General features: G+C 44.5%; 1 protein-coding gene across 2 annotated transcripts; it reads left to right on the plus strand.

Moving 5' to 3' along the window:
* The first annotated feature begins 1,147 nt into the window (after positions 1-1,147).
* On the plus strand, positions 1,148-31,336 carry EMP1 (epithelial membrane protein 1). 2 transcript variants are annotated; one of them, XM_035127544.2, is made up of 5 exons: positions 1,148-1,313; positions 20,316-20,434; positions 27,908-28,016; positions 28,139-28,279; positions 29,346-31,336. In XM_035127544.2, the coding sequence occupies exons 2-5, from the start codon at positions 20,357-20,359 to the stop codon at positions 29,504-29,506; spliced, it is 489 nt and encodes a 162-aa protein (XP_034983435.2). In that variant the 5' UTR covers positions 1,148-1,313; positions 20,316-20,356; the 3' UTR covers positions 29,507-31,336. The 2 variants fall into 2 exon arrangements, with proteins under 2 accessions (XP_034983435.2, XP_034983434.2); XM_035127543.2 differs by having other exon boundaries at positions 1,149-1,313; positions 20,313-20,434.
* Positions 31,337-72,089: the final 40,753 nt, after the last annotated feature.

Genomic DNA, 72,089 nt, shown 5'->3' on the forward strand with positions numbered 1-72,089 from the left:
TTACATGAGTAGAATGTAAAATTTTATTTAAATTTTATTTAAAATGCATCCCTGGGATATTTGTGGGACATAGGAATTCGTTCATCCCCCCATAGATAGATAGATAGATAGATAGATAGATAGATAGATAGATAGTCCGGCCCCCTGCTGAAAAAGTTTGCTGACCCGTGCTCTGACCCCAGGGTCTGAGACGCCACACCCCTGGTGCAGTAGACTGGCAGCAGGGAAGGGACACCCTGGTGCACACCTCCAAGGTCCCAGCTGTTAACCCCTGAAGACTCCTGGCCCTCCTCCTCACTCTCACGGCTGGTTCGCTTGCCCCCTCTGAGCCTGCAAGCAGTCACAAGAGCAAAGAGGTAAAGCACCCCCCTCCTCTTGCCTTATGCTGTCCCTCTGGGCAGTTCTGCCTCCTGGGCGCAGTGGGAGAGGGCAGGGAAGCAGCAAGAAGGTGAGGTGAGCCCGCTCAGAGTGGGGAGGGGAATCGCTGGGGGTACCTTGCTCAAGCCCCCAAACACTGTGGTGCAGGTGGCATGGAGTAGGCATTCCACGGGGAGACATCCAGGCCACAGAAACCAGCCCTCTGCCTGTGGGAGTGCCTTCAGGGGAACGCCATGATGGACACACCCTGCAGCGCTGGACAGCTTGACATTCCAAAGAGTCAAAGTGCACTCTGTCCCCTTGTACTTCTTTCCTTGAACAGGCGACATTCCCTGCATTGTGGCCAAGGAGGGCGGCGTCAGCTTAGTGACTCACGAGGACATCGCTACCCCATGTACCCAGGCAGCTGTTGGCCTGTTTGTTTATACTCGATGTATCCCCTTTGCATTGTTACCACATCTGTAACTATGTTTTTTTTTATGGTTGGCAACCATTACTCAAGATTTACTCAACAGACCTGGCCAGAGTGTCTTCTCTCCTGTGACTCATCAGGCTTGAAGTCACTCCTTTCTGTAGCGTAGGCTGGGGTCCCCCTCCTCTTGTGGTTGCTTTTGTTGCATCAAGCCATAAAAAAAGAGAGAGGGAGGGAGGGAGAGAGGCTTTGCAATAGCTGGGTCCCCGCCCAGAAACTTCTGGCTCACTGCCAAGCAAGCAGGGCGTAGTATATTTCTTTAAAAAAAAATCCATGAAAGCCAGACTGATTCATAGAAACTCTTCTAAAGCACAGTTGAAAAGACACCACCCATCCCATCACACCAGCAGGGGAAACTTATAACCCTCGCCAGCCAGAGCACTCCCTTCACTGCAGCTCTGAGTTTCAAGGCAGCCGGAGTTCAAGAGCACAGCTCCTTCTGCAAAAGACCTCTTTCTCTAAGGTAAGGATGCTTCCCAACAGAACCTGACTGTGCCTTGTGGCTGTGCAATTTTGTCTTGCTCGGAGCTAGCACCTGCCTGTCTTTCCTCTCCTCCACATTCGGGCTCGCAAAGTTTCAGAGAGTTTGGAGAGGAGCACAGGCTGTCCTTGATTTTAATGCGCTCACCCTGTTGCTATTTAATTCATTTGGAAGATTCCTCTCCAGCCACATTTCTTGCTGGCGTCCCAGACACTGCATGCAGGCTGCATTCCTTGCAACAATTAGAAATATGGGGGTTCACTTAGAAGAGGGAAATGGAACAAAGTGCCTAATGGGTGACTTTTGCAGAGAGGGGAATTGCTACATTCCTGTATTGTGACACACCTGCATTTGCAAACCTTGCAGGCAGGTGAAAGCCAAAATCTAAAGAAAAGTCAACTGAAGGAAGGGCTGACACTTGCCACAAGGATGACCACAATTCAGTTGCTCTGGAAGAAATGGGTTGTGGGTTGCGGCACAACCCGTTTCTTCCAGAGTAACTGACTCTGCTCAATATATTGTCCCTTCACTGTGTACAGTGAGTCTTCTATTGCATTAGCAGGTCTGGTCTGTGACGCTTGAGTCCCCTCCCAAGCCCTCATAGTTAGAAGGATTTAGCTTGAGCTGGGAAGAGTCCCATCTAGCAAGAATGATGTTGACTACGCCCTTTCAGTTGGAAAAGTAACAATGATTTTTAAAGTGGGGGCGGTTATTTGGAGTGGGGTGAATCTACACAGATTGGAGTGTCTTAACAGGTTGTAAACTATTGGGGTGGGTGTGGAACTGGAACACATAGCTTAGCGTGCCTTCCTTTCCCCAGAAATTCCTCTGGGGAAGGAAATCCTTTAAGGGCGATCCCTTAATAAACTTATATTGCATTGGACTAAAAGAGTGAATTATCTAATGGGCACAACGAGTCATTGTTTGAATGCAGATTGTGCCATGCACATGCAGTGTTTTGCAATGCATCACGAGCAATTTCTACATGCCTCTTGGTGCTCCTGCCAAGTATCACCTGTGCAGAGTGATATTTAACTGGCAAATGTTATTAAATGCTTTGCACTCAAGGCAGTTAAGCACTTGTGGACCTTCAAATAGAGGGATCTTCCACTGAGCTCAGCGCTTTGCTGCATTCCAGTAGTGGATCTAACAAGAAAACATTTCAAGGAATATATTACAGTTCCCCACCTCCATCTGCTCAGAAGTAGATCTCACCATGGCCATTTGGTCTTACTTTGTCAATATGGCATAGCTGCCAAGTTCTCCCTTTTTTAAAGGGAAATTCCATTATGCTTAATAGGCTTCCTCGCGAGAAAAGGGAAAACTTGGCAGCTATGTAAATATGCATAGGACTGCAATTTTATACTCACCTGTTAAAAAGGCCTCTGGTTATATAGCAGCATTATAGATCTTTTTTTAAAAAAAATAATGAAACATTATATATATGTAACTGAAATGGTGGTGGAGGAAAGATTTTGTTTGAATCGACTTGCACACTGCCTGGAGGAATGCAGCTTTCCCTAGGCGTGGCCCATTTCAACATGTTTCCAGGGAGGGAAGGTGTTCTCTCTCCTTGCACAGACAATAAAGGGAACAAAACTCCATTCGGAGGAAGAGATGACTCAGTTTGCCCCTAGTACAAACCAAGCTGGCCCTGTTAAGTATTCCCTTCAGCAGTCCCATCCAAGTATCTGGAATTATCCAAACTTTGCCTCCAGGTTCATCCCATGCTGCTAGCAAAAAATATAAAAATATAAATGCCCAAGAGGTGAAATGGGCAAGGCCCATTAAGCTCATGCTTAAACGTAGATTGCTTCCAGATAACACGGCACTGCAGAACCACCTAATTAAACGGGCAATTATTTAGACTTTCATGATAATGGTCCACAATATCCTTGGCATATGCTTAGCCTATAGCCTGAATATTTCACTAATGCTTGGGATCAGCCATGTTGTGCTAGCTAAGGCATGCCCACCAAGTAAGAATTATGACTTCTGCTTTGAAGAAGACATAGAGGTACATCGCATCCTGTGGGTTGCATTCCAAATAGAATGCTCTTTTTTTTTTGCATATGATACATTTGATCTTCTCTTGCACAAGTTTGCGCTATGTGTGAATGATAGCTGGTGCTGGTTTTTTGTTTGTATTAGCAGGTGTAGATGATACAAAAGGCCCTTCTGGGCTCATGTGTGGCGGACCTTTGCTTTTTAACTCCATTGGAAGGGTAGGGAACTTCCACCATGGGCTAAAGAAGGCTGACGGGGTCAAAATTGGGAAGGCTCATTGACAGATAAGTGGGGCAAATGTTTCAGAGCTTTCTCCCCCCCCCCCCCGTCCCACCTCACCCAAATGTTTAAAGCAAGGCTTGTTGAGTGCCAGATGGACTTCATGAACAGGAGAGATTCTCTCACAAGCCGGGAAATTGTCCCCTAGTTGGATCATGTTGCAGACACATCATGCGCAGTTTGCCCATGGTTTTTGGGCGGTGTGCTGCACGTGCAATGCCATGTGACGGAGGGCTTTGTGTGGCCACGAAAGCTGTGGTTGGGCTGAGAACCATTCTGGAATGTTTCAGGTGACTCAGCCTGTGGTGTGTAGGAGGGGAAGAGAAAGTGGTGCTTGCTCAAGGAACCTCACATGGCAGGGAGGGGGACCCACCGATCTGCTGTTGGATCAGGTCAAAGGTCCATCTATTCCAGCATCTGGTTCCCACCAGTGGATAGTCTCAGATATCTCTGGGAAGCCCATAAGCAGCACAGGAAGGCAAGGGTTTTGTTGTCGTTGTCTCTTTCCAGCACCTGGTATTCATTTTGCAGAGATACTGCATCTGAACATGGAGGTTCCACTTATTGCTCGTGGCCAATAGCCATTGATATGAAATGATACATGAGAGAGACAACATCGATTTCAAAAAGGAGTGGGAACCATTTATAAACTAGATAAAATGACAGTATAAGGATTTGGACTCATTGGCAGGTTTTTACTATACTTTCACAACTATATAAGAGGTAAAACCAGCAGGGTATAGAATTTGTTTAATAAATCAATACAGAAGTACAGGGGGGGGCAAAGAGCGGGGAGGGGAGAAATATGGATATATAAATTGTTTAATTAAGATTTGTGGAAAATTTGTTGTTACAATTTGAAAATTTAATAAAACTTATTTTTTTAAAAAAAGATATGAAATGACAACTATATTAGTCAACCAGATCCCACAAGCAATCATCATAAGTCATCAGTCCTGTTAGTTGCCCTCAGCTAACAGGCAATCTAAAACTTCCTCATTAGCTGATGTGCTTGTTAAGGTCGTCATCAGAGGGGAACCTGCTGCCAGAGGCAAGTGGCGGCTCTGGAAAAGGCCTTCTCTGTGGTGGCCCCCCAATGCTGGAATGCACTTCCCAGGGCTGCTTGTCTGGCATCCAGGATGATAAGTTACAGGCACTACTAGATCAAGAAACTTAAAAGAAAAACTGCCCAGGCTTTTCCCCTGGCTGGTACCGTATAGTTTCTCTTTTTACTTTGTTTCAATATTAATGCTGCTTTATTTTAATATTGAAGGCTGGTATTTGTTTTAGTGACATTTTAATTGATTCTCTGAAACATTTAAATGTAAACATGGAATATAATTTTTAGACAAATAAACCTTTTTTATAGGTTCTCTGTACTCATTCCACGCAGTTTATTTCTAAAAAGAAATCCATAATTTATGTTTCTGTTCCTGGCATTTCAAAAGTAGGATGGGATAAAATCTTTTCACCAGCCTTGGTGTGCCGGGGTATGGCCTGAAGGCATGTGAGGCCACTACCTTGCTGAAGTTAAGCAGGTTTAGGTCTGGTCAGTGCCTGGATGGGTGACGACTTGGCAACCCCCATATATGTCACCTTGGGCTAGAGGGGTAGGATAAGAAGAAATATAAGAGCACAAGTGTAGATTTGGGTTCCTATTTGGCTCTTTAACTTGACTACATTTTATGAAGCGGGGCAGAGGCTATGCCAGGCATCCCCAAACTTCAGCCCTCCAGATGTTTTGGACTACAATTCCCATCATCCCTGACCACTGGTACTGTTAGCTAGGGATCATGGGAGTTGTAGGCCAAAACATCTGGAGGGCCGCAGTTTGGGGATGCTTGAACTATGCCTTTGAAAGAAACGAAAGGCTTCTTTCTTGGTGTCTTGAGAGTACAAAACTTGGTGCAATAGATTCAGAGCAAGGCACAGCAGAAATATGACTTCCTCAAACTGTACTATGGATAAGGAGAAGGTACTTGAGCTCCACTTCTGAGCACTCCACCCAAACCCAGCAAGCTCAAGCCGTTAGCATTGTACGCCCTTGGCTCTTCCTAGAAACAAGGGAATGCAGGATCGCAACCCTTCTGTAAGAGATGCAGCCTTCCAAAGCCTACTTGAAATGATCTGTATAATGTCTGTCTGGAATACGTCCTTGAACTCCGAAAATGCCTCGTTTCCCTGATGGAAGACAGAGCGTGTTCTCTGAGAATGTGTGGAACTAGCCTGCTAGGTGACATTTACATTTGTTGCCCCGCCCACTTTCATCTCTTTCCTCGCCCACCACTGCCATGCAGCTCTCAGGTGTTTCAGGTAGGACTGTTACAACTTTAGCACACGATTGCAGCCAATAAACTAAGCTACAGTGTGTGCTTGGTTCTGGGGGTAGGTGTGGTGCCTGTGACAGTTTTCCCAGATTGCAAATCTGCCCATGCCTTATGTCATATACCTCTGAATCCATTTGTGTGTGTGTGTGTGTGTGTGTGTGTGTGTGTGTGTGTGTGTGCAAATGTCTGTAGCCCAGGATATCCTATTACCTTTAAGAAAACGGCAAAAGCATATTTGAACTTTGGTTTAGTTTTCCTAGTTGGCACTGAGGGAAGGAGAGTGATTTCTAGCAAATCAAAATAGTTTCGGCCATGGCCACACCCTTTGCTGCGAGGGGGAAGAACCACCATCGGATAAGGGTTGTTTGGGAGGGGCATTTTTTTTAATTGACTAAAAGCATTTGCATCAGGATGGATCTCTATTTTTTTATGCAAACCGACCTTATGCACCTCCCAGCCGAACATGTGGACCCTCCAAATTGTGTAATTCAATCTGTGGCTCAAAAAACAAAAAAAAATGTACTAAGATATGTGAAAGGAAAATGTAATTTAGGATAAGAGGCTTAGGAACGTGTACATTGTAATAAAAATGTGTATTTAAATAAGGTTTACAATGTTCAAAAATAGGTGTTTAACTATTTCAAACATTTTAAGATATGCATTTAAATATGAAATGGAGACATTTTCGTATGGGATTTCAAAAGAAGAAATTCGTGGGTTAATGTGAAAACAGAGCAGAATGAACACATGTGATACAGCATCAATAGACTGATCTGTCTGCCCCTAAGCTTGCCATGGGCTTTTCTTTTAAATTAAAAGTGGAAGGATGTGGACTCATAGTTCCAGCCGGACACACCCTACCCCCCCCCTTTCAAGACCTCTTTATTACACTTGGGAGTCTTCTGTGGTGAACGCATGGGCTGGCTGGACTGACACACCCCATGATAAAAGAGAGCAGAGTGCAGGCACATTTTTTCCCCATCTTGCAGAGTCAGGTCAGAGTCTGAGAAGTGCTAAAAGGCAAAATGCTGGCATCAAATGTCCATGGGTGTGATGTGTCAGGGCTGTGGTCTTTGTAATGAGAAGGGGCAGGAACCTATAGTAGGAAGGGAGATGAAGTGGCAGCGAGGGAAAAGGAGACCAAAGAGCAAAGAACTGAAGGACCCTAGCCAGGAACACAGAGCATCCCCCCAGGAGTTGAAGAAGCTTAACTGGCTACTTCTGCAGTTACAGTACATCCACTCTGAAACCAGTTATATCTGTTGCAGCCACATATTGAGGGTTACTTTGTGTGCATTAGCTACCTCTCTGGGCATTCTCCGGCAACTTCTTGTACTCGTCAATCACCTCTTGCAATCACATTCCCACCCGTCCCATCTTTACAATATAACTTTTCAATCAAGTGGGGATTTCAAAACTTGAGTTGAAAATGGAACCAGAAGGTTGCAATCCTTCTGGATGCTTTAGGATAATAGGAAACCGACTTATACAGAGTCAGACAATTGGTCCTCCTACTAGCACAGTATTGTCTACACCAGTGTTTCCCAAACTTGGGTCTCCCCAAGTTTTTGGGACTACAACTCCCACCATCCCTGACCACTGGTCTTGCTAGCTAGGGATGATAGGAGTTGTAGTCCAAAAACAGCCGGTGACCCAAGTTTGGGAAACACTGGTTTACACGGACTTGCAGAAGCTTTTCCTGGATCTTGGTCAAGTAACATTTCATAAGCAAGGACTGCCTGAAACCCCGGAGAGCTGCTGCCAGTCTGTGTAGACAATTCAGAGCTAGAGGAACCAGTGGTCTGACTCAGTATAAGGCAGCTTTCTATGGTTTCCAGCCCTACCTGGAGATGCCAGGAACCTGAGACCTTTTGCCTTGAAATCACGTGCCCTGACCCTGGCTTTCAAAATTACATAGCTGTGATCTTCTGCCTGTGTTGCTGAACCAAACACCCCAGGGGAAAGTCAAGCTAGGGCATTTCTCCATGGACAAGTCAAGCTAGGGCATTTCTCACGCCACTGTTGAGATTTGCAAACAGCAGCCAGAGGATTTCCAACTTTGCAACTGGCATTTTCAGCTGTGCCTTTGACAGCTGCTGGATGTTCAGCAATTATCAGCATGAGAAAGGTTGTCACCTGCTAATTACTGCATATCAAGGCACTCTTAAAGCAGGCTTGGTTGCAGGCAGGCAGCAGCAACATTAATTTCAATGCAGGATATTATTATTATTATTATTATTATTATTATTATTAGACAGCTTTATTTTTATTTCAGGCTGTTGACTGTGTCAGACATAAATTGGTATACATTTTAAAAAATGACAGACTAGTAACTGTTTTTGAGGACTAGTAGCTTTGCAAGGCTATCTGAAAGGTAAAACTGCAGGAGTCTGGTTTAGAAATTGGCAACCCTAAGCAGAAGTCAGGTGGCAGTTTTGATGAATCAGAATAGTTTATTGCACTCTTTGGAAATCTGCTCATATGTTATGACTTTCCCCCCATGAATCTTTTCCTGATTTGCCTGAGAAAAATGAATCAAACCTGTTATGAAAACATACATGTTTTTGTTGCTCTGCTCTGCCCTGGTCAAGTCAGAGGTGGAGTGTTTGCCTGTATTTGCATGTGTCAATCAGGCCAGTAGCCAAAAGCCACATAATCTGTTTCCCATGAGCCTTCCTAGAACTACCAGAGATTGACTGCACTTCTCAATTATGACTTGAACCCACCATGTTTTTTCCTTCTTACAATTCTAATTCATGCCACCAAGGATAGCTCAGTCAGTAGAGCGTGAGACTCTTAATCTCAGGGTCGTGGGTTCGAGCCCCACATTGGACGAAAGATTCCTGCATTGTAGCGGGTTGGACTAGATGACCCTCGTGGTCCCTTCCAATGCTACCATTCAATGAATCGATCTCTGCCCCGTCTATGATTCTACAGTCCTATGATTCGCAGAACAGCTTTCATTTTAACGAAATTCCTGGGCAGTTTGCAGAACAATGAAAAACATCAATATATAATGCAATTACAATTTTTAAAAGCCGCTGCCAATTAAGCAGCATTGCTATCAATTATAGATGCCAGAAATTCCATGGACTGGTTTTTAACAGTGGGGGAAAGCTCAGGCAAAGAGATACGTTTTGACTTGTTGGCTGAAGCAACCCACAGTCAGTGCCCACCTGATCTAGAGACAGACATTCTGCAACTTTTTTCCTCATTTCCCTTTCTTTTTTTCTTGCCAGAACCCCAAGTCAATGAGATCCAACCAGATCAGTCAAACCTAGGAAGGGCTTCATTTTCCGGGATGCAGGTGCTTAAACCTGCCTTTTTCAGAGAGTCATGAAGGGATGTATGGATATGTCACAAAAGGCGCATAGGCCTCTCATGCTTCCTTGCAAAGTGTGGGCTCAAGCGCAGCATCTATGAGGTGCAGCCCTATCCTGAACATTTGGCCTAGTCCAGTCTGTAGGGGCCCATTGCCCTTCACATCATCCGGTCCCTGTGTCACAACACAAACACATGTCACAATTTCTCTGTCAATGCATTGTGAAGGTTTCAAGAGCTCTTGAAGCTTACTAAGCATACAATTGACTATTATAATAATAATTTTAAAAAACCAACCTACAACACAGAGCCTTTGTTAATGCCTTGTTAGTGGCACATAAACGCAACTGGCACATAAAGGTGTTGGTGTGGGGGAGACACTTCATGCTTTTAAAGTGTGTTGTCTAGTCTAGGCTGGGGAAAGACCTCTGGGTGGCATCCATTCATTGCTGCTCCCCTCCCCCCCCCGCCTGCTCCGTGCTTCTGTTGCCCTTCCCTCTTTCCCCGCACAACTGGAGCCATGGCAGGGCGGGTGCAAGGAGGGAGGGAGGGGGGGAGAGAGAGAGCGATACAGTATCTTCCTCCAGTGGTTGCTCTTGGCTGCTTTCCAGGCCTCAGGCAGCTGCCTCTGCCCCGCCCTGCTGCCAAGAAAGCTTTGGAGTTTCTGCCGAGAGCCTCTCACACACGGCTTAGTACTCTCCGGCTACCACCCCCAGCCAAAGCTACTTCCCAGCCCTTGCCTCCGCAGCGGAGATTCACCCACTCTCCAAATGAATCACAGCCCCCGAGGTGGGAAAGCAAGAGACGTAGCTCATGTTTTCCACTCTCCCCCTCCTGCCACATGCGAAAGCAAAGCTCTTCCTCCAGCCTGCTGCTCAGAGAGAGCATGGCCCAGTCCTGTTAGGCAGGGCTTGTCCAATGGGGATTTCCACTCCGCCCCTTGGGACGTTGTTGCATTGCTTTATGGGGTTTCCCTTGGAGGAAACCTCTCCCCAGAACCAGCTGACACATGTTCGGTTTGGCTAAGTTCGGTTTGGCTAAGTTCCTCCACCTGTTTGCCCTGTGTGTTTGCATACTCCAGGGCAGCTAGTACACCCCCACCCACCCCCAAAGCTATTGCATGTTGTGTACACAGAGTGCCTATTCAGAAATCAAAAAGCCCTTAAGGTGTACAAACAGACTCACTCCCAGGGGATCGTCTTGTTGAAAGACTCAACTGGCCAGGTCAGCTTGAAGGGTCAAGTGTAATGGGACTGGAACTATTTGATTTATGTAGCCAGCAGCAGCAGCAGCACAAACATGCTTTTTTAAAAAAAAATGCATTTTAAATGGGGTGCAGCCTCATGGCTCCAAGCAGCAGCTTTACGAAGATCTCGGCAACAGCCTAGTCAAACAGAGCTGCGAGGAGCTCTGTGATCATGCAATGTAGTTCCTTTCCCACTTTCTGCCAGCACTATTTTCAGATTAGCAGTGGGTTACATGGGCTGCTGAGATCCCAGCCCCAGAGGAGAGTGCAGCAGAGGGGCAAGGGATGTGTGAGGGAAAGAGGGGGGGAGAGGTGGCGGAAGAAATTGTGATGGGTGAGACCGCAAGACTCACTCTGTGGAGGGTGGGGGCTGGCGCAGGGAACCCTCAAACTCCACAGCATTCTGAATAGAGATGAGCAATGTTGGCTTCCCTTTGTTTCTCAGTTTTCCAACTTTAGATTCAATTCTTCACATTTCCACATCAGTTTGCAAATGACCATCACTGAGCCCCAACAAATGAGTCAGTGGGTGATGAGATCCTCATTCTGACTGAGGGTAACAATAACACTCATTTCCTTCCTGCTTGATAGCTGTGACTATCCAGGGTTTCCCAGACTTAGGTCTCTAGCTGTTTTGGACTACAACTCCCATCATCCCTGACCACTGGTCCTGGTAGCAAGGGATGATGGGAGTTGAAGCCCCAAAACAGCTGGAGACCCACATTTGGGAAGCCTTGGACTACCGGTATGCCTTCCTGCCACATGAAGTTGCATTCTAGCAGGAGGCAGACTCATCAGTCCAGCTAGCTCATTTGCCCACCATTCCCATGCTGACTGAGAGTCATGGGAGTTGTAGTTCAAAGTATCTAGAGCACACCAGGTTGGGGAAGGCTGGTCTTCTGTGAGCAGAAGTGGCTCTTGGGTACCTGAGGCAAATAGACATCTTTCCCATCATCTTTGACCTGGAGATGACAGAGCTTGAACTAGGGACCTTCTGCACTAGCTCAGTTGGTTAGATCATGGTGCTGATAATGCCAAGCTTGCCGGTTCGATCCCTGTTTGGGACATCTGCATATTCCTGCATTGCAGCAGGTTGGACTAGATGAGCCTCAGGGTCCCTTCCAACTCTACAATTCTATGATTCTATGCATGCAAAGCAGGTATTCTGCTTCTGGGCTACAACCCTCCCTCTTTATTTCTCACACCAGCAATGGTAACCTGCTTTCACCTGGAACAAAGCAGCAAAAGCAGGTCAGAATTTCTCTGCTTGTGTGCTGAGTTACTGAAGCCCCTGCTCACAATGCCCTTTCCCCAGGACATGACGAGAAAATGACAGAAGTGATACACACCTCTTTCCTTCCTCCTGTTAGTGGAGGGTTGGCAGTGTGAGCTTAAATGACCCAAGAACCCTCGACGCAATTGTGCTGATTGCGAGATGAATGAGATGCCTTATTGAGGGAGGCACCCAGTTCTTGGCATGCCACAAATCTCACCATGTATTGTCCTCTTGCTTTTGATTCATCACTTTAATTTCAAAATGTCCCAGTCCTTGATTTAAGCCACTATTACCTCTATTACTCACCCTGTGAATTGGAGCTAACTTTCAAACTAGTGCATCTCCCAAATTTTGGTGTGTGTGTGCAGCCCATTGCCAGAGGAGGAAGGCTACTCCCAAACGCTTCTTTTGGGATGTGGACCTCTCTTGCCCCTATTCTCCTTCTAGGTTGTGCATTACAGACGCCTAGAGGCCTTGACCTAAGCCACCCCCACCCCCACCAGACCTTCTCTCTCCCTCCTTCTTTTCTCTATTCTCTGTACCCCTCCACAAGCATCCACTCAATGGATGGTCTCCCCCTCCTAGTCTCGGGAAGCCTCCCAACTGTCCCTCTTTCATGGAAGGGATTTGATCACACTCTAGTAATGTCACAACAGACAGGAAAGTGATGATGGAAAAATGCACTGAAAAATGTGGGAAGGAGGAAATGAGTAACGGAGAAGCATGCATAAGCACTCTGCAAGCAAATCAGGATGAACGATCCTTGTCATAATGGTCACACAAACAAATCAGAACAAATGTTGCAATAAAGACTAGGTGTAACCACTGTGCAAGCAAATGAGGACGAAAGGTAATCTCTTCCCGCCAATCTTTTTCTCTTCTATCTCTTTCTGTCACTCCCCCTTTTCTTCCATTTTTCTTCTGCCCACCCCTTTTCACTCTCCTCGCTCCTGCTTCTTTCTCTCTTTCTGTGTGTATTATGGGAGAGGTGGGGATCCTGTTGCCAGAGATGGAGGAAGGAGACTGGATGGCTGGTTACTATACAGGTGAGCTGTGGAAAGTGGCGGCTGAGAAACCACATTGCAGCACAGGAGCTCTGCCAGGTTTGGGAGAACTGTGCCCTCACACCCACCCTCTGCCCCCACCCCCAGATCCCTGAGCATGCTCCACGCCCTCACAATGCAACAAATTCTTCCATACTCCACCACTTGCATTGATTGTAAAGGCAGCAGGCTAACAGAGGAAACCTTCTGTTTGGGCAACATCTTTGCTTCCCGACTAGGGACTCTGACGAAGGAATTTTAAAACTTGCTTTGCACCACCATGGCTTTGTCCTCTCCCACCCTTTGTATCATCACAAGCTGGGGGAAGGGGTCTGAACCACCTGGTGAGCTGATTGTCATTCACTTCAGTTGGGATGACCCAGTATAATCAATTTGAGAATCCTGGTCTAAGAGGAATTCAGTGCAACCCAAGCAACTTCCACCATGAAGGCTTCTTGGAATGTCCAAGAACATTCATAGCTCTGCGAGACTTCCCCTGGCTTTTCCCTACCCCACTCAAAGTTCCTTGCATACTTCATCACACACTGTCAAAAGCCTTTTCACCACTTTGAACCCTCGCGTCAGCTGCACTTGCACTCTCACCCTCCCTTGCACCTGTCCCTGGGTAGTTGATGATCCAACCAGTAAACAATTGAGGAAGGTCCCTCCACGCTCCCATGTCATCTCCCTTCACCACAGCGCTATTGATGTGGCAGCTGTGGCAGCAGCAACTACATCCTGTATGAGGGGAAGGAGCACATGCAGAAAATCCCAGGCTCAGTCCCTTGCATCTCTAGTTAAAAGGCAGAGATGGGGAGCCCATAGCCCTACAGATCTTGTTGGACTACAGTCTCCATCAGCCCCAGCCAGCATAGTCAATGGTCAGGAAAGATGGGAGTTGCAGGTGTTGGAAGTTGTGGGAATGCAACTCAGCTTGCATTAAGGGTGATCGGATTCGCATGGAGAGATGGTAGATAGAGGAACCTCCAAACTTCCTAGACTGTCTTTCTAACCCAACGTGTACTTACATCTCCTATATTTCTCTACTGCTATTCTTGAAGTTGCTGACTTGATGGTGGAAGTTGTAGTCACAGGCTCCACATTTCTGACTGAGGAGATTATAAGTACATCTAGCCCAGCATCCTGTTCTCACAGTGGCCAACCAAATGCTCATAGGAAGAGCCTGCAAACAGGACCTGAACCCAAGAGCAGTCTCTCCTCCGGCCATTTCCAGCAACTGGTATTCAAAGTCATTCTGCCTCTGACAATAGAGGTAGAAGATAGAAAAGAGTCCTGAATGAGACCTCAGAGAGCTGCTGCCTGTCAGAGTGGGCAGTACTGGGCCAGATGGACAAAAAAAAATCTGCCTTGGTATAAGGCAGCTTTGTACCTTTCCCATGAGTGAGGTTTAAGGGTGTGAGTTTGGTCAACCACCCTACAAATCTGCATTCCTCTTCGGCAGTCCTTCATCTGATAGAGGATCTAAATGCAATCGTTCTCCTCTGACCCTTGACTGCAATCTTCTAGACTGACATCCATAACATGAATGAGTTCATTGTCCCAAGTGATATTGTGACAGGAGGGCCTCACCTTTTCTGCATTCCAGGCTGGAGCTACAGACACTGATCTTCTCGCTTGACAGAACAGCTGGAGCCAGGGTGACTTTTTTGTTACTCTTTGCTCAGAGGCATGCAAAGTGTTTGTTTCTTGCAGCAGGGTGAGGCCACAATAAAACATCACAGGCATGTGTGGCGCTTTGTGTGCATATTTCCTCCCACCTCACTGCAGGTGCAGTTGATCTTTAGCAAGCATTTACTAGATTGAAATTTGGTCCTGACATTTCCAGGGCTTCTCTCTCCCCCCCCCCACCATCCCAACACAAGCAAGATGCCAAAAACCTGTCTTTCCGTTAGCATTGTCCTGCTTACGTGTGTGTCATACCACTTTAAAAAGTGATGGCTTCTCCCAAAGAATCCTGGGAACTGTAGTTTGTTAAAGGTGCTGAGAGTTGTTAGAAGGCAGCAGACAGATGAAGCCTTCAGCTCAGAGAAAACTCATTACACTTTCTCTGATTCATCCTCTATCAGGATTACCTGAGCACGGTAAAGCAGCAATCAGACAAGACATCAAAACCCTTGAATTTCCAGGCAAAAACAGAAAAGAAGCACTTGGGTGGGATGTGTGTGTGGTAAGCTGTTTATTAGGAAACAACCATCTATAAGCAAACAAACACAAATTGTGGGGTGTGTGTGTATAATTTAAATGTAGGTGTTAAAGAACAGCAGATCCATCCATTAAGCAAATCAGGAACTTTCTTGTCAAGAAGAAACCACCTTGGCATGTGCAATATCTCTATACTTTCTAGATAAGAAGTGGTGCTGGATGTCCAACAAACAGCAGCAAACTGTGATATTGCCTGAGACGAGGGCTGCCCATGGAGTCTTATGGGGGCTTATAATACTGTAAACGGGTCATTCAGATATTGCAAAAGAGTCGTTGGCAATAAATGGCTTTTAAAAAACTTTTCTGATTCCTCATGCGAAAGGTAAATCTGGGTTAAATGAGGCGGAAATGCTGGTGACAACAATGTTGCGTGGATGCTTCCAAAAGCACACATGCACGTGGCACATTGATCCCATAGGAAAACACCCTTCTGGAAGCACCCAAGGACTCTGTGTGTGGTCAGAGGGACTCTCTTAGCTATGGCTGACTGATTAATAATACAAGGATGCCCCTGTAGTGAGACTTTACGGGGAGAAAGATTCTCTCACCGTCACCACAAGTCCACCTCTTATTGCAAAGCCTTGCCATGGAATGCAGAGGTTTTTGTCTGGAAGGCTTCCTCGCAGAGAGAATAAAAGTGAAGCGGAAAACTAAAGGCAAAGTAGAAGCAAGGATGAGGCCCTAGAGGGGTAAGTGGCAGCAGGAAAGGGCAAGGCTTCTGCACACAGGAAATGCTACATCTTGGACAGCTTTAAGAGGGGGGTTGACAATTGCATGGAGGATCAGGCTACCAGTGGCTGCTAATCCTGGTGGCTGTGTGCTCCTGGGCATAGCTGCCAAGTTTTCCCTTTTCTCGTGAGGAAGCCTATTCAGCATAAGGGAAAATCCCTGTAAAAAAGGGATAACTTGGCAGCTATGCTCCTGGGTCAGAAGTTCTGACCCACAGAAGCAGTATCTTTGAATACCAATTGCTGAGAATCACAAGCAGGAGAGTGCTGCTGAGCTCCTGTCTTGCTGGAAGGCTTCCTGTAGGAATCTGGCTGTCCACTCTGAGGCACAGAATGCTGGATTCAGATTCAGCAGGACCTTCCTTGTGATCATGGAAGAAATGCTTTGAGACAGAATCGAAAGGTGAAGAAACGCCTCCCTGCCTAGACCTGCATGCAACTAATTTGGTTAATTCTGAGCATTTGTGCTGGCTATTTGTTGATCCTGGTGCGGGATAAGTGGTAAGGAGCTAGTAAAGTTTGACAGGCCCGGTAAAAATGGAGGGAAACAGTACCATTTTGTTCCAAGAACGACCCAATAATTTTAAAAAGCTGCTGTCTCTCTCGCACACAAGACTGCAATTAGATGGAGAGGAGGGAGAGGGGAAGGTAGAATAAATGAGTAACACATGTGACTCTGCAGAGCCCTGTGGTTAAGACGTCCGTGGAATGCATCATTACAGGGAAGCTGTGCTATTATATTGTCTCCACTCCCCCCTTTCTAATCTCCCACTGTATTTCTTCCTGATAACTGGCTGCTGGACCATGCCCCTGGATGAGTCCAATAAACACGGAGAATTCTGCACTGATGTAGGCTGCAGTCTTATACACACTTACCAAGGAGTAAGTCCCATAGGAATCATGGGCCTGCTTCCTTCAGAGTAGAAATGCATCAGATTGCACTGCTTGGATTTCACCAATGCGTTAGACCAGGACTGTCAGATCACCGAGTGATTTGCAGAAGGAAGCTGCCTTTATAGCAATTCTGTTTGCAGACTCACTAACAGGTTGTGAAGGGACCTGGTGTGGGAGCATCACCACCATTGTCCTAGTGGTGGCACTTGGACAATATACCCTGAGGTGCTGAGAGATCTTCACATCTGGAGTGGGCAAGCAAGTTCCAATGAAATAGAAGATATTGATAGCCTTTTCTTAGACTGAGCATGTCTGTCTGGGGCTTCTGTTAGGAATCCGGTTGGCCACTGTGTCAACAGAATGAATGGTTGGCTAAATAGACCTCTGGGCTGATTCAGCTGGGCTAGTCCTATGTTCTTAGGACACTAATGCAATGCATGCAGAAATTGCTCCTGATACTGTGTGGCCTGAGCTCCAGTGGCAGTGATCCCACAAAGGGTACCCAAGGGCCCTGTACATAATAGGAATTAATATGGCAACCCTCTGGCTGTTGATGGGATGTCCTACATCAGTGTTGCCCATTTGAGTGATGCGGGTGAACAGCTATTCAGAAACCAGTATGACCTACTTCTTTGGGGTGAGGTGGAGGCATAGCTGCCAAGTTTTCCCTTTTCTCGCGAGGAAGCCTATTCAGCATAAGGGAAAATCCCTTAAAATAAGGGATAACTTGGCAGCTATGGGTGGAGGGAATATTTAGGGCTAAAGAATTAGCTCAGGTATAAGTGGCACAAGGAGAGCCAAAGCAGGGATCCTATAGTAAAAAGGAATTTTGACAAGGGCTATCAATGATTTCTCATGAAAAGCTCAGCAGCTGCTTCTATTTCTCAGCAATGATGAGTGACTAAGAAGACATTAAAGGTTTTTTCCCCAAACAAAAATAGCCGGCCCCACTGAGAAATCCCTTGGTTAATCAGAGCTTGTTGCACAGACAGGAAAGAATGGGAAAATGAATCAACTTAATTGCAAATAAATGGTGGCTTTCTTCAGAAATGTACTGATGCAAGGTCACTGTATTAGAAAGGATTGGGTGGGCCCCATGTTTCAAAGCATGACTTGTTCTTCTGCAGGAACCACTACAGTAATCTCATTGATCCCTCCCTCCCAACAACAAGCTTTCCTAAATGCCATTGCGTGTGGCCTGAAAACCTCCTAGCACACAGCTGATGGGGATGCCAGCCACAACCCTGGCAACTTAGGGCCAGCTTGTGCAAGCAACAGATTCAAGTGGCTATGCTTCTCCTGGACTGTACCAACTGCAAGAGGGAGAATTGGACTTGGTGTCTAAAAACACAGTTACTGTATAAACAGGCACTTGGTTATACAGTTCAAGAAAAGCTAGCAGTCAAAAATGGATGTTGTTACCAGGTGAAGGCACGAGACTTGTCAATGAATCGGCTGGTTCATTAGGAAGAAAACCCCCAACCCAACACGCCCACGCATCTCTCGATGTCAGATCATGACAATGTCTGTGTTTCCTATGACTCACTGCTGCTGCCATTATCAGAGTCCATTTTACTGAAATCCTCCAGGAAAGTGGCACAGCATGACTGTGCTCTTGCAAGGTTCCTGCTATACTCAATGATGCACAGGAGAAATCCCATGCCCTTGCTGCATGTCACTGCAGCCTCTGACTGACAGATATCCTTTTACACACAGCATAGCAAGAGAATAGCAAACTCTAATTATTTCCATTTTACAGACAGAGGACTGAGATACCAGAAGATTGTATGGTCTTAGGTTTTTCAAGAAACTGTTTAGCAGGCCCACTATCAGACATATCCAGTCCCTTGTTATACCACAATCTACTGAATCCCACATCACCTGTTGGAACTGGTACAGTATTTAGAGACATTCAGCAGCCCAGCTCAACCTCCCCCTGAAGTCTCAGCTTTGCCATTTGGGTGCTTGGCTAGATTTGGTCCTAGATGTCCAGATTCAGCAGTGGCGAGGAGACTTTTGCAGAGATATGGCCAGACTATTGACCAGAGTTGGCATGTGATGACTCGCATGTGATTCCCATAAGGATTCTGAGTGTGAGCTATGACCAATAAAGCTATCCATAGGACTTAGGATCGAGTTACTTGGAATGCAATTTTCTCCCATATAAGCCTGATCAGGTTTTAAGATTTACAGAAGAGGTCTTTCTCTCTGTCCCACCAACATCTGAAATATGTTCAGGAGCAGTTCAAGAGAGGACCTTATTGGTTACTGCTCCCAGGTTCTGTGATGTCATGCCAAGCGAGGCCCATATCATTCCTTCTCCGATGACCTTCCATCAGCAGGCAAAAAATGTTTTTATTCATTCGGGCCTTTGAACTCATAGGTATTTATGGCCATTGTAAATATGTTGCAATAGAACTTGTTTTTATATCAGTTTTGCTTTAATTGATGTGCTTTACCTACCTTTTATGAATGTTTTTCATTTGTTATCATGTATTTTGAAGTGCATCTTGTTTCTGTGAGCTGTCTGGAGCACCATTTGGTGGGAAAGGCAAGACACAAATCTGAAACTGACAAATAAACAACACATAGCCAAATCAGAGCCGTCTCAAGCAGGTTGGGCACCCTGGCGCTGAGGCACAGAGATCGCTCCGGCGCCCCCACCCTCGCAGCATGCAGCACGGCTTCCTCGCAGCTTCGTCGCGAGTGCCCCCCCCCCTGCCGGCCCGGCACCCTGGTGCCCCGTGCCACTGGGACCTTACCTAGAGCCAGGCCTGAGCCAAATTGTAGAGCAAACTGCATGAAACATGGGAGGCCCATAACTGGATATCCTGATGTAATACAGGGAAAGGTCGCTCCCTTGGATTAATTGGTTGTAGAAGGGAAAACAAGCAGGCACAATATGGGTGCCTGTATATTTTCCTCTCCATGGCTGATCGCAAGTAGCGATGCTGGGTGATGATGAGATTGTGTTAGGGCCAGGATAACCCCTGATCCAAACTGCCCCTTCTCTTGTGTGCTTTGAGAATAAGAAAATTATGTTGGGAGATCCAATCTTGGCATCTCCATGTAACAGCTAGACACGTGATGTGCTTAAGGATGTTTTGAGGGATGTGGCAAGCAAAATTCCCTTCTTGACTCTGACATTTACCCTTTTGCTTGGAGCACAAAGCTGAGATATGAAGTATCGGGAGATCATGGTGGAGCAGGATCTTGTGGTGAGAATAAAATGGGGGGAGAACACCACGTAGCTACCCTGAGCTCCTTAGAAGGAGGGTGGGGTAACATGTAATTTCAAAAGTGTACCTTTTCTTTTAAAAACCATACCTATAAACTTTCTTTGAAGTTGTAAACGTATTCAATTTAATTTTCTACACATCCCTCGTTTCTCCACAAACCAGCTTTTAATTTCCTGAAAAACAAGTTGCAGTACTTACAGTGCCTCAATAGCATTTCAGGGTAATTAAACAGAGGATTTTCTCGCATTTGCAGAACCAAGGTGATGATTTTGTCACTGCCATGGGTTTAAGACAAGTGCCTTTCATTTCTTGAAGATACACAGTGATTTGTTTAAAACAATGTTCTTTTGATTCAGCACCAGGTTTCATATGCTGCCGTCTGTCTGTTTTCTCCCTAGTAGACTTCTCTGCGTCGGAGAGACCCTTGCCGTGAGGAGCCAAGATGTTGGTACTACTGGCTGGTATTTTTGTGGTCCACATTGCCACAGTCATCATGCTCTTTGTCTCCACCATTGCCAATGTAAGTAGCAAGCAAGACTTCCCCAATGGCCGTTCCTTGGGTAACATGGACAGGGCCTTTTGATCTCCTCCAGTTTGACACAGAATAAGGGGATAAAAGCACCAAAGACTCTCATGCTGAAGGTGCTGGCCATTCTTTGCAGGCACACTCCAGAGGATAGGCCTGGAATCTATGGGGCAGAAGCAGATTTCAGCTAAACGTTAGGAGAATCTTCCTAACAGCGGGTGCTGTTTGACAACAGAACCACAGCAGGTGGGGTAGGCAAGGCCCTTCTTTCACTAAAGGGTTGCAGGTTCGATCCCCGTTAGGAACAGCTGCATATTCCTGCATTGCAGGGGGTTGGACTAGATTATTCTTAGAGGCCGCTCCGACTCCAAGATTCTATGCTTTTATCGCCTTAAAAAGAGTAAAGGTAAAGGACCCCTGGCTGTTAAGTCCATTTGCGAGTGACTTTGGGGTTGTGGCGCTCATCTCGCTTTACTGGCCGAGGGAGCCGACGTTTGTCCGCAGACAGTTTTTCCGGGTCATGTGGCCAGCATGACTAAGCCGCTTCTGGCAAAACCAGAGCAGTGCACGGAAACGCCGTTTACCTTCCCACTGGAGTGGTACCTATTTATCTACTTGTACTTTGACATGCTTTCGAACTGCTAGGTTGGCAGGAGCTGGGGCCGAACAATGGGAGCTGACCCCATCGCAGGGATTCGAACCGCCGACCTTCTGATCGGCAAGCCCAAGGGTCAGTGGTGTACACCACAGGGCCACGCGCGTCCTTCTATCTCCTTGGTTCCATCCAAGTCAACAAACTATGATAAGGGCTAATTCAGTGAGGCTAACAATAGGCTTTTGCTGATATAGCTCCAGAAGGCAAATCACCTCCAGAAAAAAATGTCAGAAAATTTCCTTGAATTTTATATGGCTTAAGGTGCCTCCATTTGCATAACTGGCCCTTGAAACCTATTGCAACAAGTCACACCCTGAGAAATGGAAGGACATTATCTATTTGTCAACTGAAACAAACCAGCAATTCAAGGCTGCCTAAAGGCATGAAATGGTGGTGTTTGCACTCTCCTGTCCTGAAGTGAGAAACACCCGGGCGCACCCCACTCAAAAACCAGTTGAGTGAGTGGAATTAGCACATAATCGCTTTGAGGTGTTTTACCATCCCACCTGCCAGACAGTCTGCTATATAATTATACAGTATTTCCATACTCGTCTGTTTCTGGAATTAGAAAATATTCTCATGAAGTGTTTGGGCAAAGCCACGTACAAGAGGAAGTTAGAGGGTATTATTCAACGCTGTGACTGATTTGTAATAGAAATCTAGGCTGATCCCCACCTGCCCAGACCAGAATGCTATAACCCATTCTCAACAAAATTACAGGGACTCTCTGATTTCTCAACTGCATATCGAGAGAGGCAGCATAAAAGGAAACAGTTTGCGTTTTTTTATTTAAAATAATAAGAATTAAAAATCAATAAAACAAATTAATAAAATATAAAACAAGTAGAAAAAACAAAAACAAACAAAATCTATCTATTAAAATTCAATCCACCTTAGATAGATAGATATATGCTGAAATGTGTGTCAACATTTGTGATTTCTATCATATGAATGTGGGTGCAGACAAACCCAGATGCATTTTGTGGGTGTCCAAAAATTCTCAGGCCCTGAATGTTGATTTGGTTTGACACTGAGCAGATTTTGGACATTCCCCTATAGCATTTACTCGGTGGCTTTCCTCATATGCAGTGCTAGATCATACTGACTTACCATGGAAGCGGGCTGTTGCACAGTAAATGAAGCAAGGCTCAGCTCTTCCCTTGCTCCTGGAGCTGCCACACTACTAAGAGTTAAAGTTTGAACCTGAGCTCGTGGTTAGTTAGTTTCACTCCCAAGCAAGCCGCCAGCTGTAACCAATATTTGTTCTCTGCTTCGAATGACTGTTTCATTATGGTACTGCCCCCTAGTGGACACAAGTAGATATGGGGAACATGGATACCTCTTGGCAGGGCAGGGGGGCAGCATATCTATGCATGCTCTCTTCAGGCATTAAGCTTACGGTTATGGAGAACACATGCCCCCCTTCCCCCTGGCATTGACCTTTACAGAGGAAGCAAGAGAGGGAACCTTTGCAGATCTAGACTTCCATGAGATTCGTAAGCCCAATTGCTCAAGGATCTAGAATGTGAGGAGCCTGCGGACGTGAAAGCTGCCTCTTTCCTTCCAAACATTTGAGTTGCATGGGCTGATGCTAAGGGGAGAACCTGCATCATAAGGCTGTGCTCACATACAGTGCAGATTCCAGAATAAGGAGTATAGCAGCTGAAGAGGGCTACTCTTGTCTTCACCAAACTCTCAAAGTAGAACAGCTAAATCCACGTCAAATGTTAATACAGAACAAACCCTTTAAAAACAAACAAACAAAAGGCATGCTATTTAACTGATTGGGCTGAAGCATTTTAGATGGTTCAGTTCATTATTTATCAGTCCTGCCTACATCCAAGACATACACAAAGTAATAGATGATTAATAGAATATCAATAATATATGTTTGGCTTGTTGCACTAAATCCTGTTGATCTGTGTGATGATTAAAACGAATGGGTAGGGAATGGTTTATGGCAACGTGTGTGCTCCTGCTAGCTGTATCCAGCAACTGATGCTTTCAGATCAAAGATGATGTTGTGCCATGAATGAGAATCATCCGCAAATCCAGTAGAAGAGATTGTCAAAGATATTTGCAAGTCTATTACCTGCATATATGCAGGTATCCGGTACTTTAAAGATGCTAACAGTCAAAGGTTTGGTTGACTCAGATTTCCTTAGACACTTCGAAGTGTGAGCTATAATAAGCAAATGCAACATGAAAGGCCGAGCATTTCAGGAAAGCAAGCAATCACGCCTTTTTGCAAAAACCCACAATGACACATGGAGAATGGAGAGTTTCAAGTGCGGCATCGTAGACAAAGCATCTTGTTCAAAGCTGTGCCCTAACTCCTGCCCCAAAGGGAGGTCTTTCAGTCTACCCATCCTCCCCAGATCAATCTAAATTTGCCACAGGCTGAAGTGACATTAAATGCAGATAATTTGTCTCTTTTTAAAATTTGGCATTAAGTGGGCCATTTTCCTTTTCCCAGGAATGGAGGCTGATTTTAGCAGAACTCTTGGGCGGGTGCCATCCAGACCCAGTGATTTGTTCATCTGTCCATGAGGTCTAGACCAGCCTTTCCCAACCTGGTGCCCTCCAGATGTTTGGGGCTACAACTTCAATCAGCCCTGGCCAGCAAAGCATTTGGGGGGGCACCAGGTGACATAAATAGGGAAAGGGAGAGGGGGAGCCAAGGCTGCCCTTGGCTTCAACCTGCTGGGAACAAGCTGATTTATTGTGTTTCTAGTCGAGAAATTATTACTTGCATAGCTAAAGTTGGAACTGCTTAGATATTCCCAAACACTCTCTGATGTTCTTTCTAACTTATCAGCATCATTACTCTACCAACTAATGTTTAAGCTGTTCGTCTGGAGAAACTGGTTCAAGTGCCTGGGCTTTAATAAAACAACTGCATCCTCTTCCCTTCAATTGCTGAACTAAAACACTCTCACCTTCCTTGCCTTTTCAGCTGCCACATAAGCACTTTGACTTTTAGGATGCACACCCCAAAGGCACATTTGTGGTTAGGCAAATGGACTCTTAAGGAATTTTATTTTTGCAAATTCCAATACAATCAGTATCTTCTGAACCGAATGTATGGACAGAAACATAGATATTCATTGGCTTTCATGCTACCCAAGTTGTTTATCTTGGCTCAAACCTGTTCCCCAATCAAAATATGTTTTAAAATGCATGTTTGAAGGGGAAATACATTTAAATGGAATTTGTTTGTGCAGATTTCCTTTAAAAAAACCACACACCCCAAAAAGATTAATGCACAAACTAGACAGAACAGACTTATGGGGGGTGCATAAGAAAGTGAAACAGAACAAGAACAAACTGCTTGGCAGGGGGTTGGACTGGATGGCCCTTGTGCTCTTTTCCAACTCTATGATTCTATGATTCTCTCATGTCTATCTGAGTGGCAGCATCTTCAACATGTGTGTGGTGGTAGATGCTTAGACAAACCAGCATGGGCTGGAAGTCAAAGTTTTGCTTTCTATTCCATACCCTCCAACATTTCTCTGATGAAAATAGGGACAACCCATCCCATAAAGATAATTTTACTATTTATACTCCACCCATCTTCCTGGGTTGCCCCAGCCACTCTGGCCAGCTTCCAACATATATAAAAACATAATAAAACATTAAATGTTAAAAAAGCCCTCAACAACACTTCCTTATACAGGATTGCCCTCAGACGGCTCAGTGTTCGGATAACTCCATACCCTCCAACATTTCTCCAATGAAAATAGGGACACCCTAAGGAAAAGCGGGACATTCTGGGATGAAATCAGAAACCAGGACGGCTTCTCTAAATCAGGGACCTCCCTGGAAAATAGGGAAACTTGGAGGGTCCACTGCTGCCACCATCCCTGCTGGGTATGTGAACAGGCCCTTACAGTCGAAGACCAAGACCTGCGTTTTTGGACCAGTTTTAGTACCAAAACACTTCATCTTCATCAACTTGCTGCACAGATCAAAAGAAGTGATAAAATGAATGGACAAACTAAGACCTATATGCAGTGTGATGTCCACCCTGCACCATTGGTCAAGATGTGCATCATCAAATAGGTTTTCCTTGGGGGGCGAAATTCCCAGTATCATTTCTATTGCCATTGCAGACAATTGTGATTACTTCAGTCAAGTTACGATACTGTTGATAGTGTATTGTTGGAAAATTAGCTCCAAAGTATAGTAATCTCCACTGTGGTCGGTCTATGTCAGACACTTTAGATACCTATTTGAACATGACCCAAAGTAGCTTGTGGACTAAGAGACAACTCATGATCTGAATTAGACAAATGTCAGTAACAAATAGAATGATAAGCACAGTCTTCACAAAATAAGCAATCATGGGGTATAAATCCTGCCCTCTAATTTCCTTTGCAATGATTTATCAGCATGGCTAAGCAATCCTTGGGAATGCAGAAAGCATGTGTCATTTTAGGAATTTTGGTGAAGGATTTGAAAAGCTGATCTGAGATAAAAAAACAAACAGAAATGCATAAGAAACCCTTCCATGTCTCCAGGGTGACTCAGTTGAACACAGTCTAGAGAAGACTGGTGGTTTAAATGACTTACACCCAGCCCCAAATTATTAAGCCTGCTAACTACAAAGTAAACCCCACTGGATTTGCTGGGGCTGATTTCAGAATAAACTTGGAGTAGCTGGTACCACTGACTTGTCATGAGAATGCAAAGGCCCTTCTACATTCTGCTAACCTAGAGCTGTTCCTTTGCTTTAGTTTATGATGACCCCTGCTGGATAGTCCTGTCTGAGAATGGGCTGCCATTTATTTACAGTATTTTGGAAAAAAAACACCAAGCCATCGGGAAACATTGAACAACAACAGGAAAGGCCTCCTGAAGCCAAAGAGATCAGGAAACCGCAGCAAGTTTTCTCAGCACTCTCTTGTTCCAGAGTTTGGCACAATTCCTGTCTCAGCGGAGATCTGAGGGAACAGACGTCTGTGCTCTGTGTACTGCCCAGAGAGAGGCTTGGGAAGATTATAGTCACTCCCAGAAAATGATTACCTTTTCAGAAGCAGCTTCTTGCCTTTTCAGCAGGGCATTGAACATAGGAAGTATGCCGGGATACCCTTATATACATCATGGGTAACCAGCTACAAGGACTGTTTAAGGGCCTTGTCAGAAGTGTGATCCAATGGGGGGCCCACATCCATTGAACCATGCAGCACATCTAGAGTGATTCCAAGAGTTATATGCCCATCTCTAGAAATGATCTGAGACATTGGTGAATCACAGCACTGCCATTATCACCACCATATAAATATATGGTAAAATAAATAAATGAAGAACTAGGTCTCCAAATGCAGAGGCGGAGCTAGCGTGCACCTTGGGGTGGGGCTAGCGGCCTGTGGGGGCAGGGCGAGCATCCAGGGGCGTGGTGATGTCACTCCCCTTCAGGGATGACACCCAAGGTGGGCTGCACCCACCGCAAACCCCTTCATCCGCCAGTGCCTAAATGTATGTTTGGCTTCCAAGTAGATCTGTTTCAGACCCAAGTGGGTCTGAAAAAGCTGAAGACTGCCATTCAAAGATAAACAGGATCGATTTTCAGCTTGCTAGTTGCAAGAGCTCCCCAACAGCCACCATGGACAAGAGCAAGTCGCAAGGAGCACTTAAGCAACAGCCTCTGAAAAAGGTCACCCACCCATCACCTTTTCAAAATCACACACATCCGCCAACAGATTACGGAATGGCGCGTCTCATGGATTCAGATCATAACCCTCATGCTGCGGCATAATTCCCAGATACTTCTTTATTATTTATGCATTTATTTAAAATATTTATATACTGCTTTTCTATTAAATTATCCCAAGGGGCTTTCAATAAAAAATTCATTGCAGAACAATAATAATCCATCACAAATAATAAAAACTTCTGTCCAAACCAGCATCATACAGATGATTCATTTGGAGGACTGTTCATGAGATGTGCCAAATGATCTCAGAACTTCTAAGTAATCATTCCTGGGGTGGGGGGTGGGGGGGTGGGGCGCTAATCTGTGGCTCATCTACAGATGTTGCTGTGTTTCATCTCCCATCTTTCATGATCATTGGCTCTTTTGGTTTCGACTGATGATGGGAGTTGGAGTCCAACAATATTTCCCAAGCCTTTTTGAATTTCACACCAATCAGCTGAAAGCCATATCTTACTTTTCCTCCTAGCGAAGTTTTTGGCTACATCTCCATCATTTCTGAGCCATGGAACTCTGCTTTTTATTATTATTTTCTGGTGTGTTTGCTACTATATTCAAAAAATTCTATTCTGCTCATATTATTGACTCTACCTTTGTGATATTTTTGTGTGTGGTTAACTTCACATCAGTATTTGAGCAGGATGTACCTAGCAGTTGGCTAGTTTGGCGCTCACCAAGGGCACAGGTGCAAGGGGGAGTGCAAAAATTGCACCTCTCCACTGGCTCAGTATGCTAAGCATGCAAGGGAGCCTGGGTACAGCTCTGAATTTGAGTGAACGATTCCCCCGCCCCCGTCACAAACACCTCCAAGTTTGCAATTTGAATGAACAAAAATTCATACATGTATGCACATTTTCCATGTTGTGCACTGTTGGCAGTATAACTCAGAAATCTTTTTAGTGCCAAAAAAGAAAAAAAAGAGGCAACCATTTTTGGATATAATAATAATATAAATCACAATACCTTGTGAATGGTGACACTTCTAGAAAGGCATTGCTGAACTCCCCGATGTTTTCCTTTCTAGATTTCGCCTGGCAAGCTGCTTTTCTTGAAGGGAGGCAATAAAAAAACATTCACATATTTTCTGTTTTGCTTTTAGGTCTGGATGGCAGGTCAGATAAATAATGGCAAAACAAACTCATCAGGCCTGTGGCTGCAGTGTATTGACGGGCGTTGCCAGGATCTTCGTTTTGAAGAAGACGACCTCAGTAAGGATTCATTTACTTTCATCTGAGTAATGTGTACTGTCTGAAACAACTGTCATGTATTTTGACAAGGATTGTGACTTCAGGCTCACACCTTTTTCTCTCTCTCTTCCGTGTGTCACTAGATGCACTCAAGGCAGTGCAAGCCTTCATGATCCTCGCCATCATCTTCTCCTTTGTCTCCCTGGTCATGTTTGTGGTGCAGCTCTTCACGATGGAAAAGGGAAAGCGCTTCTACATGACGGGAGCCATTATGCTGGTTTGCTGTAAGTGAGGCACATGCAGAATGTGCTGCTTTGTTTTGCTATGCTCTCACAGGAATTGTGAATTATTCCCCATGGGCTCAGGTTGGTTACAATTAGGGAAGCTTGAGGAATTTGTTCTTTGGAAATTCTGACCTGATCTGTGTCCTCTTTTGCCTGGGGGTACAGGGTCCAAACATGGGACCTGGGTGGCGCTGTGGTCTGAACCACAGAGCCTAGGGCTTGCCATTCAGAAGGTCGGCAGCTCGAATCCCTGCGACGGGGTGCGCACCCATTGCTAGGTCCCTGCTCCTGCCTGTTAGGGTGCCAGCAAGTCGGCACACTGAAGAGCAGCAGACAGGGTCAGATAAAGCCAAGGTCAACAGTCTGGTCAGGGTCCAGCCAAAGTCAGGCAGTTACGTGGGGATCAAGAGTAGGCAAGGTCAGTTCATGTCCAAGCCTCTTTGCAAAGTTTTCACCTTTTGCAATGCCATGCCACAGGGAACAACTTAATATCCACCCACACTTACTGTGTGCTGGTATTTCCAGGAAAGAACTAGGGAGTACAGTACCTGATCTTAGATTAACCCGCAACAGTGCATCCTGTTTTGCTGGGGGGAAAGGAAGTGCAAACTACAAAGATTTTAAGGACTGGAAAATTATTCAGAAGTAGGAAAAGTGAAATAAAAGGGGAAAGGAAAACCTCAGGTATTCCTATCTCCTGCTGACTAAAGAACTCACACATCAATCACAGCACCTACTTTACTACTTAGCTAAAAGTATTGCAAGGCAGGAGCAGTCATTCTGGCTCATTTCACAGAAATCAGTTAGAAGGGTACATGCACATTTTGCCTCGTAACTTTCTTTCTAGGAAGGCTAGAGACTTATTTTTGTATTAAATGAAAACTCAGAACCTGAGCTCCCTTACTGGCTGTGTGCCTGGTACATAGGTGCCTCCTGTACGTGCTTCTCCAAGTAAATTTCTGAGATAATCCTGGGGCAGGGGGCACTATTCAGGATTCATGTTGAAATGGAGTCCCTTGAGATCATTTGGAAGGACCAGAGGTTTATTCTTTCTTTCCCTCCACAGGGCTGTTCATTTTGATCTCCGTCTCCATCTACACGGCCCGATTTCCACAATACTTCGTAAGCAGTCTAGACCACCACGGCTACTCCTTCATACTTGCCTGGATCTGCTTCTGCTTCAGTTTCATCATTGGGATTCTGTATCTTGTGCTCAGAAAGAAATGAGGGGAGCAGGGGAGAAACTGGGAGGGCGGATTGGAAATATGGGGGGCTTGTGGGAGGGATGCGAAGTTGCTTTGCTATGAGAACTGTTTGCCCAAAGACATGAATCCATACACTGCTCACCTAACGTGCCCAATCACAGAAATAAATCAGGGAGAGAGGGAGAGAGAGAGAGATATTGAGCAATAGACTTTCCACTGTCACGGATCCTGACACCAGGAATGGGCTTGAAGAACCAAATAGCCAGATCCTATCTCTTTTCTCAGAAACTTACATGTGCATCCCATCTTAAAGGACCTTGACGTTCTGCCTCACTTCAGAAAATCTGGAAAAGGTACAAGGTGCAGCTTTCTTCCTTAAATTTTAGCAGCTATGATATGCTTCCCAGTGATTTCCATTGGGGAGAACATTCCCACTCAGTCTGGAAGGTGTAGTGCTGGGACGAGGGCTGAGAATGTCAGGGACGCTGGTGCAGAACCCTGCCTGCCTTTTCTTGACAAGCAAATGACACACAGCGTAGGCATGCCTTGACTGACATAAAGCCAAATTCCAGCATTAAAACCACTGCAAGCCACTTTTTAAAAAAGACACTTCCATCACTGTCTCATTCCCCCTGGAATAGACTTGCTGCTGCTGAGGAGATCAGAAGGGAAACAACTAGCAGGGAATGAAAAGAAGGGTGAATGTGGGTGACAGAAGGTGGGACAGGGGAGAGGAAGGCAGGCAGGGACCTTAATTATGTGGAATAGAGTTATTAGGGCTCTGATGAATGACATTAGAGTGTGGCTTTCCATTAGAGCCCACTGTGTACCTATTTAACGCAGCTGCATTAGGAAGATCAGATGGAGCCCCCGTGTTGCCACCAAATGGTTAGGTCTGTGATATGTGTATTCGACAAGCAGTAAGTTTGAAAGGTCTGCTTGCAGTCAGATCTTTTGAGGCATTCAACTTAGGCTCATGGGACCAAGCACCAAATTGGATTTTTATTTCTATTTTATTTTTTGCATCTATAGGCAATAGGCAACTTTCTCTTGGTTGTCACATAGGATAGGGTTGGGGGTTGTTTTTTAGAATAGGGTTTTATAATATCAGACTTGCCTTGGCAGTATAATGTATACCTTAGAAAGGCCTTAAACTAACTATCACCCATTTATTTGTTTGCTGCTTTTCTGCGGTAAACCATGCCCACGGCAGCAGACCTTATATCCCACAAGAAATGTTGCATATGACTTAGAGCAGGGCTCCAGACACAGGATTCTGTGTAGCTGAATGGAATCAGAGAAGGGCCTTCACTCTGTTGTGTTGGTTTTAATTCCTCGCTCCCCGCCCCCGCCCCCATGCCATCATCTCATATAACATCTCCCAGGGCATGAGAAGCAGTTCAGCTAATTAAATGTTGCAAACAGAAGGCCAAGCAGGAAATGGAAAGAATTATTATGTCATCGTGACTGTCTGCATCAGGGTTTTCAACCCTTTTGGTCCTGCCATTTAGATCACTTAGGATAATGTGTGGAAACTATGAATGTTAAGAGGCTGTCGCTCTCACTGCCTTGCTCCACTCCAGTCCCGTGAAACGGGGAGAGACAAATTCAAGGCTGCAAGTTTAGTATCAACAGTATTTTTCTTCTTCTTTCTTTTGTTACATTCTTTCCCCCCCCCCCCCCATGTACAACTTTTGTAATTTGGTGGCTACATCCTTCTATTGTACTTGCTGTTTCTTGAAGTTTGTTTCATGTGTGGTCTTTGTAAATATTTTGATACAACCATTCCTAACTGTAGGGATATATTAAAGACAAAAATGACAATAATCCAGTTCCCGTTATCAGAAACAAAGAGTCTTGCTGGAATTGATTTCTTTCTCCCATGTATGAATGTTGTTCTTTCCCCCTGGCTGCATCAAGTTTGATTTCAAATATGGGCTGGCTGGCTATCTGCGATGGCACGACCACATGGCTGGGTAATTCAGAGGACTGATGTCAGGAGCTAGCAGAATATAAGGGCTAAACCACATGTAGAGTACAGTGGTACCTTGGTTTACAAACTTAATCCGTTCCGGAAGTCCGTTCTTAAACCGAAACCGTTCTTAAACCGAGGCGCGCTTTCCCTAATGAGGCCTCCCATCACCAGTGCCCTTCCACTGTTCAGATTCCGTTCTTAGACCGAGGTAAAGTTCTCAAACTGAGGCACTACTTCTGGTTTTGTGAAGTTCATAAACCAAATCGTTCTTAAACAGGACTGTTCTTAAACCAAGGTACCACTGTAATAGAATCATAGAACTGTAGAGCTGGAAGGGACCCTGAGGGTCATCTAGTCCAACCCCCTGAAATGCAGGAATATGTAGCTGTCCCATATGGGGATCGAACCATGGTGTTATCAGCACCATGCTCTAAACAACTGAGCTATCCTTGCTTCATATGGCATAAGAGCTGGGATTGGCCTCCAATTTTCGGTGGCACATGAACACCAGCAGGGCTGGTTAACCCTTCCCACAGTGTCTGTCCCCAGACCCAGCCTGCCTGCTCCCAGTCAAGTTCCTGAAACTGTTATAGCAAGCATGCCTAAGTCATGCCAGTGTATTGTTTTGTTTTCTACTGCTCCCTGCTAAAGATCCCTCACCCTTTATAGCTCTTGCAGTTACCGGTATACCACTTTCCTGGAGAGCAGCCAAGAGCCCGGCTAAAAGGGAGGGGTCACACAGATTCATAGGGGACAGTCAAGCAACAGTTACATGATAATGGAACCTCCATGCCCAGAGCTAATATACCTTACACTGCTAAATGCTAGGGGCAAACAGCAGGGGATGGCTTTCTCAGTTATGCCCCTTCATGAGTTTCCCGGGGAACAGACACTGTTGGAGACAGCAAGGTGGATCCCAAGCGCCTCTTACAGATGCAGAAGGCACTTTTCTGCTTCCACAAAGGTTGCCAGTTTTGGCTGCTTTCCTATCCCACACAACCAACAGCTGCTGGTGCCGCATCACAAAGAATACAGTGGTACCTCGGGTTACAAACACCTCAGGTTACAAACACTTTGGGTTACAGACTCTGCTGACCTGGAAGTAGTACCTCAGGTTAAGAACTTTACCTCAGAATGAGAACAGAAATCGCACGGCAGTGGTGACAGCAGGAGGCCCCATTAGCTAAAGTGGTACCTCAGGTTAAGAACGGTTTCAGGTTAAGAACGGACCTCCGGAACTAATTAAGTTTGTAACCAGAGGTACCACTGTACTGGAAGATCCTTAGTGTTAAGACAGTGTTAGACAGTTGTGTCTTTGTTCTCATCCTGCAAGGTTAAATTGTACCAGTCGCACCATTTCAGCTGCCTGTCGATTGTAATAATTTGAGACTGAGCAGGCAACTACACTGTAAACCACAGGTCAATGGTGCTGGTATTGGGGAGAAACCACAGATCTTTCGTGCAGCATGGAGAATTTCAGGCTTCTAGTCCTTGTGGCTGTGAGGGGAAGTTTAAAATACATTGTGAGAATATGCCAAAAGCTACAAACCAAAGCAAAAGCAAAGCCAATGTACTGTGTTGTTCAAAACTAATCAAAGCCCATCTCGTGATACTGGTGGATCAAAATTTGGGGTCTGTAATGCTACACTTTTAGTCTCCCCACACAGGTTTTTTGAGGGTCCAGATTTCATGAGTCCCAAGCTTAATGGCTTCAAAGTATTGTGTTGTTAAATAAGAGGTTTCACTCTTATTTACACAATACCTACAATTATGTTGATGTAGCAGTTAAGATAAGGAGGTGTTAAACATTCCTTGGTTTTCTATTCAAAACTCTGGGAGGTTTGTCGCTGCCTGTAAGGTCAAAAAGGTAAAGGCCCCCTGGACGGTTAAGTCCAGTCAAAGGCGACTATGGGTTGTAGTGCTCATCTCGCTTTCAGGCCGAGAGAGCTGGCATTTGTCCACAGACAGCTTTCCGGGTCATGTGGCCAGCATAACTAAACCACTTCTGGCACAACGGAATACTGTGATGGAAGCCAGAGTGCACGGAAACGCTGTTTACCTTCCTGCCACAGCCATACCTTTTTATCTATTTGCACCGACGTGCTTTTGAACTGCTAGGTTGGCAGGAGCTGGGGCAGAGTAACTGGAGCTCACCCCATCGCGGGATTCAAACCGCCAACCTTCTGATTGACAAAGCCCAAGAAGCTCAGTGGTTTAGACCACAGCGCCACCCGCATCCCACGCTACCTGTAAGGCCCAAAGGAACCAGTGTGCCCTTAAATAATTCAAATGAATTTAATTTTGGACTATTAAGAGGAGAACAAAAGTCAAATATGGAAAACTGCTGCTTGTGGACCACACCCAAGTTATGGGATTTATTGTTTTGGGCAACAGGGAGAAATCACATTGGCTATAATTATGAAGGTAACACTTAGTGTTATAAGCCAAAATAGCCTCCAGCATTGTTTTGTAAAGGCTTGTGCAAGAATTAGCCGATGAATTCATACAGTTCTATAATCAGCAGGTTCTCATGTTTCCAAGGCACAGGAGTTTGCACAAATGGAAGAATGGCTTTGAATCTGCTTCCAAGCATTCTGAAGGGAACTCGGGCAGCATGCCAGGTTAGGTGTGAAACAGCAGGAGACATCTTCTGCTTTCATATGGGCACCTTTGGATACAACCCACTCAATACCACTGCATGGATCTTCCCTGCCCCACCCACATGCAAAAAAAGTTAAAAGTTAAATTGCAAAATCTCATATTCATAATTATAAGGGGCGGTTAATTTTTGGCCGCAAAAGCTCATAACTCCAACCCTCCAGCTCTTCCCATTGTCCTCAACCCCATCTCCATCTCTTTGCCAACTACCTTGGCAAAAACACTACCTTCTGCATCCTCTGAGCGCTGCGTGTTGAAGCATGTGGTGAAATTTCTTGGTTTCTTGGAGAATGAAAACGACAACACATTCTGAACTGGTTTAAATGCATACCATTGTATAGATCTCTCCTATGCAATCGGTGCAGACTATCAAATTTGGAAGATCCAGTTCTGGGCAAGGCAATCTGCTCTCATCCACAAAGGTATAATAATAATAATAATAATAATAATAATAATAATAATAATAATAATAATAATTAAAAAAAATTATACCCCGCCCATCTGGCTGGGTGTCCCCAGCCGCTCTGGGAGGCTTCCAACAAAAGATTAAAAATACATTAAAACATCAAACATTAAAAACGTCCCTAAACAGGGCTGCCTTCAAATGTCTTCTAAATGTCATATACCTGTAGTTGGTTATTTCCTTGACATCTGATGGGAAGGCATTCCACAGGGCGGGCACCACTACCAAGAAGGCCCTCTGCCTGGTTCCCTGTAACTAGACCTCTGTGGTTGAACGATGGGGGTGGAGATGCTCCTTCAGGTATATAGGAATGTATTTTAGTGGAGATTCATGATCTGTGGCTTCCTCAGCAGGAAAGAAGGAAACAGAGAAGGAGACAGGCATGCCTCATCAAAGATATATACACAATTAGCATTAGAAGGCTGGGACAGGTTTTGGAACAGAATGAGTTAAGAAGACAAGCCAAGGGTGGTAATAGGAAATACTGAAAACATGGGACAGGTCCAGCTAAAGAATAGTGCCCCCAAGTCTGTGTAAAGTCTTCACAGTATGTTTAGTAACAACCAGCCACTCTCAGTGGTCAGCTCATTGGTGGCTTGGGGTAGTGAGGAGTAGAGGGGCAGTTTTCTTTAAGGTCATGTGGGCAAAATCTGGCTAAAGCTGTCAGTAGTGAGGTTTCTGGATGTCTTTGGGAGCCACCTGTCACGGGTCCTGCCTGGACCTGTACAGCACCACTGGATGTTTTCAAGATCGATTGGTGCTGCACCAATGACACGTTGTATCCCAGGCTGCAGCTCCCCTTAGACTGCCAGCTGGATACTTGCTATTTCCCTTCTCAGATGACACAGACCAGGATACGATTTAAAACAAGTTTAGTTTATTGATTGGTACATATGCGTGCGGTTACTGGATTGATAATATTGTACATGAACTTAAAACGTTGCCTATACCGGCCTATACCTTCTAAGTTATGCAACACAGCTAGTTTTATATCACACTGCTATCCTGTCTGTATGTTCCTACCCCCCAATACTCCACCTAGCTCTCTGACTCTCACTACCCAACCAACTCTGACTTCACTAGCTCACTCAACTCCAACTCCAACTGCAACTGAACTCCAACTGCAACTGAACTCCAACTCCCCCAACTGCCACTCGGGAGGGGTTTTTATCCCTTGGCTGTATGGGAATGTTAGGGATGTGGATTAGGATATATTATTAGATAGATCCTATCCAAGCTTGTGTTAGCAAGCTTCTAATATCAGCAGAGTGACATTCCCCTTTTGTGCGCAGCAAAGCATGTGCGTTAGATTCGCTAGAATCTCTATAACAATATTACACTTTATAGTTCAATATTACACTTCCTGGCAAAGGTCCCCTTTGTCCCTCTTAAAAGAAATACACAACACAGTGTTTATAAAATAAGATAGAGTTTACTTACAGTTTCATCCTGAGTTACAGCATAATCTCAGAAAGGCAGGCTTGCTTAGAAAAGTTACAAGTATACATATATCTAGAGACTACTTAGTAAAGTAAGACTCCATTTGGTCTCACTCTTGGCTGCAGGCCTAGAGTGAGAACCATGCTAACTAGAGATTCTCTGGAGATGTGTCCTCATCGAAGGAGGAAGTAGCTAAGAGAGCGAGTGATTGCAGGCTAGGGCTTTTGTCCCACCTAATCTCTTCAGCATATCTGGAGGAACAGGAACTGACCTGTAGTCAGGTGTCCCTCTAGGTGAGTTCCTGTTAGTGGACACTCTAGGAACTGTTGTGACTTGTCTGCCCCAGTGTTCCATCCCACAGGCTGAGCCCGCCCCTGAGGGTTCTAACTGTTCCAAGCTTAACCCCTTACATGCTGGGTCCTGACTCAGAGCGATTCGCCACACCACCTTACTAGTGGTGGTCTCTGGGCAGGACTTTGGGGCACAGATTCAGGGCCCTACTCTGGGCCCTAATGAGCAGGAGGGCTCCAAATGCAGCAAGGCTGACTTACCACATGTTGAAGTACCAGTAAGTGCCATCTAAAGAGGGGTGGACTGAGGTGTAAGGCCATTAAGTCCTAAAATTACCCATGTGCACTACACTAAACGCTACCTTTCCCTCTGATCAGAGCACTGTCTGCTATCCTGCATTCATGATGCTTAAAGAGATCAGAAGAAACCTTATGGGAGATGCCCTCGGAATGAAAGTTTAAATCTGCATACACACCATACATTTAAATCACACTTAAATCACATGGCATTCCCCCAAAGAATCCTGAGGACCGTAAGGATGATCCATAGCTCTGTGAGTAGTAAACTATAGTTCCCAGGCAGGCATTCCAGCTTGGGGAAATGCACACAGAGTACTTGTGTTGGAGACACATTTCCTCTTGCCAGGCAATGATTCTAATCTTCTTAAAATTACCATGGGCTACAAGCTGTCAGAAAACTCACTAGTTGTTTTGTTTTGCTACGTAAAGGACTTCATTCTGTAAGAAGACATGGAGATAGCCTATGTATTAATAGCTGCACACAGGACAATTTGCTCCTCCTGGAAAACAATACCAAGCCCCTACATTGGACAAGTGTGTTTTGAGTATATGGGATTTAGTAAATATGGATAAACTAACTAATATAACCAGGGTGAGTGAGAGTTGACAAGCTAATATCTATCTACTAAAAATGGGGCATGTTTGTGATGTATTGGTGTAATAATACACAAGAAGATATCCAACCACATATACTGGTAGAAATCTCATAAATATCAGCATCGGAATATATAACAATTATTTATGAACGAGGAATGTATAAAGACTCCCTCTATTTTTTGTTCCTATTTATTTATTCAAGTTCCTTGTTTCTGTTGTTTTAGATACCTATGCATGTGCATATGTATGTAAATTCTCTTCTGCTTCATTTTAATCAGGGGTAGGCAACCTAAGGCCCAGGGGCCGGATGTGGCCCAACTGCCTTCTAAATCCAGCCCGCGGACAGTCCGGGAATCAGCATGTTTTTACATGAGTAGAATGTGTCCTTTTATTTAAAATGCATCTCTAGGTTCTTTGTGGGGCATAGGAATTCGTTCATTTTTTTTCCAAAACATAGTCTGGCCCACGATATGGTCTGAGGGACGGTGGACTGGCCCATGGCTGGAAAAGGTTGCTGACCCCTGATTTTACTGTTAGTATCTAATTTTGAAGCTTGCTGCATTAGTTGTGTAATCAGCATAATCATTTAAAAAAATAACCATAAGAAAATAACTCACCTTCCTAAGAGAAATAATCTTCCAGTGTACCCCATATTTATATGTACTAATCACATTTCTCAGTCTGTTTGTTGCCTAAGTTCTTGCCACGCAACATGGTCACCAGCTGCATGCTACATGTATGTAGTTCAGACTGAAGATGGGGATATCAAATGTCTGGATGCTTCCTCCAGGAAAGGCCTCCATGCAGCTTCAAAACTACTACATGAGATGGGATGCAATGCTACAGTCTTCTCCCTCACATGCTAGCTTTGTATCTTCAGAGTGGTTTTGTGTTTCTTAATGTGGGAAAGCATTCAGATAGCGAATTCGACACCTGCAGTCTCCATTAGTATCAATCCATCACATGAAGCTGCTGATAACCTAGACAGGCTCTTACAATCCAGTTCTAAGCATGTTTATTGCAGTGGGACTGATTTCAAAACAAGCATGCTTCATTTAAAAAATGCTGTAGCACCTTACTTTTAAACGCTGGTCTTCAACTGGTAGGTCTGGACCCACTAGAGCAGAGCTTTCCAAACTGTGTGTCATGACATGTTAGTGTGTCAGCTGCAGTGTGTAGGTGTGTCACATGAATGCTCCCCATGCTCCTCCCAGGGCTGGAAAGGTTTAGTTTAACCTCTGGTTTGCTAGTAAAACAGAATTACTGTGTTGTGAAATGATGCACATCTAAAAACTGTGTCACCAACATGCAAAGTTTGGAAAGCTCTGCACCAGAGGGTCCAAGCCCTGATCCAAGGTGGATTGTAAAGGTTGGATCCAAGGTGGATATGGTAAAAGATTAAGATCCAAGGTCCCCAAATGCATGTTTAGGTTAAAAGTGAGACATAGATCTGGAAAGGATATTTATACCTGCGTTGAATTATTTTTTTAATATTATGGTCCAGCCACTACAGGAATTGCATAGTGAGGCAGGGATCCTGAAGATTTAATAATTTCTGACCTACAATTTCCAAATCAGCACTCCTCCTTCATGTGTATCAGGGCAGGATCTGTGCTCTGTTGTTTTCACACAATGCCACTAGAGGTCAGGGGAAGACTAGCAATAGTTTTTTTTACCACTGATCTGTAACATTCTGGTTTGGATTTGGAAGGTAGAAGCCAAGGAGATCTGCCTTGACTGCCAATTACTGTAGAAACTGGCAACCTGTACTCCCTTCTGCAGTCATGCCCAAGGCTGCACATGCTTTGCTAGTGACCTTGAAAATGAAGGAACCTGTGTGGCTGATGCACAGGAGACTGCTTTGTGGGAGGCAGAATTGGAGGATGTCCTCCAAATTCCCTGCAAAAGCACTCAAAGCATACTAGAAGTCTTCAGAACATCCTCCCAGTTCTTTCAGGCAAATGCTGCAGCACCACATCTTCAGATGGAAGGCAAGCACACCAGAGTGAACAGAATAGGGTTGCCAGACTCAATAGAGGACAGGACTTCTGTGCCTTTAATTGCCCTTCTCTCTTTTGAGTCTGGAAACCTTAAAGAGAAACCAGCAGACCCTTTGCTTGGAAATTAAACAAAGGGTCTGCTGGTTTCTCTTTAAGGTTTCCAGACTCAAAAGAGAGAAGGGCAATTAAAGGCACAGAAGTCCTGTCCTCTATTGAGTCTGGCAACCCTAGAACAGAACCACTTGGGAAAGAAGGAAGAACATTCAACTGATACTACCCTCTTATATCTAACCAGCAGGAAGACAAGAGGCTGTGAAGTCAAGAGCTGCTTTTGTTTTAGTGTTGGTGCTCATGCTTTTCATGAGGTAACTGTGATTGATCAACCCAAATAACCCAGAGCTCTTCATACCTGCCTAGGAATAATGATTCCTTATATTTTGAACACTTTAAGGCTGGTTTTGTAACCCCATATGAAGAAGACAGTAAAGGTCGAGTGATTACACCAAAAATTTAGCAGTATTGGTAGTAGAAGTAGGCCCCAGTTCCAAAATGCAGAGAATGGCTGGACAAGCATAGCCTCAAACAGGTTGAGGCAAAAAACTGGGGTGCCATTTTCCAGGGTCCAAAATGGCTGCCGTGCTCTTGTGCAAAATAGTAATAATAATAATAATAATAATAATAATAATAATAATAATAATAAGGTGCCCCTGTTTTCCTGGGACAGTTGAGGGGTATGGCCAAGGCTTCTGCTGGCAAGACACCCAAGGTCACCTGTTGACCTGGCTTCAGGACAGAATATTTCAGGAAATGCCTAAGAATAGCTGAGAGAGCCATTCTAGTATTGTGTCCATCATGAAGGTCACTGGGTATTTTGGGGCCAGTCACTTTCTTTCAGCCTAACATATCTCACAGGGGTTGCTATGACAATAAACGGCAGGGAGAGCAGCATGTGCACTATCTTGAGCTCCTTGGAGGCAAGGCGGGATAAACATTTAATGCAAACATACACATCCTCGATCTCCTTTATCATCCACGGAGAAAATGGCCCCTTCTCTTTCATTCTTACTTCCATCCTGCCTCTTCTCTAATACCAGGATGGAAAAAGGGGAGACGTAGAACAAGCAGCAGCAGCTGCCTGCCCTCCCCCCTGCCCCACGCTTAAGCCTAGGGAGAAAGAAGGTGAGTATTATGAAACATTGTTCAAATGCCACTTTGTCTTCTGGTGAAAGAAATATAATGGCACACCTAGCACCTAACCTGTTACATTGTTTTATACACACGCGCATCCCTACTGCCACCTCTTTCATCCCTTCATGTCCCTCTCCCCCTCCAGAAAAGATTCAAATATTCACTATACAAAAGCCAGCACCTATGATTAGACTATCTCAATAAGCCGCTCTGGCTGCGGTCCATTCAGCCCACAATTACATGTACTTAAATCCCACTCTTTCCAATGGGAGTTGGAATGTGAATAGCTGTGGGCTGGATTACATTCCTCCTGTTTTCATCAAAATGATGAGCAATCACTGAAGCCAATGGCAGTTATGGGGACACGGCGCAACCAAACACCAGACTGATGAGTCAGGTGCTGCAATTGAAGCATCCACATTTGGCAAATGAAAGAATCCCAGAAAGTGCCCTTTTAAAGGATGCAGCCACGATTCAAGAATATTTTATCCCACCCCCCAAAAAAAACCCCACCTCAACTTCACATGGCCCAGGAAAGATCTGCAATTATTCTGCAGTAGTCTATGTTGGATATACTGTGAGGTGGGAGCCCCGTGGCAAAAACGACATTGAAATCACAAAGGGAAACAGCATCATTTCGAAGTATTCATTACTTCTTCGTGACCCATTTGCCAGTGATCAAAACAAAGAAAAATTGTTATTTTTAGTGTTCCTTAAGGGTCTAAATGAGCATTTTACAGAGAGGCAAGTCATGTGAGCTGCTGAATTGGTAGCATGCTAGTCTGTTGCAGTTGCCAATGGAAACCTTTGATACGTTTAAAGAACACAGAAACCCTTTCCTCAGGTTAGGAAAGTGAAATTCTTTTTTTTTTTTTTAAATGAAACTGCAAATTGCACTTTCGCAATTCCATCTTGAAAGCTTGCAAATGACAGCCGGGATTAAAATTACAAGCAGAATTTCAAAAAGCCCGACAATGTGTCGATTCATGACCTTCTGGCAGCTACATCTCCTTCTGCAGCCCCTCAATGTCCCTGTGGCGACTGAGAGGAGTCACTGCCAGCCAAACGGGTGTGTGTGGCCTTCCCCCCTTCTCATTTCCCTCTGTGAAATTCTCTGCTCTGTTATCTACCGCCTCTAAAGTCATCTCAGTGGGCTGACTTTATCCTCACATCTTCACATCAATGGATTTATCTTCATCACTGGGGAAGCTGGGATATCGTTCTTGCAGTTTGACAGATTAAGAACTGAGGCTTGGAGAGATTAAAGATTTCCAAGCCTTTATACCCGATTCTCCCTCTATCAGCCATTGTGCAGAAATAAGAAGTGCAAGGTTAATGGGACTACCTCGGGGGGGGGGGTATATCGGGCAGCCTATTTGAAATGCCAATGTACTCCACTTCAGCCAAAGCAACAAACCTCTTTCCCCCCTCCCCAGTACTGAAAAATACCCAAAAGCTGCCTTGCATTTAGAAAAAGACAGGGCAGTTTTATGCCAGGGCAGTACACAGGTCACCTTTGTCACAGTCAGGATACCTATGTCCTGGCCAGGCCTGCACCCAATCTTGTTTTTGTACAATCTTGTTTGTCCTCACTAACCAAAATTATATTACCAACATATACAAGCAGAAAAGTTGTTTTCCTTCATTTGCAAGGAATTGTACAAAACAAAGTGGCACTAATAAAGAAAAATTCCAGGGTAGCAACAGAAAGTAAACTAAAAATGCTTTTTGCAGTTCATCAAAACTATCCAGCAGTATCAAGTTATAGGAAAACTGGTGCTATTAACAGTAATCCTTCTAGTTGGTTATTTGGTTCGGCAACTTCCATGCACATGGCGTGTGATGCTAATTATTTCCCCCCAGAGTTAAATGATAACTAATCAGAGGCAGCTGCAGTTGCAAATGGCAACAAAATATTTGTGAAAAGAAGAGAAGCAGGTTTGCTCAAGTGTGTTGCAGGTAGAAATACTGTTTGTAATGAAGTGAGAGCAGTAGTTTACCTGCTCAAATTAACAAATAAGAAAGTTTTTAGAATTTAAATTCTAGATTAAAATTGATTACTTAATTGAGAAGGGGATTGTAACAAAAACACTGGGGCCTAATTTGAATAGTAGAGTGCCTGGTACCTGGTGGGCAGACCAAAGCATTTGTCAGGAGAGCTATGAAATTCAGGTGAGGGTCAGATGCCTTGTCAATCCCAGCAGGTATATAACAGGAAGACCAGGCCTGTGGCCTGCCTACTTCAGGGTGCCTTTTTTCCCAACAGCAGGAGTGGGTGCAAGGGAGCCTGTGGGTGCCAGGAAAGACTTTTGTGTGCTCATGTGCACTCACAGGCAACATATGGTTACTTATCTCTTAGTGCAGGCATGTCAAACATGCGGCCCTCCAGATGTTTTGGCCTACAACTCCCATGATCCCTAGCTAGCAGGACCAGTGGTTGGGGAAGATGGGAATTGTAGTCCAAAACATCTGGAGGGTCGCAGGTTTGACATGCCTGTCTTAGTGGAAGAAAATGTATGGTTCAGATAATTGGCTTATATTGCAATGAATGTCCAGCTGTCACAAGGTTTAGAGAAGAGACTAGGAAGCTGGGGCCTCCCAGATATTGCAGGACTCCAGCTTCCAATGACCCCAGCCAGCATGTCTTAGGGATGATGGGTGTTGTAGTGCCTGCAGAATTGTTTGTTCCCACCAGGCAGCAAGTCTGTTTCCTCCATATGCTTAGGCTGGACCCTATTGCTTTTGAAGTGATACTTTAAAGCTTATTCAAATAGGTTAAAAATATATATAATAAGAGGATGCTTAGAAGAGATCAGCTGGATAAACTGTTTAGAGGTACAGCTGTGTTTATACGACATGAGCAACAGTTTTGCGTGTTAGTGGGAAGTCAAACTTGTAATTAACTAGCATTTTAAAGCTGGTGGACTTTTCTTATGTGTCAGGTAAAGGGAGACCATAAGGAAAGGAGGAAAAGTTAAATGGATGGCTGTGTGTCCTATATACCCGGCACTTTCAACACATACCAAAATGTGCCTTTCAAAAGCATAAATTAATTATTTCTAACCCCAAGTGTCTTAAATCATGATTTGTTCCACAAATGATAGGCTAATTCCTAATTAAGATATGCTAATGAGACTGACCATACGCCATCCAAAACCACAGAGTCTGATAAGGAGCTTACTTGCTGCTTCCTAGTAGTTATCTTGCTCTTCCACTCTTTAGGTTTGCATTGGAATCTCACCTCCCTCCCCCCCCCATTCAATAATGCTGCCGTGTGTTCCCTAATAATTAATTTATGCTGATGGTCTTGCATCTCTGCACATATCAGCATTAAACAGTTCGTTTGAGATACCCTTCTGTTATGTACTGAGCTGAATCCTAGAACAATAGGATTCAGAATCAGCGGGAGCTACCCAATCCAACTCCAGGTGGAAGTGAATCCGCAACCTGATTGGCCTGCTGGAGCAGCCAATCAGGCGGCTGGCAGAAGTGAATCTGCTACCTGATTGGCCTGTAGGAGCAGCCAATCAGGCTGCAGGCAGAAGTCAATCCACAATATAATTGGCCCACAGGTGTAGCCCTGAAGTAGCCAATCACGCAAGGCCCATTGTGTAAATAATGTATATAAGCAGATGGTTTTGGGAAAAGAGCCATTCGTCTTCTCTTCTCCTCCTTGATGACTATGAGCTGAATAAAGAGCATGAAATTCACTCTCGACTCCGAGTACATTTCACTGGCGACGAAGGTGGGATCCTGCTGAGCTGACCGCCACCACGCACTGCACCGCAGCACCGCCACCTGCTGCACCGCTGCATCGCACTGTGCATCCAGGCTTCAGCTCCAGGACCCAAGGAACCCAGAATGGCAACCAACAGCAGCTTCTCGCCATTCAAACCAGCATCAGGAGACTGGGAAGGGTACGCCGCCCGTTTCAACTTCCTCCTGCAAGCGAAAGAAGTCACCAACGATGCCATGAAGAGGGCGACATTCTTCAGCGTCTGTGGAGAGGAGACGTTTGAAATCGCCCGGGCTCTCCTTGCACCTAGAGATGTCGCTACCGTCTCTTACAAAACAATAATGGAACGGCTGAAGGAGCACTTCTCACCACAGCCCTCGGTGGTAGCTTGCCGAAATGCCTTCTACGCAAAGCGGCAAGCCCCGGGGGAAACCATAACTGGGTTTGTGACCTCCCTCCGCCAAGCCGCCCGGTTATGCAACTTCTCAGAATTGGAGAACATGCTTCGTGACCGCCTCGTCGGTCGCCTGAGGGACGAGATGTTGCAACGACGCCTCTACGCCAAAAAAGACCTCACGTTCCAGATTGCTCTGGAGGAAGCCCTGGCAACCGAAGCCGCCGAGAGGTCAACGCAAGAGGCACGACCGGCCCCGCCATCCCAACCGGGGGTCTACCACGAAGACCTCACCGACGAATCCGAATCTGACAGGGAGGAAGTACACAGAGTACAGCGGCGCACTCAAGCAGCACACACACCACAGCAGCCTCGACGAGAAGGAGGGAACTGTGCAAGCTGCGGGGAGAACCACGAGAGGAGGACCTGTCGTTTCCGCAACGCAGAGTGCAGGCAGTGCAGAAAATTAGGACACATCGCCCGGGTGTGTCGGGCTCGACTCACCCGTCGACAAGCATCAGATGACCGACCCAGGAGCCCCAGGTCACACGGCACCATGCACCAAGGCAACTCGACGGAGATCACGGACTATCAGGTATTCCAGTTGCCCCATCCCAGCACAGAGAAAATTTATATAGAGGTACAGATAGAGGGAGCCCCATGCCGCATGGAGCTGGACACGGGTTCAACTCTATCCATAATCTCAGCCCGAACATTAAGGGAACTGTGCCCTAATGGGGGTCCCAAACTAAGGCCGGCCCCATTCACCCTCCGGGACTTCCAGAAACGTAAGGTCCCTACTATGGGGGTGGGGACCTTCAGGGTGCAATATCGAGGGCGAAAGCAACAATTGGACTTGCTGGTAGTTAAGGGCCCCTACGTTAGCTTACTGGGACTGGCATGGTTTGGACCTCTGGGGCTAGCCGTTACCGGGGTGAACCGCACTAGCTTACAAGTGGACGTGGACGCCATATGCAAAGAGTTTCCAGGGGTTTTCGATGGGGCATTGGGACGATATACAGGACCCCCCATTGCCCTACAGCTAGACCCCGCTGTACGACCCATCAGGCACAAGGCCCGCCGGGTCCCGTTCGCCCTGAAACCCCGCATAGACGAGGAATTGGACCGGCTCGTGGAGCAAGGAGTGCTGGAGCCGGTGCCCAACGCCCCCTGGGAAACTCCAATTGTCACACCCGTCAAGCCTAACGGTTCGGTCCGCATCTGTGCAGACTACAAATGCACCATAAACAAGGCTCTCACGGCCCATGCATACCCAGTGCCAGTGGTCAGCCATGTCCTCGCCACCCTGGCTGGGTCAAAAATCTTTGGCAAACTGGACTTGGCCCAAGCGTATCAACAGTTGCCTGTGGACGAAGCCACAGCAGAGGCCCAGACGATTGTGACGCACAGAGGGGCATTCAGAGTAAAGCGGCTGCAATTTGGCGTTAGCGTGGCACCAGGCATATTCCAGAATCTAATGGACTCTCTCCTTAAAGGGATTCCTGGCGTCACCCCCTTCTTCGATGATGTACTGATCGCCGGGCCCACACCAGAGGACAAATGTTGTTCTGTATTACTTAAATTACAGTTCCCTGGGGGGGGAGGGGAGTTTCCTCCTAGTGGGGTGGGGGAGAGAGACACCTTTGTCATCTCCTTCCATTTATATGTTCAATTGTTACTTCTGCAGATCTTCCATCTCCTTTTGTTCCTCTATTTTCACTGGAAGCAAAATTTTCTGGACACTGTAGAAACTGGAGGTCAGAAAAAGAAGAATCATATATGTCTCCCCCCCTTTTTTTGAAATTTTAAAACAAGGAAGTTTAGGCTTGACCACTTGATAGGATTGTGGCAGAGATAAGGATTTTGTTGCTGCCACTGCCACAATGACCTGCAGCACTGGTGGAGCTTCATGCTCCGGCACCGGGGGTGGGGCGGGCGCCCGTTCTGGGGGGGTGGGGTGCGCCTCCCGGAGGGGTGTGGCGCCCGTTCCAGGGGCGGGGTGTGCCGCCTGGAGGGGTGGGGCGTGCATTCTGGGGCCGCCATGGTGCCCTTGGGATCGCGCTGCCCAGGGCGGAGCGCCCCTATTGCCCCTCCTTTCCTATGTCCCTGACCTGCAGTAGTGCTCTGTCACCTGCATCATTTTAAACCAAAGCAAACTTTGCTACTGAGAATTTGCAACAAGAGAGCAACTAGGAGCAACTATGCCAGTGGCCAAAGTCATCCTACCATACACGCTGAGAAGGTTTGCAGAAAACATCATATTGAGAGTTCTAAAATGTAATGCTCTGTTTGGCCCATTATCAAATGGGGTGTGTGTGTGAAAGGATGGCAGAAATGTGTCTACTCTGGTGATAATGACCCAGGCAGGACAACAACATCACTTTTAACATCAGTGTAATTTCTGCTTGCTGTGTAGCTCTTAAAGGCACAGAGCTGTCTTCCCTTTAAAAATGGGGAGGGGAAAAAAAAGATGGCAATCCTACAAGAAAGGAGGGAAATATTTCATTTCTGTGAGACCTGACTCCGCAACTGCATTCCAAAGCCTGAGGACAGAACAAAATGTTTCCTCTTTGAAGCGGGTGGGGGCAGGACTTCTTTCTCTAAAGGCTTGCTTTGGCCAACATTGGATTCATGTGATAAGAAAGTTTGGGTTGCATTTAGCCAAGCGCTGCTCGGAAATTGACGCATTGGAATTAATAAACCAGAGTTAATCCTATCCATTAATTTCAATGGACCTACCTTGAGTAGGACAAGCATGGAATATCACCCTCTGTCTGTAATGGCTGGCCTTTGACAGCCACATAATAGTTGCCAAAATCATGACCATGTGTAAGGTGATTTCCCTATAAGACCGGATGTTTACAGAAGGGTGACCATGTATCCTGCTCTATGTGCAGCTTTCTAGTGTAACTCTGGCTTAAAGACAAAGAGCTATAAAAGCAGAGAGGTGCTGGAACTGAATTCCTGTGAGTTCCTGCTGGAAATAAAGCCCTGCTCATAAGTTTGGAGCCCTTGCTGAGATGGTATAATGTTGGCCAGTCTTTCCACACCTGATGCCATCAAGCTGTTCAATAATACAACACCTGTCACCTCTGACCATTGGACATGGCAACTGGAGCTTATGAGACTTTTGGTCCACCTCCAATGCACCAGGCTGGGGGAAGCTGGCATTGGCTTTTTAGACAGTCACATTTAAACTTATAAATTGGACTCTGGGCTTTGGATGTGTCCTTTCCCACACCAAGAATTAGTCCCAAAATGACAGGCGCTCTTTAGTTTAAGGGGGAGGGAGCTAGGGAACAACAGATTAGTGTCTGCCACACAGCGACGGGGAGAATTTATTAAGTGCTTTCCTGCCTTGTAGATTTTAGGTTCCCCTTTCCGCAGTTTGAAGGCAGATTGAAGGGTGGTGGCAAGAAACTGTAAGCCAATTGGGGAGTAGTGTTGCAGCCTGCTGTGTGTTTTAAACAACAACCTTGTGCTATTTCATGCCCCTAGCTGTAGTAGATTGAAGCAGCAACTGCAAGCACATGGGACAAGCTAGTCCCAAATTATGGTAATCTCAAAAGGCTGAAAAAATGTTTATCCGCTTTCTTCTCTCTATTGTGCAAGATACTGAAATGACAGCTTCTTCCCACCCTAATGATTCATACTTGGATGGTTGCAGGTCTCCCAGCACAGAAATAGCCCATGCTTTTTTCAAGCATTTCCTTTTCTTGATTAAATGCCAAACTAGTTAGAAAGCAAGGATTCCCCCCCCCACCTCCCTGCCCCCACGTCAAGGCCAATCTAGATACGAGAGCAGCAGATCTAAGTGTTTAAAACCCAAATCTTTCCCAAGCATGCAGAAAGTAGAAAGATGCATGGGGTCTGTTTTTAGAATCATAGAAGAGTTGGAAGAGACCACAAGGGCCATCCAGTCCAACCCCCTGCCAAGCAGGAACACCATCAAAGCATTCTTGACATATGCCTGTCAAGCCTCTGCTTAAAGACCTCCAAAGAAGGAGACTCCACCACACTCCTTGGTAGCAAATCCCACTGCCGAACAGCTCTTACTGTCAGGAAGTTCTTCCTAATGTTTAGGTGGAATCTTCTTTCTTGAAGTTTGAATCCATTGCATTAGGAGTAGAATAGAGGCATATCTGAAAGGTGCCTGAAACATCTTCCTCTCCATATGTTACCTCCCTGCAAGATGATCCCCCAGTCTGGTGTGACCCTGTGCGAAGTGGGGACACCTCTCTGCATCTGAGAACATGGCATTTCAGCACACCAGGAAGGAGCTGAAGGGGGAGATACCCCCTTAACATAATCCCAACCCAGGAAGATAGAACAGGGATGTATTCTCTCTTTACTCTTGGTAGGCAGACCCTCAAGCAGAATTCCAGTTCATATATGATGCCTGAATTGCTTGGGTGCCATATAATCATAGCTGCCAAGGAAGCCTATTCAACATAAGGGAATTTCCCTTTTAAAAAGGGAGAACTTGGCAGCTATGCATATAACACAGAGTTTCGGTCAGGAGTGGGGAACTGTAACCCCTCCAGTTGTTATTGGACTCCAACTTCCATCATCCCCCGCCAGCATAACAATAGTAAGGGAGTTCTATTCCAACAACATCAAGTTCCCCATCCCATGTTTCGGTTATCGGGCCAGATCTAGTTGTTTTCTTTCGTTTTTTTAAGACAGACATCTGTCTGTGTGTCTGTTCCTCTCTTGGTATGAACTCAGGACTTTCATCTAGAGAGATTTTTTTTTTTGAGGAAGTTGAGCATTGCTTTGTCTTGAGCAGAAATCAGCACCGTGCTGATTATCATTCTGCTGATCATAGCTGGAATGTCATACTGACAGTAGGTTGGATCCGGAATCCAAATGAGTCACACTTTAGTTTCATCAAAATTCATAGGACTTGTGACTAGCTTCATCTGTACCCAACCCTATTGCTTTTCAGGGATGTAAAGGCTGCGTGATAGAGCTCTCTGGACTAACAACTCTGTTTATTTTTCCGTTTCCGGTTCATTGTTTAAAAGGAAAGACTGCGTGATAGCTGTACGGCATATGCCTTGTGAGCAGGAGGCTTCAGTTTCACATGCAGATGCCTCAGCAGGGATTTTAAAGTCCACAAAGTCTGAAGATTTGCTTCCAATCAAAGTGGACAATACTGAGAGAGATGGATCAATAGTCTGATTCAACATAAGGCGGGATCATGTGTTAGCATTAGGTTTACATGTTTCTGAAGCACTACAAAAGTTTGCCAAAAATGGCTTTAACACAGACTATGGTAAGGCGTTGGAGGGGGGGGGGAGGTGTCCCTGACTTGGGCAGTAATCGTGGTAGAAAACTGTCTTCAACTCTTGTAAAATTAACTAACTGAAGACAGAAATTGTTTGGTATGGGGATTTGGGTCCTTGGTTCAGCGTAGGGCCTGTGGCTGAGGTTTTTCAAAAGTCAAGCCTTATTCATTTTCTGTCATGGCTGTGATTGGATGCTAGAAATGACCCGTGATTAATTCAGTACATGTGTATAAAGATTTGGGGGGGGGGGGTAATTCCAGTTCACAAACCTACATAATTTGCACTTATTGAAACAGTATGCCAGCCAAATACAGCTGTCCTGTAAAATTTTCATTTCCCCAAATTTTGCAATGTATATATAAAAAAAGTTTACTGAAATAAAACACATATTGTGGGAAAATGAGCATAAAATGTATCTATGAAAATAATATACTAAAATACATTATACTGAGCAGAATCGATTGAAAACACTGTATATATTAGGCAAAAATGCATAGAAGAATATTGTTACAAAGGTTGGGTAACACATCCAATCTCTGCTGAGCAGTAGCAAGATTCCGGGGGGGGGGGGGTTCCAGGCACTTCCCCAGGGTTGTGTTTTTGTTGGGAATCAAGACACAGTGGATATGGTCATGTTTTTAAGAAATATGATTTATTAACACATATTTTTCCCCAATAGATTTATTAACACATATTGACACCAGGGTCTACTTGCGAGAGAGTTCAGAGCATTGCATATCAAGCAGGGCTTTCTCCCCCAGCAGTGCAGGTCTGGATTTCAAGGCATCCTGAATGCCATCTCTCTGCCTCTGTCCCAGCCTACCAAGATGGTTCTGGCCTTCAGCCCAGGGGTGCCAACTTGAATTTAAAAAATGGGGGGGGGGAGCAGGTAAGCCCCACCCCACATAATTGATCACACGATGTGGTGCCTGCATACCATTTGAATGACAATGCCCATAAACTTTGGGGAGGCCTAGCCCCCTCAAATACCAGGGACGTGGGTGGCGCTGTGGGTTAAACCACTGAGCCTAGGGTTTGCCGATCAGAAGGTCAGTGGTTCGAATCCCCGTGACGGGGTGAGTTCCCGTTGCTCGGTCCCAGCTCCTGCCAACCTAGCAGTTCGAAAGCACCTCAAAGTGCAAGTAGATAAATAGGTACCGCTACAGCGGGAAGGTAAACGGCGTTTCCGTGTGCTGCTCTGGTTCGCCAGAAGCGGCTTTGTCATGCTGGCCACATGACCTGGAAGCTGTACGCCAGCTCCCTCGGTCGATAACGTGAAATGAGTGCTGCAACCCCAGAGTCGGTCACGAGTCACGACTGGACCTAATGGTCAGGGGTCCCTTTATGTTTACCTTTTAGCCCCCTCAAATATTTTATTGGGGGGAGGAGAGAAGCCCCATTGGCCCATAGGAGCTCCTGTGCTTCAGCTCCTGTGCATGTAGTTCTACCTACCTCCTCTTCCTCCTTTTCAGCAGTCTTTGAAGAAAACAACTCCTCCCCTTCTGCTTCCAGCATCCTCCCTGTCACCCTGGCAACCTCATTTCAATAGCCTCCTGAAAATGACTCCGCTATCACTTACCTTTGTTCTTGGGTGGCATCTCTCTAAGACAATCTCCTGAGGAAGCTGGCTTGATTTCAAACCCCACATTTACTAATTCCAAAAATTATGGGGAGAATCCGGCACACAGGAATTTTAGGGGATTATTTCCCCCTGCAAATCCATAACACTATGTATACCAGTGGAAATCCATGCTAAAATGCTGATAAATTTTCATGGAGATGTTTTGTTTTGCATTTAAAAATTCAAACTGATATGCAAATGTGACAAAGTAAACTTAAGATGGGGCAGGAATAAGAAACTGAGCAAAAGCAAAACCATAACTGACAGGTTGATCTACCCCAACATGAAACGGAGTCGATAGCAACACATGATTAGTAAAAAGCAGGATAATATTAGTTGAATCAGCTATGAGGAACCATATCACCTTTAAACCAAATAAAAATTCTCAGATATATCTAAGGTTGTTTGGTCAGGAGTTAAACTATGACCTTGATAATATATATTGATCCATGTGAGATCAGAATGATGAGATGAGGACTTCAGCCCTTGGTGGTGTTATGACTGTGGAACCACTTCCTGTATGGAAATTTGCCAGGCTCTCTCTCATTCCATCTTTCAATGGATGGAAACCCTTTCTTAGTCTAGGTTTTCATCAGTAACCTGATGTTTTATGATGTCCTTGCTCAAGTTTCTGTACTGCTGCCTCTTGACATTTTATTAGTGATGTTTAACTACTAATGCCTCTCTATTGCTGTTCTCTTTTAAGGATGTATTGTTTTCAGGGCTGTGACAAATCTTTGAATGGTCTTTATTTCAACCATTTGAAGGAGATGAGAAGGAAAGAGATGTTCCTTCTTAAGATAAGATATCTTTATTGTCATTGTCCCCTTGCGGGAACAACGAAATTACTCAGTTGCTACATCCACTCAGATAAAGCATTCCGCATAATCCAAAATTACAAAACCTAATTAAAAACAGTAAATATAATACAAAATAACAAGTAAAATAAGATGACTTCAAAGTCCAGGCTTTCCATTTAAGGCCAAAATTGCTCTAGAGAAGAAACTGTTCCTGAGACGGCTCGTTCTTGCCTGCATTGTTCTGTATCTCCGTCCTGATGGCAGGAGCTCAAAGAAATGGTGACCAGGGTGCGTTGGATCTCTTAAAAAGGCAAGCAGGGAGAGGGAGCTTCATTTTGATGGAAAGAGGTAGAAGGAGTCATGCAGACCATAGGGAAAGCCCCACCACACACTCACAGGTCTTTCTTGTGACCACAAAGATATGCAAGAGAGCACAGCTTTGAGAGCATTTGAGAGAGAGAAAAGTATGTGAAAATCAGCAAGGGGTGAAAATCAGCAAGGGGTCAGAATAACATTAGTTGTTTCCTCTTATTGTAAGCCACTTTCCTTATTATTTTAATAGAAAAGCACAATATAAATAAGGAAATAAACATTGCTGTGTCAAAACCACTAATTGTTCCCTTTTATTGTAAGCCGCATTCCTTATTATTTTAATAGAAAAGTGAAATATAAATAAGGAAAAAAACTGAGGGAGATCGAGGAAAATCACACAGCCCGTTCCCAGAAATTCAAAATTCAAAGAGGAGCATATTGAGGGAAAGAAACAGTATATGGAACAAGGAAGAAAACAAATATGTGGAGGATTTGCTCACTCCTAGTCTACAACATTCTAGCCTGAAATACTATTTTTTTAAGGTCAGTTTGAAAGTTACCCTTTAGAAGGATGGTTAAGCACGTTAAAATGAAAAGCTCTCACTTGTCTGATTCATTTTGCTGACTCTCCTGGGAACGCTGGATCCTTTGTACTTAAGCAACATTGCATTTGCTGTCTTGGAAACATAAATGATTGCTGCCTTAACTGTGATGGATTACAGAGCTTCATATCTCTGTAGCAGCCTTCTCCATTTTAGAGCCCTCCAGGCATTTTGGACTACAACTCCCATCAGCCCCACACCCAGGCTGAGGGTGATGGGAACTGTAGTTCAAAATGCCTGGAGGGCATCTACGTATGGGGTATCAAAACATAACAATGGAAGGATTAAGAGAAACAGCTCTAGCAGAGGTAACGGAGCCTGTGAAATTGCTGCAAGTGAAATTGCAAGTGAAATTGCAAGTGAAATTGCAAGTGAAATTGCAAGTGAAATTGCTGCAAGTGAAAAGTGCAAGTGAAAGTGCATGGCTTTGAGTTTTTCCAGCTGTTGGGGAGATGGACAGTAGAGAGGAAAGGGAGGGCTTTTGCCTTCATGTCCTGCTTGTGACCTTCTGAGAAGGACCTGGTTGACCACAGCTGGGAGCAGGACCTTTGATCTGATCCAACAGACTTCTTGTGTTCTTATCTCTCCTTTTCCTGGAAAATGGATGGTAAGTTCTGGATGCAATATCCTTCAGCAGGGTGAGAAACCTTGGCATGATGTTACACAGTACTTGGATGAAGTATGTTCACCCACTGAATGGACTGACCATGTCCCAACAACACATAGTGTCCCTGTTCCTGAATACCATAGCTGCCAAGTTATCCCTTATTTTAAGGGATTTTCCCTTATGCTTAATAGGCTTCCTCACGAGAAAAGGGAAAACTTGGCAGCTATGCTGAATACTGATGCATTAGCATGAACATCAGAGGTGGGGGAAATTGCTCATATAGGCATGATTAGGGTTCCAGAAAACCCAGATGAGGTCCAATTGAGGACCAATTGCATAGCCTTCTACATTACAGACGTTTTACATTCAAAGTGTGGACATTAGGATGAGAACATGGAAACCATGTCATGTCATGGTAGGGATTTACACTTTCCTTTCCAATGTGTGGACTTACATGTCGAAGGGAACTAATAAAAGCCTTGTTTCCCATCATTCAGATTGACGAGACAGCTGAGTTCTCTGTGAGACTCATAGCTTGAGAAATGTCACATTATTCCAATGTGTGAGCACCACTCAAATAAAAGAGAACAAGCTTTTTAGTAATAAAAAACACAATGTGAGCATGCCTCTGTGTGTGTCCCCTATATGAAGTGAAGGCACGCCTCAGAGTTTTCTGCAAGAGTTCAGGGGCATTAGCATACATTACATGGAGAGGCTCCTTGTAATGTGATAGTATGCTCCATTCCCACTGACCCACAGTAAAAATAAGCAGGGGACCACAGATGATGGTAAGCAAGACCAGAACCAATGGAGGGTGCAGGCAAACCAATAGTGTGCAAAGCCAGACAAAAGTAGGTGAAGTATGCTATGCAGAATTGGATAACTTTGCGTGCTCTCTCTCTCTCCCTCCCTCCCCCACTTCCTCTTCCTCTTCCTCTGTCACACACTTCTCCCCTCCCTCCTTTTCTCTGTGCCACTTCATTTATGTGAGCAACATGGAATTAGACCAAGATCACATACACCCCATGAAATTAGACCAAGGTCACATATAGCCCACAGGTTCATAATCCTAGTTTTAAAGGATACACACTTCCATCAATGCAGTAGCTAGCAATTACTTACTGGACCTCAGACAGTTAGCAAGCATAACTCGGAATTCAAGATGCAGGGTAACAGGGAGCAAGAGAGAGCAAGGTCAGCAGCAGCAGGACCATGGATAGCTCCAAGGTAGACAATAAGTTGTTCCACCTTGCTTCCCAGAGAAGTTCAAGCTATCAAAGGGGTGGTGCTCTGGCTTGTAGCCATAAGCAAAACTTTGCTAATGGGTACTAAAATGTTGTTAACCATAAGTTACACAATGGTCAAAAAATCAAATCAGGTTGCCTAAAAGTTAATCCTTAACTCATATCCCCCTTCTTCTTCTTCTTCTTTTTAAAGAAAGCTTTATTAGCCCTCTGCATAGTAAAGTGACTTACCGACCAATATTCTTGCCATCACTTTGGTGCCAGGAGTACCAAAGGGCTTTGTAATGGCAGTAATTTCCTGCATTCTTAGAAACGTATTCTAAGCTACTAATATTAGCAGACTTATATCTCTTTAAATATATAAAAAATAACCCCCCTACCCCAAATGCAGTAATTCAATTTTAGTTTTATAAATTAAAAAATTGTTAGCATTATCCTGGGTTACCACTGGGCTACACCTGCATTGTTTGCAGTAATGCTCAAATGAAGTGTTTGCCTTAATTCACAGTTGAACCTCCAAGCATGTTAGTCATGATGTAAATCAGGTCTCCTTAACTGTGCTTTCCTTTCTACCACAAAGAACATTTTCTTCAGATGCCTGAAATAAATGGGACACCCGCTAATGTCGCTATTTTGTACACTGTTATTATTTCATTTAGATGGCAATATAGGAATGCCTAGCAGTTGGCATGAAATAATGTAATGAGAAATGACAAGCAAAGTGGCAAATGTGAAGGACACCAAAGGCCAGCAGAAACTAGAAAATAGAAAAAATATATATAGATAAGTCTACTTAGTGATGAAAGAGATCATATTGGACAGTCTTCCAATCTTTCCAACAACTCAACCCCCAGTGTCTCTCATAGTTTTACCAATTTGTGCCTGGTTCTGGAATGAAAGCTGCATGTTTCAGGCACATATCCAGCATAATACATTTTAACCTTCCAATTGCTTACTAGCACTTATTTGATCTCATGCATAAGATTACATTCACTTACTAGCACTGGCAGGAGAATGGTAGCAATGATAACATCAAGCCACAAATAGCTCCCATCAGTGCCTTTCTAACACATAAGGATGTGTATAGATTTCAAGCAGGCCAAAAGCTTGAAACTAGCTGAACGCAAGTGACATATTAGAATCAGGATGGGGAAGCTGTGGCCCTCCAGATGTTGTTGAGCTCCAACTCCTATCATTTCCTCATTTCCAACCATCGGCCACACTGGCTGGGGCTGATGGGAGTTGGAATCCACAACATCTGGAGGGCCACAGCTTCCCCAGCCCTGTTTTAGAATTTAAAATTCCTCCACACCATCCTGGAAAGAGACCATCCAGGAGGAAGATTGCTACCAAATGAAACACAAGATGTTATGCTCACTGCCAGCTGAACAGAAGCAAAAAGGGAGAGCCATATGCCCAAACTGGTACTGGCCTAGAACAGCCAAGTACACTCCTCCACAGAGTCCCTGGCATTTTATGCAATACTTTCAAATATGGCAGCCATGTCATATATCTATTAAGATGAAGAGGGGTCTTTTGGAAGTGAACACTCATGTAACTCCCAATATGCCCAGGGACTGAATTAGCAAGAAACCTGATACGTAGTTTGTTACTTAGAAAACTTCAGAATGTTCATTTTAGCAGAAAAGGTCCTATTTCCTTTTAGGGGGCATTTCTCATGCACACTTCCCCCCTTTTGGGGCAGGATCCACAAAATGTCATTGTCACCAAAATGCCATCCAGTATTCCCCCACCCCACAAATTTAATTTGGATTTACCATTTTTGGATAAAATCCTACTAGAACACAAAACCCCCACTTGCAACCATCTTGCAACAACCCAACAACCCATTTATAGCTCGTCTAGAAATACCTTATAAAAAGTAGCAGGGTGGGGGGGATGATGAATGGTCTACTTTCAGTTCCATCTTCTGTGCATATAGTTATGCAGAGAATAGGGGAAGGCCTAAACCATACATCAAGTGTCTGATTCCCCACCCCCATGGAAAATGAAAGCAAAACAGAAAACCAAGAAAGGAGAGGAGAAAACTGTTTTGAAATTGGTTCCAAAAAGAGTGTGCCATGCTTGCCTTTAAAAATAAATAAAATCAAGGGAATGTTACTTTCAGGAAGTAAATTAGGAAATCAGCTTTTGCAAGAAGCCCAGTGATGCCAAGCTTGGATGTGGATAAGAATACCCGGTCACAAAAACTCAAAGAAAACAAGAAAAAGAAATTTTCACCTAGCCCAGACTGTTTCTTGAGTTATTACCTTTCGAATTAAAAGATAAGCAGAAGCAAATACAAGCATACCCCAAACCAGAATCTCTTGATTATGTCCTTTCCCTGTGTGTGCTATGAAAACCCCACAAAAAAAGAAAGCAGAATTTCAACATTGTTCTCTTTGGTTAAATTATGCCTCAGTTACACCTATTCCCATCAAAGAAAAGAGTGAATTCCTCCAGGGAAAGAAGATTCTAGCTTAGAAGGCTGATGAGTCTCACCTCTGCAAGCGACAGAAAATCACACAGTAGTGTCTTATAAAAGACAGGGGGATTACACTTCACTAAACAAATTTAACAAACAATAGAAATGCCAGGTGACTGCCACAGAGAGGGTGAAGGCACACAAACAATAGCCTGTGGACTCAGCTGCACAAATATGATCTGCCTTATAGTCAATTATGCAGCATGTAAATCTTGACACGACACAAAAATGAGCCTCTTGCCTATGAACCCAACCATGCAGGTCACAAAGGAAGACAGGAGAAATTATATCTTAAATTCCCCAGAATTAATTAGAAGCAAATTCCCCAGATACAACAGCCCTGGGATTTGAGCATCAGCATCTAGCAGCTACTGGAATAAATTCCGGGGAATAAAAAAAAGTTAGATGCATCAGGGCAATGTTACTGTCGGTGTCAGAGGCTCCAGCCTTAACCATCATTTTGAAGTGGATGGGAAATATGTCACTCTCCATATATGTTGCTGGGATACAATCCCCTTCCAGTACCTGACCATTTCCTGTGCCAACCACCTCTCCTCCTCCTCTGGCTGTGACAAAGTAGGGCAATACCAGGAGAAGATGGGGGAGAGAAAAGGGCTGTTGTTCAAGCCATACCATGTCTGCATCCCATAAGAAGATGGAGAACAGGAGGAGGTAGCAGACATTCAAATGGAGCCCTTTCTTCAGAACTTGAAAACTTGCACACTAGTTTGGGAGATTTGGGTGGTCTAATAAAGGTAGCACTCAAATGAATATTTTGGAAGTTCTCAAGTTGCCCTGGTCCCAAGTCAGTACAGTCTATATGACAAGCATTGGCTCTCTGAGGTCCTAGGCAGGAATCCTTCCCATGATCCTTTTAACTAGGTTTAAACTGACTTGAACCTGAGCATATTTCAGGAGCCCCCATGTGCCAAGTATGCAGGACCACTAGCTATGGGGCCTCCCCATGTTGCCCATTAGATGACAGGATATTACGCACCATGTTTTTACAAAACGTTGGGGGTGTTACTGATAAACTTCTGCCGACTTGTAACAAGGATTGTCCACTTTTATTAAGCTAACATTATTTACTCAATGTGTTTCATATTCTAGTTTCCTTTTATATTAGAATATTATTTGCTTATTCTAATCCCCCTTCAACACATTTTCTCTCTTCTGTGTCATTAATGCTTAGATAACAGTTTCTTAGGTACACAATGCCTGTCATTTGTTTCTGTTGACCCACATTACAATTTTGCCACAAGGAGCAGTACAAACTGCTCTGCGACTACCCTCACTAATGTAGAACTCACACCTCCCCAGAAGAGGAAATCTACAGTGGAAAGGAACCCAGACATGTACATAACTGATGCTCTCTGCAACACTGAGAGATGGGAATTTGTTCTTAGAGGACTCAAGACCAAACTCTCCAATCTCTAGAGAACAAGATCAAATAGAATAGAATGGATTCTTTCAATGTGGTGTGCTTTCCAAATGTTTCTCCTTCCAGCTTTCTTATGCTATTATTAGTTTGATTTGAAACACATGCATTTTCTAATATCCACTCAGGCAAGATCTGAATGGTACTGAGGATGCAGGAATACTACATAACCTCATTTTAAAAAGTATTTTCTTTTATCTGTGAGAATTTGTAAAACTTAATTCCTTTATGTAAGGACAAACTATTTGTGGTCCAATTAACATAAACTGGTATCACAAATGGACTTTGAACTTTTTGTTTTGTTTTGCATTTTCTGCACCTACAATATCAAAAGTTGGAAAAGAACACAAACATGTTGGATAAAAAGTACATTTGAATATTATTATTATTATTATTATTATTATTATTAAAATCCTTTTTTAAATTAAAAATGGTAATTTCTACTTCTTATTCCTCATAGGTGAAATATTCCAGTCTATAAAGCATTCATGGAGCCAGCTCATAAGTTACAGAGAAGAGGAAATGATTTAATATTTCTGTTTTTAAAATGTGGGGATTGTGTCTCTTCTCCAGCATCTATGAGAGCTAATGAATGAATTTTCCTGCAGCCTTTGGCTCAGAACAGAACCCCTGCCCTGAGAAAAGACTGCATGGTATAGTGATTCCTGGAATGTGCTGGCTTAACCCTGCATATGAAATTCTCCCACATATTAAGAATTTCCTGCATGACTGGGGAAAAAAATATCAGCTTAGCCTTCTCCCTAGCATGCTTTTTTCAAAATAAGTAGCCATGGAGGAGGAGAATTAGGAAAGCAGGGGATGGCTGATATTTTCCAAGGTGAGTGTATGCATGTGACAGCGAAGTGGGAAACTGCTTCTGTAAAATATTGTATTATATTTGAAGTCTCCTGAGGGACTTGCCTAGATATATGGGTAATAAATCTTGCACATAAAGAAGCAGACACTGAATCATGAGCAAGTTTGTTCCGATCAGCAAAGGGGCAGACTATTAACACCACTATATAAAATCAAACAAACCTCAAACTGTCAGGCTGTCTTCACACGTGGCTGTCCTGAATGCTTGTATGTAAACTCCAGCTTTGTTAAGATGTTTTAATGTGATGGAGTTTGCATTCTTTGATGAGTTTGGCATTAGTGAAGGGCAAACGAACAAAATTTAGAATGTTAAATGCACAATGCTAAAAAAAATAAGCCTATCTAATTCTCCGTTATTTTTCTCATACAAAACTAGCATTTCCAAAGTATGGTCCCGCCCCCTTGAAGCTAGCATATCCCTGTTACTGTCAATTTTTTTTCATAATGTGAGGTGCTCTGCATTTACAATGTTTCCTATTTATTTCAAGCTACCAGCTTGCACATCTTTCTGTTAAGCTGTAAGAGAACCAGTAGATGGAGCTGAAGAACATGGAGAATAACTTCTGCATTTAGAAGAATCACTGATCAAACCTGTTGGACCCTTGCAATGCTAATGTGTGTGTGTGTGTGTGTGTTTTGTTTTGAAAATCACTACATGCTATGATTGCTGTCATAGAATCATAGATTGGAGAGTTGGAAAGGGCCATGAGGGTCATTTAGCTATCCTAAACTTCAACAGTGTACCAATGTAAGGTCATCTGGCAACACACACACACACACACACACACACACACACACACACACACAAGCTTGACTCTTAGTCTTTGAATTATTTCCATACAGACCTACATCCCCATCATGAATTCCTCTTCATGCCAGGTTTTACATTAAAGCCCTGTTCCCAAAGACTATTTGTTATATAATAGCCTCTGGCAAGATGCCGTTCAGAAAAGCTTAAATCAGCTGAAGGATAAATAGCAGAGCCCTGTGAGAAAAATATTTTGAGAACTTCAGGAGGGTCCTAGATATGGAACATTTTCTTTCTTAGGCATCTGCCCCATCTCATATTAAAATAAAATTCCCATCCTGAATCTACTCATTCTTCATTGATTTCATTCTTCTTTTCTGTGTGGCGAAGGGAAATTCTATAATGGAAGAAACAGAGTTACTTGCAGAACCGTGGACCAATAACCCTTCCCCCCCCAAAAAAGGTAAAGGTAAAGGGGCCCCTGACCATCAGGTCCAGTCGTGTCCGACTCTGGGGTTGCGGCGCTCATCTCGCTCTGTAGGCCAAGGGAGCCGGCGTTTGTCCGCAGACAGCTTCCGGGTCATGTGGCCAGCATGACAAAGCTGCTTCTGGGGAACCAGAGCAGTGCATGGAAACGCCGTTTACCTTCCCGCCGGAGCGGTCCCTGTTTATCTACTTGCACTTTGATGTGCTTTCGAACTGCTAGGTGGGCAGGAGCTGGGACCGAGCAATGGGAGCTCACCCCGTTGCAGGGATTTGAACCGCCGACCTTCTGATCAGCAAGCCCTAGACTCTGTGGTTTAACCCACAGTGCCACCCCCCCCACAAAAAAACACCAAAAAACCCCAGCTGTATTCCATTGGAATTTCCCCCCTCTTTGCTGATCACAACACTCCATTCATCCTGGTAATCTCTTCTGGCTGATATGCAGGCAGTCATTAAGAGCACTGTACCTTCCCTCCAGTCCCCCGAAAAGAGACCTGGAACATCCTAGGGGAAGCCCCATCTGCTCCCAGTTCTGCACCATGTCATGTCATAATAATTCCTGAGCATGCCTCATTTAGTTTGATATGTACCAGATTGAGAAAGATCCCTTGGTGATAGCAAACATCTTGGATTGCTAGAACATACAGGCAAGATGAGCAGAAGTGTGAAGTGGACGTTAATAGGGACAGCATGCTGTGCTGCCAGACAGGTGTGCTCTGGGATCAGCATGGCTGAGTAAGAGGCAGAAGTAGGAGGAAGCAGACCAAAAGATGGCCTGGCCGATACAGGCAATACAGTGTTAATTGGGTCATTTGGCCCAGATGCTTGACAGTTCTGTGAAGAAACTCAAACTCCATTCGGGTGCCAGAATTCTGCATGCTCATTCAGCAATGCTCGAGAGGGCTGCAGCATTAGAAGCAAGATTGCAAAGTAGCCAGTGCAACTGCTGTGGCTTCCATGATAAATGCTGACACAGTTATTCATAGCAGCAGCTTTCTCTCTCTCACTATAGTCCACAGGCAAAGCAGGTACCATGCAAACTCAAAACAAGCTCAGCTCCCAACCCGTGGATCTGACAACCAACACTGTTCAATAATTGGTTGCAGGAATAAAAGCAGGCAGAAACAGGGATGTGATGCAGGGACAGAAGGCTAAGTGAGAGGAGCATTGTAAGAAAAGAGCTGAAGGAAAAAATAGATGTTGTTGCTTCGTGTGTCAGAAAGGTGACTGAGTCTTTGTGAGCAATCTGGGGGTGGAGGGAGCAACTGCCAAACAGGAGAATGTACACAATGGGAAAGAATGTGTGAGCCTGTGTGTTGGGTGGGGAGTGGAGATTTGAGGGAGGCTCAGAGTCTGAGATGAGAACACTAGAAGAACAAGGAGTCCACCTGATGTAGGAAGAATGACATGGAAGGAATATAAAAAGGAGGTAATGAGTCAAGAATATTAGAAGGGGACAATTGTCTTGGCTGCAATACTTGGATTTTTAATGCTTTGAAGCCCTAGGAAGGCCGGAGAGGAGAAAGGTCTCATTGTTGTTGTTTAGTCATTTAGTCATGTCCGACACTTCGTGACCCCATGAACCAGAGCACACCAGGCACTCCTGTCTTCCACTGCCTCCCGCAGTTTGGTCAGACTCATGTTGGTGGCTTCAAGAACACTATCCAACCATCTCGCCCTCTGTCGTCCCCTTCTCCTTGTGCCCTCAATCTTTCCCAGCATCAGGGTCTTTTCCAGGGAGTCTTCTCTTCTCATGAGGTAGCCAAAGTATTGGAGCCTCATCTTCAGGATCTGTCCTTCCAGTGAGCACTCTGGGCTGATTTCCTTTGGAATGGATAGGTTTGATCTTCTTACAGTCCATGGGACTCTCAAGAGTCTCCTCCAGCACCATAATTCAAAAGCATCAATCCTTTGGTGATCAGCCTCCTTTATGGTCCAGCTCTCACTTCCATACATCACTACTGGGAAAACCATAGCTTTAACTATATGGACCTTTGTCGGCAAGGTGATGTCTCTGCTTTTTAAGATGCTGTCTAGGTTTGTCATTGCTTTTCTTCCAAGCAGCAGGCATCTTTAAATTTCGTGACTGCTGTCACCATCTGCAGTGATTATGGAACCCAAGAAAGTAAAATCTCTCACTGCCTCCATTTCTTCCCATTCTATTTGCCAGGAGGTGACGGGACCAGTGGCCATGATCTTGGTTTTTTTGATGCTGAGTTTCAGACCATATTTTGTGCTCTCCTCTTTCACCCTCATTAAAAGGTTCTTTAATTCCTCCTCACTTTCTGCCATCAAGGTTGTGTCATCTGCATATCTGAGGTTGTTGATATTTCAAGGTATCATAGTAAAAGGCTAACAGAGGACATGTGGGATATCCAGCCTTTTTCAACATGCTTAAGACTAACTAATGCATGAAAGGGTTAAGACAATAGGGAAGCTGTCCTGCCAGGCTTAGCTAGGTTACTCCCCCTCACCTTGGGAGGAAGGGTTATTAAGCTCTTTGTTCTCCCATTCCACCATGTGAACCCTACCAGTAAGGAGATCGGAGCTGGTTTCTCAGACTGCATGGCTTATGCAAGCCATCTTTGTGTTTCTATATACTTCTTTGGAACCTAAGTTTTGCTGCCTATGTTTTCTGACTGCTGTATGGAAAAGCACATGGATCTGACCTTTGAAGAGTTTGTAAGTAAACCATTTTTAACTTATCATGCATGTGGTCTCTTTGTATGCCAAAGGAAGAGGAGAACTCTGCAAGCAACCTAGGAGGGGATCTTTTAAGGGTTAACCACCTACATTCCCGTGCTTTACTTTGCTGCATATTTTGTGATTTTAAATCTCGGCTGGGGTTCTCTCACCAAAGAGTACTCACCCCAAACCTGGATCTTAGGCATGTCGGGAATTTACCTAATAATTTCTTTCCCAGCCAACAGGGGTTATGGGCCCAGAATGCTTAAGAGAAGATTGGAAATAATTGGGATAATGTGAGGGGTGGAAGGAAGTCAAGTCTATTGTTTCCCTCAGTCTACCATGGGAACGCCAGAATGCAAAGAGGTCTGAGCTAGTTCCTCCAAACTCAGACCACATGGCATTCTACAAATCCATTCTTACAGACAAGGGAACCTAAGTTTTGCTGCCTATGTTTTCTGACTGCTGAATGGAAAAGCACATGGATCTGACCAACTAGGGATGTAAGTGGCCACAAGACCATGGGCTCAACATTCTACCCCTGTCTCCAGCAACAGGGACAAATGAAATAGTGCCGTTGGTATCAGGACAGCAAGGCCATTTGCCTTTATTCATTACTGCAGCTATGTCATTTTTTTGGTGTTAGCATGGACCAATTCAGAAATTGTGACACTGTTTATGTGTGTTGCCAAGTGAACTGTCAGCATAAGCTTCAGCAGAGAGTGAAGGAGCCACTCCTATGTGGCTGCGATCAGGCAGGTGAGGACAATGCTCAGTCACTCAGATGGACTTGTATATACCTCTACCTGGAAGAGCATTTATTTCTGAGCACCAGTGGCAGAAATGATTGCCACGGATGCTCCAGCTCCTCAAAGTTGTGTGGGGAAGAGCTTTAAAGTGGAGGTAGGAGGCAGGAGTCTCAGGTAGGAGGAGGTCCACACCAGTGTGCTTTGCTAGCAAGACCCTGCTTTCCCCCTTAGTGCTATAGAGCACCAGCACATCTCAGGCTGAGGCAGAATATCCAAGGTGCATGATGTCTGTCATGAAGGTCATTATCCTAGGGGTGTCAGTATTTGTGTGTGGGGAGGAAGGGGCAGTGGGGATGGGAAAGAATACATGGCCCAGGCAGCTGCTACCATGAAGCACAGTGTCCTGCTATTTGAGGCACATGCAAGGGCTGGGGGAATCGGCCTGGTGGGGGTGTGAGCTCTGGAGCGCTGCATTTTCTCACCCTCAGGCTCCACGCAGCTGGCCCGGCCGTTTCCAGCTCAGCTCACTCTCTGGCATCACTTACTAATCTGTGACAAGTTCAGTATGTGCCCAGTGCTATGGAGTGAAGGAACTGACATTGACTCACCCAGGGCAGCGCGTTCACCCTAATGATTGTTCTACTTGCCGACAGTAGATGGCTCTCCACACAACTTGATGAAAACAGGCTCGGCACATTTACATTATCTTTAACTGCAACCTCCCTGATGTTGCACTTTCCATCCCCCTGCACACACACACACACACACACACACACACGCACACACACGCACACAATCCCTCCCACTTGGATCTGTAATCCACCCCCATTTCCTATTCGCATCTCCCCCCTTTTCATTGCCATTTACCCTCTTTTCCACTCTGTCCCTGACACCTCTTTTACTACTTACCATTCTCCCCTGGATTATTTCTCCCATCTCAACGCTCACGCCTTTCCATCCCGTCTTCTTCCATCTTCGTGCTCTCTCTTATACTCTGGACATGCATTTGAAGATAGTCTTCCAGTGAGATATGACTAGGAAGCATTCTTAGTTGGCAGAATCAGCCTGTTCACATTCCTGAAAGTAAGAAAACCCTCAAATCTCACTGCCTTTTCCTTCCATTCCTTTTACTCACATTCTTCCTCTCCTCTAATGCTCGCTGATGCATCTATGCCTTGACCATCTTTAAATTATATTCCATTCCCTTCTGCCTCCTACTGAAAGTCTTTCAGCGACCACCATATCCGATTCTCTTCCTCTCTCCCTTACACACATACATCTGTGAAACTGCAATTCTCTTTGCAAAGAATTTACATTTTCAGCTCGTTGAGGCAGAGGGAGAGGTTTATGGGGAGGGGGGACTCCTGTGTCCACAGAACCATCTAAGGAATGTTTAGCAGAACCAAGCAAGATGTCAGAAAATCGTGGCAAGCTTTTGAGTCCTCCCAAAATTCTTTATCAGGCTATATGTGATACAAAGTGGGGGCATCTGTTTTTCCATGGTTTGCTGACTGGGAAGCATAGATGTGTTGGAATTTAGTGGCCCAAATGTTAGCTGCAAGTCTCTGTGGTTTCATTATTTTTGAAGAGAATGCAGAATCCAGAGTGCTTTATGGTTTTACCTCAAGCTTTCCACTTCTTTGAAGTGCAGCAAAGTTATTAGCTGGTATAGGAGTACTCCTGTGCAAATTCTACACAGTTTTTGAGAATTTTTTTTTTCATATAGAAATGAGGCCATAACAATTCTAACAATGTACTGGGGAAATATTAATACTAAGCAATGAAATTACGATAGCTCACAGGTAGGTCTGAGGTTCAGTCCTTTGCAGTTAAAGAAATTCAGGAAGTAGCAGAAGGTGGAAAATACCCTTTACCTGAGATCTTGGAGAGCTGCTGGCAGTCAGATTACTGGGCTAAATGGATGAATAGTCTGGCCTAGAATGATATAGAATCCTGTGTAAATGCTGCAATTAATTCTAAAACAGGCACACCTGAGGTAAAGACCTCAAAGAAGAACTGCTGAAGTGAAATGACTGACTAAACTTAAACCCAGTTCACAAAATGGCAGGGGCACATTTGTACGCTGCTTGTCATCAATGAGGCTACTAGAGCACAAAAGGCACAACCATATTCCTGTGCTTTTCCACAGACAGAATATTCTGGCTTGGAAAACAATATTTAAGTCAGTGTCAAGTCTTTCTGTCAGGTTAACAAGTGTTTTATCAGCCTTCTCCACTCCTTTCTTAAAGCCAGCTACCACAGACACTGTCCTGCAAACTTTGGTCTGTGCTCCATTTTTACCTTCAATAAAACCTGTGGTTAGAAGAACTTAATGCCACATGGGATAAAGGTCTTGTCGCAATAGCAGAAGAGGTTAAGATTTGGGGTTAGTAGAGAATTGTGAGTTTGACAGCATCAGATTTTGACCCCAGGCCCTGCAAATGGGCTTCTCATAAGCATCTGGTTCGTTTTATGTTCCTATGACCTAAAGGCAACACTAGATAATTGGGGATGGTGTGATTTAATTCACATCCTTTGGAAAGTGAATTCCTCACCAAAGCAGCAACATTCTTAGAAGCCATAGGTACTAAGGAAAGAAACCAAAGCCCATTTCATGCATTATATGTGTGAAAGGGAAAGAGGACTGCACCACTATCTATGCCCCCAAAGTTTATCAGCTTCCTTGCTTCACCCCTCAGGGTCCATGGATTGTGTGGTGATGTATGTAGGGGGAAGACTCTAGGTCTAGGATGTAGGTGTAAGAGGGCAGGCCCAGTGATGTAGCCCTACTCTCCAGCAATTGTGTGAAGTGACCTGAAGTTGACCATGGATAGAACTAAAGAAAGCAGATTTATCCTGGATTCAGCTTATCTTTATACACTGAGATGTCAAGATGATCTAAAATATTTGTGCAGTTTCCACTGCTTGCAGTACGTCAGTGCAGTATTAGCATCATTATCCCCATTTTACAGATAAATGAGATACAGCAATAAAATGGCTTAGCCAAGGTCACACGGAAAAATTGTGGCTCAGTAATTGTTTTTCATAAGTACCATGAAAGCACATGAAAGGTAGGCCATATCTGCTCAAACCCAGACCTTTTCTGCTTCCTCCCATGTCCTCTTTCTTCCCAAACAACCAATTTCACTTGAAATAAACTGCACAGGTATGCAAATTACATAGTCACCTTGCTCACACCCCAAGGGACTATGCTTCTTAAGCATGAAATCCCTTATCTAAAGGAAGCTTATCACAGCACTACCTTCTACTTGGCTGAATAAAAAGGTAAAGGGGACCCCTGACCATTAGGTCCAGTCGTGACCGACTCTGGGGTTGCACGCTCATCTCGCATTATTGGCCGAGGGAGCCGGCGTATAGCTTCCAGGTCATGTGGCCAGCATGACAAAGCCGCTTCTGGCAAACCAGAGCACTTGGCTGAATAATGAATGCCAAAGTTGAGGAAGGAAGGAAGGAAGGAAGGAAGGAAGGAAGGAAGGAAGGAAGGAAGGAAGGAAGGAAGGAAGGAAGGAAGGAAGAAAGGGGCATTCACACTATGAGGAGAGCTCCCCCTTCCATCCTACTTGTGATGTCAAAAAGATGCTCAAGCACAACTGTCCCCAACCTGGTGCCCTCCAAATGTTTTGGACTACACAACTGCCATAATTCCCAGCCAGCCTTCACAGTAGGACTCAAGAAAACTGCAGTAGCATTGCCACCCACCCCAGCCTAAGAAGCCTTATCTGGGAGCAAGATGCATAATCAGACTTGGACCCTGGTCAAATGGTTATACAAAGACACAGCATAGCACAAAGTTGCTGCAACATTGTTGTGAGTATGGAGTGCTTGGCTTCATACAGTTTCATTGCTAGAGTTTCAACTGAGATTGAAACCCAGTTATTCTTCTTTAGGCTAAATATATACTAGGGGGCATAATTGACCTTCATTCTGCTATCAAAAGTTCAAAATGAGCCTCATAAGTGTGTGAAAAGGGCTGTGCATGTTCATGTGTGCGACTTGATGAGAATGTGCTCTAAGCAAACAAGGAACACCTCTCCTGCACAAACACTCAAATATTTAGCTTCTGGTGACCCTGGGGACGGATCAGAACCCTTCAGAATTGTAACTCTAATATCTCACACTAATCACATTTTAAGAAAACATTCTCAAAATTTTAAAGTGGGAACAAGTAGGGGTGGGAATAAAGGCAAACCTTCCCAAAACAACATTGGAATTGGTATTTCTCCGAATTTTGCAGTGCAGTTTCTCAGCCTAGCAGTGCATACAAAAATGCATGTATTGGGGACTCTATACTGTCTCCAGAATGGACTATTTAAAGTTTGGATGAAGGTGAGTGCCTAAAGTTCCAGAATACAGACCAAACTGTGTCTTTTCATCAGCAAATGTTTAAAAATAATTATCATAACTTTATATAAAGAAAAAACTTTATATCATTCACTGTTTGGATGAAGAATGCCAGTCTTCATTTAGTACCAAAAATGCAATGTTTGAAGTCACTAATATAATGTAGATGTTTAATGACTTACAGCAATACTCAGTGGTCATTTAGGGTAAAGGACAGAAAATGGATGCTATATTCATCTCCTAAGAATGCACTCTACCCATTTCAAACTCTGACATGACCTGCTCCCAAATTAGATAGAGGACTTTTAACTTTTTGATCTTGCTGCTGCTGCTGGCATTACAAGATAGAGGAAAATTAGTGATGACAATAGTCACTTGCTCCCATTTTTTGTAGTATGATCTCCAATTCCCCTAGGAATAAACCAAGGTTTTAAACAGTGTTTTGAAATCCTCCTGGCAATGTATTTTGATTGACACTAAAGCTGTCCTACTCTCTTCTGTATGGACATTATATCAGTCTGAGGTGTAGGATTTAGCATTCATTTTGTATCTGAACAGGCAGCTCATGGAAAAGTCAGTCAGTCACAATGCCCCAGAGAGAATAGTGGAAAAATCGCCAATGAGAAAACCTGGGTACTCTCTACAAGTAAACCTATCAGATAAACTCCTGAGGAAAAGGCCACACAAATTATTCAGTGATTTTTATAGCGTGAGTAGCTGCAAACACAGCAAGGGCCTGCTGCAGAGCTTTGAACTATTTGGATAAGAATTAGAAATGTATATACCTAGCTGATCTTAAAAATCGTTTCAAAAATGCTACTATCCATAAATAACTGGACAATAGCATGGGTTTGGTTCCTTAAGGAAGTTTCTTTTATTGCAAAGTTTCAGAGTTCCACATAATATAGGGATATCTTTTCTTTCAAACTATTGCACACCACCCCAATCTTCAAGCAGTGTGAGATTCTCAGGGTTTCAGGCATTCACCCTGGGTTTGGTTTCCTTGGAATGAGTGACAGCAGAGACTGTGGTGTCTTTATGATATGTGGTTTATTTACACCCCAGAAGGTCTTGCCCACTCACAGCCTTGGATTCAAGCAGAAAATGAGCATGGCTCTTGCTCTGGTTCCTGCCAGCAGTCTGCTTCCAGCTCTCTCACACATAAGCGGCTTTTGTCTTTCTCACTACCAGCAAGGTGAGGAAGAAGGGTCCATCCATTTGCCCTCTGACACTAAGCATCTTCGTTTGTCATACTAAGGACTGTACTTAGGTGGTAATGAGGACCCTTGTCTGGCTAATTCAAGAATGGAATCCTACCTTAGATTTTAACCCTTTCTAGATCCAGGACTTCAGGAATTACAAGGGGTTTGTTTAGGCAACCTGATACTCAACACAAAACACTCCAGAACATCAATATGTCAAAAGGATTAATTCTGGGGACATCGTCTTAACTGCCTGACCCACAGAAACCTACACCAAATTGCACCAGCAATGTGACTGTATTCGGACATCCTTTCCCCTCGCACAATGGAAATCATGTGTGAGAGAGTGGAGGTGTACTGGCAGGCCCCACCCCCTCCACTGCATCAACTTCCCCCTTTTACTGCCCTCCACAAAGGACACACTGCATCAGCAAGGAGCTTCCTGTCTTCACATGATTTAGAAGCCTGATTATGCTCTATTGCCGGAGGCTTCCTGATGCAGACAGTTGCCCTTCAGTTCATGGAGGGATGTAAACAAGGGAATAGTGAAGTGTTAAGAGACTGGGAGTGTGTCAGTGTTTGTCAGTGTGACCCTGATCTCCATCACATGAGCAGGGGAGAAAGCTGGGGTTTCCCCAAACCAGGAAGGGTTAAATATAATCTCTGATCCTTTCCCCAACACACACACATTTATAAAACTAAAGGACCCTACCAAAGGTCCATCTAGTCAAGCATCCTGTTCTCACAGAATCCAAGCAGATGCCCACAATAAACCCACAAGCAGGACACGAACTATATACGGTAATTACTACAGTGGTACCTCCGGTTACGAACAGGATCTGTTCCGAAGGCGTTCGCAACCCGAAAGTTACGTTATCTGAAGGTAACGTAACCCGAGGGTCCACTGTATATTTGGTACATCTTTTTTTAAAAAAATAAATCTCAAGGAAACTTTTATTATTATCAATTGGCCAACTCAATTTAACCAATCATTACCTCATTCTAGTTTAGTACGCATGTCCATCATTACCTCATTCTAGTTTAATACGCATGCGCAATAAGCATTGCTACCTAAACCTTGATTCTCAGTAATCTGTTACATTTTGTTAGTTTGCATGTATGGGAACCTGTGTTACGTGTAGGCATTTGCACCATGTATCAACATGTTCTAGCCTTGAATTGCATCTTAGTGATTGGCGTATTAGCTGTCCTTCTATCCCAGTAGGAAGGCATCTTGCTAAATCATCAGTTTCTTAAAGCATCAGGTTACCATAACTCTTCTATTAGAAGCATATTCTAGGATTTATAGGGGTTTACATTATCACATTCATTATGGCCCTTTGGGCCACTGCCACACCATCAGCCCCAGCCAGCGTGACCTGGTAGCAGGGGCTGATGGGAGATGCAGTCCAGGAGCTGCCTGAGGGCCGTTGGTTTGGCTTCCATGGGATAAGGGCCGGGATGCTGAAGGGAGGCTTTGTTTGCTGGTTAGATTTTGGGTTCTAGCTAGGCAGGTCTAGCTGGTGGATTGTCGTTTTGGGGAAGGGCTCAGTATGGGCTGTTTTAGTTTTCCGCAGAAAACAAGCAGAGGTGGGGCCAACCCAATTAACTTTCAGTTTAATTTTAACCCCCAAAGTCAAAAAGTGTTGTTGTTTTTTTAATCCTGCTGCTAGGCCACACAAACACAAAAGTTGTGCCGTGTGTTAGGGGTGTTGTCACATTGCAGCGTGCAGATGTTGGTGAAGAAACCGCCTTCTCAAGCCTACAATGGGGAAGACACAGCACTAAAGGAAAAAGAAGTGGGAGGGAGGAGGTGGAAAAGCAAACCTATGAGTCGAAAGCTGCTTGCATCACTTGCTACAACTAGCAGTAACAAATAAGGAACTGGATATTGACCATCTCACGAGCCAAAAGCAGGCCCATTGAAGTACTTATAAGTTCATGTTGATTAAAATCGTTCTTCATTTTAAATATTGTATTGTTTTTCTTGTTTTTTGTGCACCACAAATAAAATATGTGCAGCGTGCATAGGAATTCATTCATATTTTTTTCAAAC

The sequence above is a fragment of the Zootoca vivipara genome, chromosome 10, assembly GCF_963506605.1.
Source record: "Zootoca vivipara chromosome 10, rZooViv1.1, whole genome shotgun sequence".
In the NCBI taxonomy this organism is placed as follows: Eukaryota; Metazoa; Chordata; class Lepidosauria; order Squamata; family Lacertidae; genus Zootoca; species Zootoca vivipara.

Coding starts and splice junctions, on each gene's coding strand:
- EMP1 (XM_035127544.2), top strand. CDS start 20,357: ATGTTGGTACTACTGGCTGGTATTTTTGTGGTCCACATTGCCACAGTC. Junction 20,435..27,907: donor TTGTCTCCACCATTGCCAAT/GTAAGTAGCAAG, acceptor TTTTGCTTTTAG/GTCTGGATGGCAGGTCAGAT. Junction 28,017..28,138: donor TTTTGAAGAAGACGACCTCA/GTAAGGATTCAT, acceptor GTGTGTCACTAG/ATGCACTCAAGGCAGTGCAA.